The 71,714-nt window shown below is 44.7% G+C and overlaps 2 protein-coding genes across 6 annotated transcripts; one reads left to right on the forward strand and one right to left on the reverse strand.

Moving 5' to 3' along the window:
- The first annotated feature begins 22,979 nt into the window (after nucleotides 1–22,979).
- On the forward strand, nucleotides 22,980–30,396 carry LOC132537570 (tripartite motif-containing protein 75-like). Of its 3 annotated transcripts, XM_060188289.1 has the most exons (3): nucleotides 22,980–23,093; nucleotides 25,481–25,565; nucleotides 28,160–30,396. In XM_060188289.1, exon 3 carries the CDS (start codon nucleotides 28,405–28,407, stop codon nucleotides 29,836–29,838), a length of 1,434 nt encoding a protein of 477 aa, XP_060044272.1. In that variant the 5' UTR covers nucleotides 22,980–23,093; nucleotides 25,481–25,565; nucleotides 28,160–28,404; the 3' UTR covers nucleotides 29,839–30,396. The 3 variants fall into 3 exon arrangements, with proteins under 3 accessions (XP_060044272.1, XP_060044271.1, XP_060044273.1); XM_060188288.1 differs by lacking the exon at nucleotides 25,481–25,565; XM_060188290.1 differs by lacking the exon at nucleotides 22,980–23,093 and having other exon boundaries at nucleotides 25,370–25,565.
- Nucleotides 30,397–57,065: 26,669 nt separating this feature from the next.
- On the reverse strand, nucleotides 57,066–64,356 carry LOC107522254 (tripartite motif-containing protein 75-like). Of its 3 annotated transcripts, none has more exons than XM_060188636.1 (3): nucleotides 64,273–64,356; nucleotides 61,782–61,866; nucleotides 57,066–59,331 (listed from the first exon to the last, which is right to left on the reverse strand). In XM_060188636.1, exon 3 carries the CDS (start codon nucleotides 59,084–59,086, stop codon nucleotides 57,653–57,655), a length of 1,434 nt encoding a protein of 477 aa, XP_060044619.1. In that variant the 5' UTR covers nucleotides 59,087–59,331; nucleotides 61,782–61,866; nucleotides 64,273–64,356; the 3' UTR covers nucleotides 57,066–57,652. The 3 variants fall into 3 exon arrangements, with proteins under 3 accessions (XP_060044619.1, XP_060044620.1, XP_060044621.1); XM_060188637.1 differs by having other exon boundaries at nucleotides 57,066–59,327; nucleotides 61,778–61,866; XM_060188638.1 differs by lacking the exon at nucleotides 64,273–64,356 and having other exon boundaries at nucleotides 57,066–59,327; nucleotides 61,778–61,901.
- Between the last annotated feature and the right edge of the window lie 7,358 nt (nucleotides 64,357–71,714).

A 71,714-nucleotide genomic window follows, 5' to 3' on the forward strand; every position in this document is an offset into this window, starting at 1 on the left:
TTATTTAAACACTTTCCTGCCTGAGGCACTGAAGATCCCAGTTTTTTAATTTTTTTTAATTTTTGAGAGATATGCATAGACACATACACACACACTCACACACACATGAGAGAAAGAGCAATACCAGAGCATAGTTCAACTCTGGCTTGCGATGGTGCAAGGGATTGAACCTGGGACTTAGGAGCCTCAGGCATGAGACATTTTATTTTATAAAAATATATTTACGGGGCCTTTCAGAATTTAGGCTTTGGAATAGCAGCTGCTGAGGCTTTGCTTTCCTTGATCAACTAGAAAAGCAATGAAAATCACCTGAAACCTCAAGAAAAGACAACCAGGATCTTTCCAATCTCACCAAGCCACAGATGAGTACAGACAGAAGGGTGGTGAAGGAGAGAGTCCCAAGTCTAAAAGGGCATAGTCAGGGATGCATGGTGACAGACCGGCAGCTGAGGCCCACCCCTCTGGATCCAAGTTAAAAAAAAAATGACAGTTGGGGTTTGGGCAGGTGTGCAGCAGGTTAAGCGCCCATAGCATGCAGCACAAGGACTGGTATAAGGATCCTGGTTAGAGTCCCTGGCTCCCCACCTACAGGGGGGTCTCTTCACAGGCAGTGAAGCATCCTAATCACAGTCACAGGCCCGAGTTCCTTCTATTCTGGAATCTGCCATTTGTGTCTGGAGCTCAGGAAGCAACTTTGTGAATGACTGACTGACAGACAGACTGACTGACTGAGTTCACCCCAGTGTGAGAAGCTGCTTTCCCCTTGCCGGACTCCTCGGTGAAAACCTCTCAGAACTCTCATCTTTTTTAGCAGCCGAAACACATCCCTGAGGACCAATTTAAGACATTTTCTGGGGACAGGTTTCCAAAGACTGGTACAGACTCACACTGAGGGCGCTGCAGTCTACCTGGGAATTTTCCTTGCATTTTGCTGTAGGGTAGGGTTCTAGAGTTCCTTACTTTATAATAATGATTAGTATTATTTTACCAGAGTACTGCTTAGCTCTGATTTATGGTAGTGCAGTGGAGTGAACCTGCTACCCTGGAGCCTCAAGCATGGGAGTTTCTTTGCATAACCATTAGGCTATCTACTCCCATGTCTCCCTTACTTTTGTCTAGCATATATTTATATTGGAACCTGATTTCTTTCTTTTTTTTTTTTCCGGAACAAAACCCCTAGTGGTTTTCTGACATTTGTTCAGTCCCTCTGGGGGTGGCTGTCAGGGGGAGGGCTGATCCACCAGCGCTACCAGGAAAGGGCTCACGGGGGTGGGGGCAGGCAGCACTGGGCATCAGTGTGTGGGGGTACCTGCTTCTCTATCGCTGTTGTGTTCATATACGGGACCAGGCGGATGGAGAACTTGCCCAGGACCCTGCCTGGGATGACAGTCTTGGCTCCGGGCTCATCAAAGGCTCCCTCGATGCCGTGGATGGAGAGAGACAGGTACCTCCAGAGGTGCATCAGAATCTCCTCTTTGGTATAATACTCCAATTCCATTTCAGGTTCGACTTGTGTTTTCTTTTCTAATCTTGTTTTTCAACTTCGGCCGGAGAGTGAGGTCATCCCATATTCATCCTTCAGTTTCTGACTTGTTTCACTCAACATGATTTTTTCAAGGTCCATCCAAGGTCGGCTGAAAACAGTGAAGTCACCATTTTTTACAGCTGAGTAGTATTCCATTGTGTATATATACCACCACTTGTTCAGCCACTCATCTGTTGTTGGACACCTGGGTTGCTTCCAGGTTTTGGCTATTACAAATTGTGCTGCCAAGAACATATGTGTACACAGATATTTTTGGATGGATGTGTTGGGTTCCTTAGGATATATTCCCAGGAGGGGAATTGCAGAGTCATAGGGTAGGTCCATGTCTAGCCTTCTGAGAGTTCTCCAGACTGTTCTCCACAGAGGTTGGACCAATTGACATTCCCACCAGCAGTGCAGGAGGGTTCCTTTGACCCCACACCCTCTCCAGCATTTGCTGCTGTTACCTTTTCTGATGTATGACATTCTCACAGGAGTGAAGTGATATCTCATTGTTGTCTTGATTTGCATTTCTCTGACAATCAGAGACTTGGAGCATTTTTTCATGTGTTTCTCGGCCTTTTGGATCTCTTCTGTGGTGAATATTCTGTCCAAGTCCTCCCCCCATTTTTGGATGGGGTTATTTGTTGTCTTGTTGTTGAGTCTGGCAAGCTCTTTATATATATTGGTTATTAAACTCTTATCTGATGTATGGCATGTAAAGATCTTCTCCCATTCTGTGAGGGGTCTCTTGATTTGGGTAGTATTTTCTTTTGCTGTGAAGAAGCTTTTTAATTTGATGTAGTCCCATAGGTTTATACTTGCCTTAGTCTTCTTTGTAATTGGATTTGTTTCATTGAAAATGTCTTTAAAATTTATGCGGAAAAAAGTTCTTCCAATATTTTCCTCTAAGTATCTGATAGTTTCTGGTATAACATCCAAATCCTTGATCCACTTGGAATTTACTTTTGTATTTGGTGAAATACAGTGATTCAGTTTCATTCTTCTGCATGTTTCAACCCATTGTTTCCAACACCATTTGTTGAAGAGACTCTGCTTTCCCCATGTAATAGTCTGGGCCCCTTTGTCAAAGATTAGATTCCATACGTGTGGGGCCTCATTTCTGGGCTCTCAATTCTATTCCACTGGTCAGTGTGTCTGTTCATGTTCCAGACTTGGAGCATTTTTTCATGTGTTTCTCGGCCTTTTGGATCTCTTCTGTGGTGAATATTCTGTCCAAGTCCTCCCCCCATTTTTGGATGGGGTTATTTGTTGTCTTATTGTTGAGTCTGGCAAGCTCTTTATATATGTTGGTTATTAAACTCTTATCTGATGTATGGCATGTAAAGATCTTCTCCCATTCTGTGAGGGGTCTCTTGGTTTGGGTAGAACCTGATTTCACTGACTTTTCCAGGCTAGGCTAATCCATGTAACCACTTCAACACAACATCCAAAGCCCACTGTTCCTAGGTTCAACAATTGCAGGATGCAGCAAATTATACTTTTAATATTTATTTATTTATTTATTATGGAGAGAGACAGAGATAAATTGAGGAGGGAGGGGGAAATAGGGAATGAGACAGAGAGACACCTGCAGCCCTACTTCACCACTTGTGAATGTGTCCCCCTGCACATTGGCACCAGGGGCTTGAACCCGGGTCCTTGAGCACTGTAATGTATGTGCTTAACTAGATGAGCTACTGCCATGCCTTCTTTACTGCAAAGTATTAACTGCAGCATTTTAGTTAATAGGCTGCAATGATTTACAAGTTTGCTTCCCAGAGCACTACTCAGCTCTGGTTTAGGGTGGTACTGGGGATTGAATCTGGGACCTGGAGGTCTTTTGTCTCACCAGTGTATATAAAATAGATGTTTCGAATAAAATTAAGTGAGTGAGTCTGCATGTCGTTTGAGCCCACCAGAGTATGATAAACCCTCTTGATATTTTTCACCAGTAATTTGGGGGGTGGGAGGAATGTATGTGTACATAGCTTTTCTTTCTCCTTATAAACTATATTTTACCTCTGCTCTTGCAGCAATATATGTATGAGAGGGAATGTTTCTAATGATATTACAGTTGTGTTAATAGCAAAAATGTTTGCAGTTCACATCTTAAGACAATTTAGGTCTGTAAAACACTTCACATGCTGTTTCAAGTAACACATGTTAACAGGTGACCACACTTAGTGAACAGAGATGACTTTTAAATATTTTCACTCTTCCTGCTTAACAGAGTTAGATATTTGAGGTTGGTAAATGAACATTGTTTGTGTTTGGTGGCTTGTGTTAATTTTTCTCACTGTGGAAGTGGTCAAGTTTGGAGTGGAGTAGTTTGCTGTAAGCACATTCCTTTTGATGTTTAGTGTTTCATGTATTAATGCATATACACATACACATTATAATCTTGCTTTAGACTTGTTCTGAGTCTCCAACTGTGATGTAGACTATACAGCTGCAGCAGATGCCAAGGAATCTGCTTCCATGGTTTCGTTTAATCTTGGGCTGGAAGGCTACATCTTCTGACCTCTTTTGTTTATGACACTTTCTATCTTACAGGCACTGGCATTCCAGAATATTTGTTAAAAAGAAGGACTAAATTCATTTTAAAATGAAAACAAAGCCACCATTGTTCATAAACTGTAAATATGGATTTTTGACACTTGTATTACAGTATTTTGAAAGCATAGTTATGATGAAAATGCTTACAGATTCTTAGTGGTGGCCAGAGTTACCATGCAGTGCGAAATAAATTAAGTAAAAAAAAAACCCACTTCAATTCATTTTATATAACACTAATATGGATGTGCACAGGTCAATATTATACCTCTGCATTTTCTTTTTTTTTTCTTTTTTTTTCTTTTTTTATTTTTTTAAATTTAATTTAATTTTTTAAATTTTTTTTTATACCTCTGCATTTTCATAGATTCCTTTCATTTCTTAAAATGCTGTCATTCGTTCTATGTACACACACACAGAGCAGTAACTTGGTACCTGTGTTCCTAATAATTTTTTTTGTATCAGCATTTGATTTTTCTGTATCTCTTTTGATTCAGGATTATTTTGAACCACAAGGCAAAGCAGGGCCAGTGTGTCATCGAAAGTGTTGACACGAGGTTTCCTCAGTGTTTCACTGCTGCCTTCAACGTTTCCTTTTAAATCTCTGATGACTAACCTATAAAGTTATTATGAACTTTCCATTCCTTTCATATATACCTTGGAAGTATTTTTTTTTCAATTTAATGATTTTATGTTCCCTTTTGTTGTCCTTGTTGTATTTCACTATTGTTGTAGTTATTAATTTTGTTATCATTGATGTCATTGCTGTTGAATAAGACAGAGATAAATGGAAAGAGGAGGGGAAGACAGAGAGGGGGAGAGAAAGGTAGACACCTGCTGACCTGCTTCACTACCTGTGAAAATACTCCCCTGCGCGGGGAAAGGGGAAGCCCGAATTTGAACCGGTATCCTTATATCAGTCCTTGCACTTTGCACCACCTGCACTCAATCCACTAAGCTAATGCCAGACTCTCCATTTTTAAAACTTTTTTATTGGATAAAGTCGTACAGAAAGCAATGGATACGGAAGGGCAAAATAGAGGGGATCAGAAGGTCACCTGCAGCACTGCTTCATTGGTCATGACGTCTCACCTGAGTAATGAGGTTGAAGGGTTGACATTCCATGCCTGACAACTCTGAACACAGCTGGAAATGAAACTTAATAAGATGGTACTTGTTGCATTGATTAGGTTGGGATGCCCACTTTGTTTATTGGGCTTTTTTTTTTTTTGAGCTGTATTGGCTCTTTCCAGATGTTCCATAACAATCATTTGTCTCAAGAGTAGGGTGCAAATATCTTTATCCATTTGAGGGGTTTTCTCTTTACCAATATGGAAGTTTCTTTTAAATTTGATATAATCCCCTTTATTCATTTTTAATTTTGTTTCCTTCCCCAGGGGTGGATTCTCCAAATACATCTTTAATATTAAGGTCCTGGAGCCTTTCACCAGTGTATTCTGTGTGTTTTCTAATTTCAGGTCTAATGTCCGTATCTTTGGTCTCTTTTTCAGTGACTGTAGGTGCATGGTGTTAGGTGGTGGTCTGGTTTCATTTTTCTGCTTGTGGTTGTCCATTTGTTAAGGAGACTTTGTTTTCCCCATTGGGCTGTTTTGGCCCTATATCTCACATAATTTGGCTCTTTTTCAATTTTAATAATTAGAGAAGTTATGAATAACTGTGAGATTAACTATCCTTCTAAACTGCTCCACTATGTAAAAAATTATGAGATGATAAATGAGGAGTTGTGTGCAAGAACCAAGAGAGTGAGTGTCTTTATTCAAATGTCAAGTGTGCCAGATTTTGAAAATGAAGTCTATGAACACAAAGGGAATCAAAAAGTGTCTTTTTATTTTTTATACTTTCTTTATCGGGGAATTAGTGTTTAACATTCAAGGGCCAATACAATAGTTTGTACATGCATTTGTATCTTATTTTTCCCTATTTTAATTACTTACATACTTACTTATATTTACCAGATCACTGATGAGCTCTGGCTTATAGTGTGCTTGGTTGTGGGGAAGTTGAACCTGGGAATTTGGAGACTCAGGCATGAGAGTCTGTTTGCATAACCATTATGCCACCTACCCTCACCAATTTATTTATTCATTTACTTATTAAAGCACTGCTCAGTTTTGGCTTATGGTGGTTTCTTGGATAGAACCAGGGACATTGGAGCCTCAGGCATAAGAGTGTATTTGCATAACCATGATGCTGTCTCCCCCTGTTGGTATGCTTCTAAAAACCCCTTCTGTTTCATTTGGTTTGATCCCCCTGCTTAACACTATTATATTTACATAACTAAGCACCAGCATGCCTGCATGGCATTGGTTTAATCCCCACTGGTTCATGATGTGTTTTTGCTCCGCCCCCTCCCCTTGTCACACCCTGATTTTTCACCAGTCACTTTTCTCTCCACCCTCTCTACATCACAAACTGTTTACACCCTACTTGGCAAGTATATTAGTTTAGCTTAGCCTAGCTTGCTTAGATTGCGCTGCATTCTGCATGAGTAAAGAGATACTGCCTACCACCCAGCATGAGTCCCAGGTCTTCTGTCTCCCCTCCCTGAAGCTCAGCCCGACATCCCGCACTCCACTTGGCCATTTTTCCCTCTTCTCTTCCTAAGTCACACTTTCTACTTCTGAGTGACCTTCCTCATGGCTCCACCATTTATTTATTTATTTATTTATTTATTTATTTATTTATTTATTTATTTATCTTTCTCCTCCTCTCTCCTGGATTTTATTGGAATTGGAGTTCAGAGCCCTCACGTTATCATCCACTAACATTCACCCCTCTGGGAGTACAGACCAAAATTCTCATGGGGTACAATAGGTGGAGGTCTGGCTTCTGAATTTGCTTGTCCACTAGACATGGGTGTTGGCAGGTCGATCCACACCCCACCCTGTGTTTGTCTTTTCTTAGTTAGGGAGGGCTCTGGGGTTGTGAATTTCCAGGACTCACCTGTGAGGGCATCTGCCCAAGGACTCTACCATGACATAGACAGTTGTATCTGCCACTTGTTGATAAGTGCTAATTTCTTTATCTAGAGTCCAACCAGTCTGCTGACTTTACTGAACAAATCCACAGATATTTTAAGGTTGTTGCTGGTGATCCAGTGGGTGGTGGACTGTTAGCCCCTCAAAGCTGAGGTCCTGAGACCTCTCCTGAAGCTGTGCAGGAGACACAGTGAAGCTTTGGTGTCCTCTCATTCTTTATTGATGCCTGTGGTTCCCCTACAGGATAATTTATAAGAACCCTTTACATATTTGTTCTGTGGAAACAGACTTCAAGTGGGCAGGGATGTGGGGGATTTTGTTGAGTGCACAGTATGCAAGAATCCTGGTTCAAAGCTCAGGTCCCCACTGGAAGGGGCTGAAACTTACTAAGCTATGAAGCAGTGCTGCAAACCTCTCTCTATCTCTCTTTCTTTCTCATCCCTATCTTCTTCTTCACTCCAGATTTCTGGCTTCTCTATTCAGTAAATCAATAGAAATAATAAATATTTTTTAAAAGAGACATCAAGGGAAACTGGAGAAAAAGAGAGAGAGATACAGGAAGAGAAATACAGAGAGAGAGAGAGAGGTTTGCAGCACTGCTTCTCAGCTTAGTAAATTTTAGCTCCTGCAGGTGAGGAGCTTATAGTGCCTGGTTCATTCTAACTTTTTCTCTCAATTGTGTGCCCCACTCTCAGCCTCAAAGTGATACATTTTAAAATGTGCATTTCCTTACTGATGGATGAGAGGATGAGACAACCCATCACTACTGTGGCAGACAGGTTCCTGAAGTTAAACTCAGGGCTTCATGTTCCCAGTTTTAACACCTGTAGCCACTGTTATCATCCTGGGTCACTCAAACAGACCATGTCATCGAAAGACCCAGGACCTGGGGGCTGGGCAGTGGCACGCTCAGTAGAGAGAGCATGCCCCAGCCAGCGGGGCGGTGAACAGGGGCTAGGAACCCATGAAACCTGGAATGAAAGGGACAAGAGACACAAGAAATGACAGCAAGACAGGACTCTGATCAAGCTGCAAAATTGTATTGTGTTCACAGGCATTTTAAGGCTTTGGGGAAGGGGGAGCATTGGGGGAAGGGAGAGGCAGAGATTGCGGTGGAGGGTCCCTTGCAACTATTTCTGTTAAACTATAACTATATGGTATGTCACTATAACTATATGGTATGTCACTTAGTTTCTGGCAAACATCCTTCCTTCAGGAATTAGAAACTTATCTCGAGGGCTTCTGTTGTTTCAAGGCTTAGCTTCTATCAAGCAGAGAAATGGCTTCTGGCAAGAGCACATTGTCCAGTTCACAGGGACCCAGGTTCAAGGCCTCAATCCCCACATGCTAGAGAAAGCTTCATAAGCAGTTATGCAGTACAGGTGGTCTCTGGCTCTTTCTCTGCATTATCTCTCTATACTTTTTATTATTTAATTTTTTATTTCATACGGAGATCCAGAAATCATAGGGCAGTGAGTAATAGAGAGGAGGGAGACAGGGACACCAGCATGAACCAGTTTCCACCACCACCCTGCCCTGAGTAGCAGGTCTCTTTCTCTCTCTCTCTCTCTCTCCCTCTCCCTTTCTATCTCCTGCTCTGCTATCAACTTCTCTATGTCTCTATGCAAAAAGAGGAAGGGTCTCTCCATGAACAATGTCAGGTATGTAGCCATTACAGGGATCATCAGACACGTCATCCGTACTGAAAAAAGTCACTTTCTGTCAGGAAATATTTGTGACGTACTGAAACAGCTGGTAAAATCATGCCAAGGAGATCTATGGCATAAGCTTCTTCCTGCCTTGTTTTCTTCCAGAAAGAAGACCCAACATAAAAAGGTTCCAGTTCCTGTTACTGACACACATTGGAGAGGAAGTCCTACCAGCAAAGGAGCAGCCCCTGCCCCCAGCAGCCCATCTGGGACTCCTCCCTCCCCTAGGAGCCTCCTGAGCTTCTCAGCTGCAGGGAGAGGCTGAGAGAATCCTGCTGCCTCCCAGGTCAAGGTCTGCTCCTGGGCAGCAGCCTTGCAGAGACAGTGTCCTGGGATAGAGCGCCTGCAGCATGGACCAGGAAAGCTTCTTGGAGGAGCTGCGGGCACAGGCCAGCTGCCCCATGTGCCTGGAAATCCTGAGGGACCCTATGACCCTGGCCTGCGGGCACAGCTGCTGTGAGTCCTGCCTGCAGCAGCTCTGGGAGGGCCTGCTGGACGTGTTCCCCTACCCAGTCTGCCAGCACCACTGCGACCCTGGGAGGCAGTGGGTCAACATCCAGCTGAGGGTCCTAGGGGACCTGATGAGGCAGCTGCCTGGCACAGAAACCAGGAAGAGGAAGAGGCAGGCAGAGGGCCCGTGGTGCCTGCAGCACTCACAGCAGGTGCTCAGCCTTTTCTGTGAGCAGGACCTGGAGCTGGTGTACGCCCAGTGAGGGCTGTCCTGTGAGCGCAGCGGCCACGACCTGCTCCCTGCCCCCAAGGTGGCCGCTCAGCACAGGTAGAGGCTCAAGGCCTACCTGCAGCCCCTCAAGAGGCAGCTTGCTGATGCTCAGCAGGGCTTACAGCTGCATGCAGAGAGACAGAGGTCCTGAGCTTACTGGTGTAGGCTCTCAAAGCAGAGCGGGACTGTGACTTGCAGAAGAGTCAGCAGTTCCTGCAGAGGCATCTGGAGGTCACAGACTCCCAGATCTTCATGGCCAGGAGGCTCTTTACCAAACCCAGGAGAGCAGAGACCAGCTGTTGGCGCACAGCTCCTCCCTCCAGGCTCTGCAGAGGGAGCTCACCAGGACCAGCCTGCAGACAGACACCCAGCTCCTGCTCAGAGGCCCAGAAGTTCGCCAGCTGCTGAAAAGATGTGAAGACTTCAAGGGCCCCGAAGCCAGCTCCTACCAGTCCCAGGAGGCCGGCTCTAGTCTCCCCCACCACTACATGGGCACCTACTCCATGATCACCAGGTTCCAGACCCCAGTGAGCCTGGACCCCGAGACGGCTCACCACAGTCTGTTAGTGGGTCGCTGCAGCAAGATGGTCTTGTTCCCATGGGACACGGGGGGCCCTGACTGTGAGGCCAAGGCCACAGGCTTTACTTCCCACATGGCCATCCTGGGCTCCCAGACCTTTGAGTCTGGCCGGCATTTCTGGGTGGTGAAAATCTCGGGTGAGGGCACCTGGGCCTTGGGAGTGTGGAGGGCCTCATTCCCCAGACATGCCCTACAGCCCCAGTCCCCAAGTCTGGGCTGCTGGCATCTGGAGCAGCACGTTGACTTGGGCCCTGACTCTGCTCACGGCCACGCTGACCACGACTGGGACAGGGACAGTGACAGCCTGCGCATCGGGGTCTTCCTGGACTATGAGCTCGGCGAGCTCTCCCTCTACCACATGCAGCACAGAGCCCTCATCGCCACCATCCACGACACCTTCTCCGACAGCCTGCTGCCCTACTTCTCTGCTAGGCCCGAGTCCCCGACCCTCTCCATGAAGATCATCACCCAGAAAGCCTGAAGTCTGTGGACGCTGTCCTTTCTCTGACTCTACCCTTCTTGTGTTCCTACAGTCTCTTGAACATCAAGCAAATGCAGAGAGCACTGTGATTCCAAACACCTTAAAACAGACACTTTTTCCTCCTGTGCTGCTGGTGTAAATGTACCTTCATCCAGCCTCTGTGGACAACCTTCTAGAGAACACTCAGAAATCTAGAAATGGACCTACAGACACTATGACCCTGCAATTTCTCGCATGAGAACCCAACATACACTTCCAAAAACATCTATGTGCACATCTGTTGTTAGCAGCACAATCTGTAATAGAGAAAACCTCGAAGCAGCCCAGGTGTCCAACAACAACAGATGAATGGCTGAGCAAGTTGTGGTACATATACACAATGGAATACTACTCAGCTATGAAAAATAGTAATTTCACCATTTTCAGCTGCCCTTGGATGGACCTTGAAAAAATCCTGTTAATCAAATAAGACAGAAAGTGAAGAATGGATATGGGTTTTATATATTATGTTATGAGTTCCCTCTCTCAGTACTTTTCAAATTACTGATCACTATTGCCTGGATTGATTTGTGTCAAAGTAAGTTAATTAAAGTGGTGGACCTAAGGAATCCAACACATCCATTCAAAAAGATCTGTGTACACATATGTTCTTGGCAGCACAATTTGTAATAGCCAAAACCTGGAAGCAACCCAGGTGTCCAACAACAGATGAGTGGTTGAGCAAGTTGTGGTGTATATACACAATGGAATACTACTCAGCTGTAAAAAATGGTGACTTCACCGTTTTCAGCCGATCTTGGATGGACCTTGAAAAAATCATGTTGAGTGAAATAAGTCAGAAACAGAAGGATGAATATGGGATGATCTCACTCTCAGGCCGAAGTTGAAAAACAAGACCAGAAAAGAAAACACAAGTCAAAACTGAAATGGAATTGGAGTATTACACCAAAGTAAAAGACTCTGGGGTGGGTGGGTGGGTGGGTGGGGAGAATACAGGTCCATGAAAAATGATGAATGAAATAGTGGGGGTTGTATTGTTAAATGGGAATCTGGGGAATGTTATGCATGTTCAAACTATTGTATTTACTGTTGAATGTAAAGCATTAATTCCCCAATAAAGAAATAAATTATTAAAAAAAATTCCCCAATAAAGAAATAAATTAAAAAAAAGAAGAAGGGCAAATGCTAGAAGAAGAAGTGCCTACACTATGAATCCACTATTCCTGGTGGCCTTTCTTTTCTTTTCATTTTATTGGATATGAGAGAGAGAGAAGTTGAGAGGGGAGGGGAGGGGAGGAAAGACAGAGTGGGAGAGAAAGATAGACATCTGCAGGCCTGCTTCACTGCTTATGAAGCAGCACCACCCTTCACCCCACAGGTGGGGAGCTGGAGGCTCAAACCAGCTTGCGCTGGGTTTTCTGCTTTGTACTACATGTGTTTAACCTGGTGTTTAACCACCCGACCCCCCTCCCTTTTTGTTTAGATTTATTTACCTATAAGAAAGATTGAAGCAGAAGAGAGAAATGCTCTAAACACAGATTGAAGCAAACATTTAACAAATTTTTTATTAAAAAAAAATAAAATAAAATAAAATAAAGTGGTGGAAGTTAACAGTTGTTTCGCTAGTATTTTAATCCCTGAGTTGGAGCTCAGTGGTTTAAAAGCCTCTTTTTTTCTTCCCTGTAGGCTATGGGAACCTGAGGGCTTTTAAACTATCAATAGGCTTCTTAGCTTAATCACTGACTTTTGACCAAGAGATAAAGCAGGGTGTGGCAGAGATAATCCAGTGGTTATGCAAAGAGACTTTCACATCCCCTCAGCTATGCCACTGAGGTATTGGTCTTCTCCTGAGTTTCCTGGTTAGATCTCTGTCCCCTGTTGTCCCTCCCTGTTGCTGCTCCAGATTCTGAGGGCAGTAGCAGTGGAGACTCAGAGCTGCACTTGGTGAGTCTCTGGGGAGTCCTCTCCTCTCTTCAGCTGTCCACTTGTTGGTGGAGCTGACTGACGATGGTGTCTCAACTGATAAACTTCTGGAATCTTAGCAGTCACTTTATCTCTCCCTACGCTCCTCTCTGTCACCAGCCACACGTGTTTGTACTCACTGGTGATTTACTGGGTTCCTGTGGTCATTCTAGTCCTGTCTTGTTTTGGTCCCCGGTGGTGTCCTTTGGTATTCCTAGTTGATCCAGGAGAGGAGAGGAGAGAAAGAGATATGCTGCTCCTCATAGCTCCGCCTCCAGAAGTCTCAAACAAATCCTTTAAAAAAGATAGCACTACAGGAGGACATAGCTTGGTGTACTCAGCTGACTGCACATATTATGATAAGCAAGGACCCTGGTTCAAGTCCTCAGTTCCTACATGAAGGTGTTGTACTGTCATAAGCATCAACATATGGCAATGGCAGATGAAACATTCGCTATGGACCCCTCATTCAGCTGTCCCACCATGGCTGCACCACTCCAACTCCCTCGCTCCAGCTTCTCCGCTGCTCTGACTTATCTCCCCTATTTTTAATTTTTAATCTTCCATTGTTTGTGTTAGAAAAAACATAACATTTTGCTGGGCTAGGTGGCATAAACTATGAACTTCTATCAAGAAGTTTGAAGACTTTTTTTATTTTTATGTTTTATCCTATCATATCCTATACGTTCCTTTTAAAAATATATTTTAAACAATATTGGGAAATTAATGATTACATTCGACAGTAAATACCATAGTTTATATATGCATAACATATATTAGTTTTCCATAAAACAATACAACCCCCACTAGGTCCTCTGTCATCCTTCTGGGACCTGTATTCTCCCCCTCCTCCCCATGCACCCCAGAGTCTTTCACTTTGGTGCAATACGCCAATCCAGTTCAGGTTCTACTTGTGTTTTCTCTTCTGATTTTGTTTCTCAGCTTCTGCCTGAGAGTGAGATCATCCCATATTCATCCCTGTATCCTGTTACTCTACTGAATTTATTATTTCCAGTGGCTTTGTGGTGGAGTCTTTGCCGTTCTCTCAGTATAATATCATGTGCTCAGCAAATAGTGGGAGCTTGATTTCTTCTTTTCCAATCCCTGAACCTTTGATATCCCTTTCTTCTCCGACTGCATTGGTCAGCACCTTGAGAACTATGATGCATAACACTGGAGAAAGAGGACATCCTTGTCTGGTTCCTATTATTAAGGGGAAAGCGTTCAGCTTTTCTGCAGTGAGAATCAAATGAATTTGTAGTAAATGGTCTTTTTTGAGATGAGGAATAATCCTTCAGTTCCCAGTTTCTGGAAGGTCTTTATCATGAATGGGTACTGCATCTTGTTGAATGCCATTTTGGCTTCACTTGATACAACCCTGTGATTTTTTATCTTCCTTTTTGTTGATATGATGAAGTCCATTGACTGATTGGCAGATATTGAACTATCCTGTTTCCCAGGGATGAATCCCAATTGGTCTTGGTGAATTATTCTCTTGATATGTTGTTGAATTTGATGTACCAATTTCTCTTTCAGGATCTTTACATCAATGCTTATCAGGCATATTGGTTTAGAGTTTTATTTTCTGGTAGAGTCTTTTCCTGCTTTGGGGATCAAAGTAAGGTTTGCCTCATAGAATGTGTAAGTCATCTCCTCTCTCCTCCTCTCCTTTCTTCTCCTCTCCTCTCCTCTCCTCTCCTCTCCTCTCCTTTCCTCTTCTAGACATTATAATACCACCACCTGCTGGCCAGAGATAACCTGCACAAAATGTGCAAGCAAAGAACCAGAACTAAACAACCAGCTATGCCGTTTCAGCCTGACAGAAAGGAAACAGAGGAAATCCAAGGAACTAGAGATTTAGAGGAACTCTCAGAGACAGACTACACAGAGCTTATTATAAGGCCTCTCCAAGAATTTAAGCAGGAATTAAAAGAGCATGTTACTATGGCATTATGATGCATGAGAGATGAACTGATAACAGACATGACTAAGTCCTTGAAAGAACTTCAGTCAGAACTCCAGGGAGTAAAAGACACCCTAGTTGCAACCCATGCCTAGGTAGAAGGTTTAGAAAATAGATCCACACATTCAGAAGAAATAGTTTCCTGTACAGAAGATTCAGCCAGGCCACTCTTTCAATTCACAGATGAGGGAGCACAATAGTTTAGAAAGATTGAAGCAACTCTCTGTGAAATTGCCAACTCCAATGAAAGATCCAATGTAAGAGTGAGAGGTTATCTGAAGAGGAGAAAAAGCCCAAAGACCCAGAGTCCATTTTCAGAGCACTTTCAGCTGAGCACTCCCCTCACTCAGGAAACCATCAGAACATTCTCACCCTAGAGGCAGAACCATCACCCAGATTTATAAATACAACAAGACCAGTACCAAGGCAAATTAGTATTGTAAAATGACCCAAAGTCAACGATAAGAAAAAAAAATTGCTGGATGCTATGGAAAGGGAAGAAGTTACATACAAAGGCAGAGCTATAAGACTTTCATCAGATTTCTCTTTACAAACTTGAGAGGCAAGGAGAGAGTGGAATGACATATTCAAATTCTAAAGGGGAGGGAATTCCAGCCACAACTATTTTACCCTGCAAATTTTTCCTTCAAATATGAGGGGGAAATAAAGGTTTTCTTAAGTATTCAAGAAGTAAAGGAATTTGCCATAATCATAACCACCTTACAAGCACTACTGAACCGAGTCCCAGAAGAAAGGAAGAGGCAAAAGAATACATGTTCCGGAATCTGGGTGGTGGCACACATGGACAAGTGCTCATGCTACTGTGCTAAGGACCCGGGTTCAAGTCCCCAGTACCCAACTGCAGGAGGGAAGCTTCAAATGTGATGAAGCAGTGCTACAGGTGTCTCTGTTTCTCTTCCTTTCTACCACCCTATTCACTCTCAATTTCTGGCTGTCTCCATCCAATGAAAAAAAAAATACACGTTCCAAACACCAAGTATCAGATGCTACCATGATGTTAACCTGGCTCTCCTGGTTGGACAACTTTACCAATATACCCTGGAACCCAACCTCTCCAGAGCCCTGCCCCAGTAGGGAAAGAAAGATAGCGACAGGCTGGGAGTATGGATCAACCTGTCAATGTCCATGTCCATCGGAGAAGCAATTACAGAAACCAGACTTCCCACCTTCTGCATTTCATAATGACCCTGGGTCCATGCCCCCAGAGAGATAAAGAATAGAAAAGCTTCCAATGGAGGGAATGGGATATGGACCTCTGGTGGTGGGAAATGTGTGGAATTTTGCCCCTCTTCTGATATGGTTGTATCAATATTTTCAATTTTACAAAGAAAAGAAATAGAAAAAAATCACCAGGTTAGTTCTGTGACATTGATGTCATTATTAGGGTCTTCCTGCTGCTGTCCCAGTGTCTGTGGGACGACTTCAATGGAGACTCAACAAGTCACAGTGGGAAATTTTTTTCAAAATATTTTATTTATTTACTAATGAGAAAGATAGGAAGAGAGAGAGAGAACCACATAACACTCTGGTATATGTGCTGCTGGGATTGAACTCGGAACCTCATGCTTGGGAATCCAATGCTTTATCCATAACACCACCTCCCAGACCACATACTGGGAAATTTTTAGGTGTTTTTCTTTCTTATTAACCATCTTTTTGCTGCTAAAACCTGAACCCAGGAGTGGTGTGTCTCAGCCACTAACTTTTATGTTGCCTGCTCTCTCTGCACTCTGATTTTCAGTCATGGGAATGACTCACTCACCTTTTACAGTCCTCAGACCACATGGACCTGTGGCTTAGGTACATTTTTTTTTCCTTTCCATTCATTCATTCTTTTTCTTTTTTGACATTTTATTTACTTATGAGAAAGGTAGGACAAGAGAGAGAAAGAAGTAGGCATCACTCTGGTACATGTGCTTCTGGGAATTGAAATTAGGACCTCACAATGAAGACTGCAATGTTTGATCCACCGCAAACATTACTTAACATCTGGATCACAGTCTTTGTTTTTTGTTTTTCTTTTTTATTCAAGAAAGGATTAATTAACAAAACCACAGGGTAGGAGGGGTAGAAGTCCACACAATTCCCACCAACCAATCTCCATATCCCATCCCCTCCCCTGATAGCTTTCCCATTCTCTATCCCTCTGGGAGCATGGACCCAGGGTCATTGTGGGTTGCAGAAGGTAGAAGGTCTGGCTTCTGTAACTGCTTCCCCACTGAACATGGGCGTTGACTGGTTGGTCCATACTCCCAGTCTGCCTCTCTCTTTCCCTAGTAGGGTGGGTCTCTGGGGAAGTGGGGCTTCAGGACACATTGGTGGGGTCTTCAGTCTAGGGAAGCCTGGCCGGTATCCTGATGACATCTGGAACCTGGTGATTGAAAAGAGAGTTAACATACAAAGCCAAACAAATTGTTGAGCAAGCATGGACCGAAAGCTTGGAATAGTGGAGAGAAAGTGTTAGGGGGGTACTCACTGCAAACTCTAGTGTACTTCTGCTTTCAGGTATATATTTTGCAGTAGTTTACGGATAAGTGTGAACATAAGCTCTCTCTCACAGAAACTGGTGTATATCTAGGTTTTGGGACTTTGTTAGAAAGTGAACCACCTGGGATGGAATTAGAGTATACTATGAAAGGAAAGGTCTCACCCGAGTAATGAAGCTGAAGGGTTGTCATTCCACACATGAAGTCTCTGGACATAGTCTGAAGTGAAGCATGTTGAGGTTGCAATCGTTGCGTTGATTAGGTTGTGATCGGTGGATGCAATATTATTTGATATGGATTGGGAGAGGCATACGGGAAAGTGGGCCCTATCCAATGGTTCCAGGACTGGGGGAAGTAGAGGCTCTATAGTGGAGATGTGAGGTTCCTGTTGTCTTAGGGTTCAAACAGACAATCGATAGTTAATGTTATCATCACATTATTTGTTAATTGGGTTAACTTTGAAAAGTCCTTTTGTTAGGGTTTGCTGTACAGTACCCAGTATCTTGTATATAGCTGTGCTATTGGTTGCTTCTGATCTACTTGGTCTAGGCTTTTGAGAGAGTCTGCATATCAATTACACAGCCTATATATTAAAAAGATTCAGTTTGTGTTTTGAAAAACTTCGAGATATACAATTAACAGGCATCACTCTAGTATATGTGCTGCCGGGAATTGAACTCAGGACCTCACACTGAAGACTGCAATGTTTGATTAACCACAAACAACTACTTAACCTCTGGACCACAGTCTTTGTTTTTTAATGTCCTTTTTTTTAAAAAAAAAAAAAAGTAAAAAAGAATCAGGTGCCCAACAACAGATGATTAGCTGAGAAAGCTGTGGTATATATACACAATGGAATACTATGCAGCTATTAAGAACATGAACCCACCTTCTCTGACCCATCTTGGACAGAGCTAGAAGGAATTATGTTAAGAGAGCTAAGTCAGAAAGATAAAGATGAGTATGGGATGATCCCACTCATCAACAGAAGTTGAGAAAAAGATAAGAAAGGGAAACTAAAAGCAGGAGCTGACTAAATGAAAACCTTGTGGTGAGGGGGAGGATGGACATTCAGCTTCCCGGGGTGGCGGGAGGGGAGCATGGGTGGGTGGGTGGAATGGGACACAGTCTTTTGGTGGTGGGAATGGTGTTTATGTACATTTGTATTGAAGTGTAGTCATATAAATCACTATTTCATTAATATGAGCGGGCGAAAATTGATCATATGTCTCAAACTTTTTAAAACACAAACTGAGTCTTTTTAACACATAGGCTGAGTCTTTGATATGTGGACTCTCTCAAAAGCCTAGACCAGGGAGGACAGAAGCAACCGGTGGCACAGCTATATACAAGATACTGGGTATTATTCAGCAAACCCTAACAAAGGGACTTTTCAAAGTTAACCCAATTACCAAATAATGTGTTGATAACAATAACTATCCATTATTTTCTTGAACACTAAGACAGCAGGAACCTCACATTTCCACTAGAGAGCCTATATTTCTCCCTGTCCTGGAATGTTAGGGTAGGGCCCACTTTCCCACATGCTACTCCAAATTCATATCAAATAATATTGTATCCGCTGATCGCAACCTTATCAACACAATGAGTACCACCTCAGCATGCTTCACTTCTGACTGTGTCCAGAGACTTCAGGTGTAGAATAACAACCCTTCAACTTCGTAACTCAGGTGAGAACTTCCCTTTCATAGTATTCTCTAATTGCATCCCAGGTGGTTCACTTACTAACAAAAGCCTAAAACCAATATATAGACCAGGTCCCCTGAGATAGACCATATGTTCACATGTATCCATAAACTAGGGCAAAATATATACCTGAAAGCAGAAGTACTCTAGAGTCTGCAGTGAGTATCCACCAACACTTCCTCTGCATTATTCCAACCTTTGGGTCCATAATTAATTGTTCAACAATCTGTTTGGCTTTGTATGTTAACTTTCTTTTCTTTTCAGCCACCAGGTCCCAGATACCATCATGATGCTACCCAGGCTTCCCTGGACTGAAGACCCCACCAATGTGTCTGGGAGCTGCACTTCCCCAGAGACCCACCCTATTAGGAAAAGAGAGAGGCAGACTGGGAGTATGGATTGACCAGCGTGGAAGCAATTACAGAAGCCAGACCTTCCACCTTCTGTAACCCACAAAGACCCTGGGTCCATGCTCCCAGAGGGATAGAGAATGGGGAAGCTATCAGGGGAGGGGATGGGATATGGAGATCTGGTGGCGGGAATTGTGTGGAGTTGTGTCCCTTCTATCCTACGGTTTTGTTAATGTCTCCTTTCTTAAATAAAAAACAATAATAATATATTATTTTATTTATTTTCCCTTTTGTTGTCCTTGTTGCTTTATTGTTGTTGTAGTTATTATTGTTGTAATGATGCCATTGTTGGATAGCACAGAAAGACATGGAGAGAGGAGGGGAATACAGAGCGGAGAGAAAGATAGACACCTGCAGAGCTACTTCACTGCCTGTGAAGAGACCCTCCTATAGGTGGGGAGTCAAGGTCTCTAACCTGGATCCTTATACCAGTCCTTGTGCTTCGTGCCATGGGCGCTTAACCTGCTGCACCCCTGCCCAAACCCCAACTGTTGTCTTTTAAACTAGGATCCAGAGGGGTGGGCCTCAGCTGCCATCTGTCGCCATGAATCCCTGATTATGCCCTTGACTTGGGAGTCTCTCCTTCACCACTTTCTGTCTGTACTCATCTGTGGCTTGGTGAATTTGGAAAGATCCTGGTTGTCTTTTCTTGAGGTTTCAGGTGATATTCATTGCTTTTCTAGTTGATCAAGGAAAGCAAAACCTCGGTAGCTGCTACTCCAAAGCCTAAACTTTGAAAGTCCCCGTATATATATTATTATAAAATAAAATGTCTCATGCCTGAAGCTCCTAAGTCACAGGTACAATCCGTCATACCACCATAAGCCATAGCTAAGCAGTGCTCTGGTGTTTCTCTCTCTCTCTGTCCGTGTGTCTCTCTGCATCTTTCTCAAAAATAAAAAATAAATTAAAAATTAAAAACCTGGGGTCTTCAGTGCCTCAGACATGAAAGTCTTTAAATAAATAAATAAAATAACTTCAAAATACAAAAATATAGATTCTATCTACACCAGCTTAGAGAGGTCGCGAGTATTTATAAAACATTAAAGAAGCACCAGGCCTTTGCAGTTATTTTACATCAAAGTCAATGTGAAGATTTTGACACTATCTAGTCAACTAAACACAGACACTGGGGAGTTTAGACAAAGAGATTAGACAGGGTGGGGCACTAGCTCAGAATAGGGTGTAACAGGCTCTATCTGATCACATCAGGAACTCATCTTTGCAGGGATTGGAGGGGGAGGTGGGAGATGGGATCTGATCAGGAGGAGGAGGGGACTGACACACCCTGTGGGCTATAAAGCCAGCAGGAGCCTCCAACAGACAGACACTGAGCAGACAACCCCAGTTGCTGTTTATCGGTCCAGCATCCAGGAGAATCCACTGCTCCGCAGAGAGAAGCCCTTGGTCCTCAGCACAGAGTCCCAGCTGAGCAAAGCCTCTCATAAGGTGAGTTTTAGGACACGATGGGTGAGCATGGGGTGCTGCTGGGACCCCAGGGAGTCATTGGAGGTGGGAGGGGGGACTGGGCTCTCAGTGATGGGTTGGCTCATAGGGCTTCAGAGGGACAAGCATTTTCTCTAGAGCCTTTGGAAAAGATGTCCAGACCTCGTGTTGTTGGAGGAATGGGATCAGACTGGACAATAGGGAGGAGGAAGAGGGTGAGTCCTGCATGGGGAGAGAGACTGCTGACATGGTCCTCCTGAGGAGGTGCGGGCATCTCATTACAGGTGTGGAATCTGGAACTGAGGTTGGAGCCAGGTCCCAGCTCAAGACTGACCACATTCATTGTAATTTTACCAATTTTTAAACCACAACTCTGGTTTATCAGAGTGTTGGGGATTGAACCACGACTTTGTGCTTCCTCACTTTTGCTCCCCACTGGATAATTCTCCTCCCAGCCTCAAAGTGATAACCTCAAAAGGTATTCCAGACATAGGCGTTATCTTGTAATGATAGGTAGGAGACACAGCAGAGGGTCTAACTAATTGCTAACTAGATTTTTTTCTTAGTGGTGTAACACTGACTTACACAGTTATCAGATGACAGGGGTAAACTTCCCTGGCTTTCCCAACACGAGTTCTCTGTGTCCAATCCTTTCATGAAAACTGCAACAGTCTGCCAAGGACACAGATATGGCTTGACTTTTCTTTTTTTTTTTTATTTTTTTTTTTATGGCTTGACTTTTCAAAACGATCTCTCCTTTTGTATATTTGCCCATTTTGTTCAGCGCCTCCTGCATTTGTATCTTATTTTTCCTTATTTTAGTTACTTACATGCTTACTTATATTTACCAGATCAGTGATCAGCTCTGGCTTATAGTGTGCTCGTTTGTGGGGGAGTTGATCCTGGGAATTTGGAGCCTCAGGCATGAGAGTCTGTTTGCATAACCATTATACCATCTACCTTCACCAATTTATTTATTCATTTGTTTATTAAGCACTGCTCAGTTTTGGCTTATGGTGGTTCCTTGGATAAAACCAGGGACATTGGAGCCTCAGGCATAAGTGTGTCTTTGCATCACCATGATGCTGTCTCCCCCACTCCATTTGCCCATTTTTCCCTCTTGTCTTCCTAAGTCACACTTTCTACTTCTGAGTGACCTTCCTCACTCCTACACCATACATTTATTTATGTATTTATTTATTTATCAATCTTTCTTCTTCTCTCTCCTAGGTTTTGTTGGAATTGGAGTTCAGAGCCCTCAGGTTATCATCCACTAAAAGTCACCACTCTGGGAGTGAAGACCAAAATTCTCATTTGGTACAATAGATGGAGGTCTGGCTTTGAATTTGCTTTTCCAATAGACACGGGTGTTAGAAGGTCGATCCACACCCCCTGCCTGTGTTTGTCTTTTCTTAGGTAAGGAGGGCTCTGGCGAGGTGAATTTCTAGGACTCACCTGTGAGGGCATCTGCTCAAGGAGTCTACCATGACGTAGACAGTTGTATCTGCCACTTGGTGATAAGTGCTAATTTCTTCATCTAGAGTCCAACCAGCCTGCTGACTCTACTAAAAAAATCCACAGATATTTGACAGTTGCTGCTGGTGATCCAGGGGGTGGTGCAGTGGGTGGACTGTTGCCCACTCAAACCTGAGGTCCTGAGATTGACCTGAAGCTGTGCAAGAGCCACAGTGAAGCTCTGGTGTCCTCTCATTCTTTACTGATGCCTGTGGGTCCCCTATAGGATAGTTTACAAGAACCCTTTACATATTTACTGGGTGGAAACAGATATCAAGCAGGTGGGGTTGTGGGGGTTTTTGTTGAGTGCACAGTATTCAATTAGCAAGAATCCTGGTTCAAACCCCTGGTCCCCACTGGTAGGGACTTAAACTTACTAAGCTGTGAAGGAGTGCTGGAAACCTCTCTCTCCCTCTCTCTATCTGAGTGTGTGTGTCTGCATCTATCTCAAAAATAAAAAATAAATTAAAAATTAAAAACCTGGGATCTTCAGTACCTCAGGCATGAAAGTCTTTAAATAAATAAATATAATAACTTTAAATTACAATGATATAGATTCTATCAACAACAGCTTAGAGAGGTCACAAGTATTTATAAAACATTAAAGAAGCACCAGGCTTTTGCAGTTATTTTACATCAACGTCAGTGTGAAGATTTTGACAGTATCTAGTCATCTAAACACGGACACTGGGGAGTTTAGACAAAGAGATTAGACAGGGTGGGGCACTAGCTCAGAGTAGGGTGTAACAGGCTCTATCTGACCACATCAGGAACTCATCTTTGCAGGGAATGAAGGGAGGTGGGAGATGGGATCTCATCAGGAGGAGGAGGAGGGGACTGACACACCCTGTGGGCTATAAAGCCAGCAGGAGCCTCCAACAGACAAACATTGAGGAGACAACCCCGGTTGCTATTTTCTTGGTCCAGGATCCAGGAGAATCCGCTGCTCTGCAGAGAGAAGAAGCCCTTGGTCCTCAGCACAGAGCCCCAGCTGAGCAGAGCCTCTCAGAAGGTGAGTCCTGAGATACAAGTGGGTGAGCAGGGGGTGCTGCTGGGACCCCAGTAAACCATTGGAGGTGGGAGGGGGGACTGGGCTCTCAGTGATGGGTTGGCTCATAGGGTTTCAGAGAGACAAGCATTTTCTCTAGAGCCTTTGGAAGAGATGTCCAGACCTCGTGTTGTTGGAGGGGTGGGTTCAGACAGGACAATGGGCAGGAAGAGAGTGAGTCCCTGCATGGGGAGAGAGACTGCTGACTTGGTCCTCCTGAGGAGCTGCCGGCACCATCTCATTTCAGGAGTGGAAACCAGAACTGAGGTTGGAGCCAGGTCCCAGCTCAGGACTGACCACATTCATTGTAATTTTACCAATGTTTAAACCACAACTCTGGTTTATCAGAGTGTTGGGGATTGAACCTCGACTTTGTGCTTCCTCACTTTTGCTCCCCACTGGATAATTCTCCCAGCCTCAAAGTGATAACCTCAAAAGGTATTCCATACATAGGCGTTATCTTGTAATGATAGGTAGGAGACACAGCAGAGGGTCTAACTAATTGCTAACCAGATTTTTTTTCTTAGTGGTGTAATACTGTCTTACACAGTTATCAGATGACAGGGGTAAACTTCCCTGGCTTTCCCAACACGAGTTCTCTGTGTCCAATCCTTTCATGAGAACTGCAACAGTCTGCCAAGGACAGAGATATGGCTTGATTTTTCAAAACGATCTCTCCTTTTGTATATTTGCCCATTTTGTTCAGAGCCTCCTGCATTTGTATCTTATTTTTCCCTATTTTAGTTACTTACATGCTTACTTATATTTACCAGATCAGTGATCAGCTCTGGCTTATAGTGTGCTCGTTTGTGGGGGAGTTGATCCTGGGAATTTGGAGCCTCAGGCATGAGAGTCTATTTGCATAACCATTACACCATCTACCTTCACCAATTTATTAATTCATTTGTTTATTAAAGCACTGCTCAGTTTTGGCTTATGGTGGTTCCTTGGATAAAACCAGGGACATTGGAGCCTCAGGAATAAGAGTGCCTTTGCATCACCATCATGCTGTCTCCCCCACTCCATTTGCCCATTTTTCCCTCTTGTCTTCCTAAGTCACACTTTCTACTTCTGAGTGACCTTCCTCACTCCTACACCATACATTTATTTATGTATTTATTTATTTATCAATCTTTCTTCTCTCTCCTGGGTTTTGTTAGAATTGGAGTTCAGTGCCCTCAGGTTATCATCCACTAAAAGTCACCACTCTGAGAGTGAAGACCAAAATACTCATTTGGTACAATAGATGGAGGTCTGGCTTTGAATTTGCTTTTCCAATAAACACGGGTGTTGGAAGGTCGATCCACACCCCCTGCCTGTGTTTGTCTTTTCTTAGGTAAGGAGGGCTCTGGCGAGGTGAATTTCTAGGACTCACCTGTGAGGACATCTGCTCAAGGAGTCTACCATGACGTAGACAGTTGTATCTGCCACTTGGTGATAAGTGCTAATTTCTTCATCTAGAGTCCAACCAGCCTGCTGACTCTACTAAAAAAATCCACAGATATTTGACAGTTGCTGCTGGTGATCCAGGGGGTGGTGCAGTGGGTGGACTGTTGCCCACTCAAACCTGAGGTCCTGAGATTGACCTGAAGCTGTGCAAGAGCCACAGTGAAGCTCTGGTGTCCTCTCATTCTTTACTGATGCCTGTGAGTCCCCTACAGGATAATTTACAAGAACCCTTTATATATTTACTGAGTGGAAACAGATATCAAGCAAGTAGGGTGGTGGGGGATTTTGTTGAGTGCACAGTATTCAATTAGCAAGAATCCTGGTTCAAATCCCTGGTCCCCACTAGAAGGGGCTTAAGCTTACGAAGCTGTGAAGGAATGCTGGAAACCTCTCTGTGTGTGTGTTTGTGTGTGTCACTGCATCACTCAAAAAAAAAAATTAAATATTACAAATCTGTGATCTTCAGTACCTCAGGCATGAATGTTTTTAAATAAATAAATAAAATAACTTTAAAATACAAACATATAGATTCTATCTACACGAGCTTAAAGAGGTCGCGAATATTTATAAAACATTAAAGAATCATCAGGCCTTTAAACTTATTTTACATCAAAGTCAATATGAAGATTTTGACACTGTCTAGTCAACTAAACACAGACACAGGGGAGTTTAGACAAAGAGATTAGACAGGGTGGGGCACTAGCTCAGAATAGGGTGTAACAGGCTCTTTCTGATCACATCAGGAACTCATCTTTGCAGGGATTGGAGGGGGAGGTGGCAGATGGGATCAGATCAGGAGGAGGAGGAGGGGACTGACACACCCTGTGGGCTATAAAGCCAGCAGGAGCCTCCAACAGACAGACACTGAGCAGACAACGCCTGTTGATATTTTCTTGTTCCAGGATCCAGGAGAATCAGCTGCTCTGCAGAGAGAAGAAGCCCTTGGTCCTCAGCACAGAGCCCCAGCGGGGCAGAGCCTTTCAGAGGGTGAGTCCTGGGATACAAGTGCGTGAGCATGGGGTGCTGCTGGGGCCCCAGCAAGCCATTGGAGTTTGGAGGGTAGACTGGGCTCTCAGTGATGGGTTGGCTCATAGGGTTTCAGAGAGACAAACATTTCTCTAGAGCCTTTGGAAGAGATGTCCAGACCTCCTGTTGTTGGAGGGGTGGGTTCAGACAGGACAATGGGCAGGAAGAGAGTGAGTCCCTGCATGGGGAGAGAGACTGCTGACATGGTCCTCCTGAGGAGGTGCCGGCACCATCTCATTTCAGGAGTGGAAACCAGAACTGAGGTTGGAGCCCGGTCCTAGTTCAGGACTGACCACATTCATTGTAATTTTACCAATGTTTAAACCACAACTCTGGTTTATCAGAGTGTTGGGGATTGAACCTCGGCTTTGTGCTTCCTCACTTTTGCTCCCCACTGGATAAGTTTCCTCCCAGCCTCAAAGTGAAAACCTGAAAACCTATTCCATACATAGGAGTTATCTTGTAATGATAGGTAGGAGACACAGCAGAAGGTCTAACAAATTGCTAACTAGATTTTTTTTCTTAGTGGTGTAATACTGTCTTACACAGTTATCAGATGACAGGGGTAAACTTCCCTGGCTTTCCCAACATGAGCTCTCTGTGTCCAATCCTTTCATGAAAACTGCAACAGTCTGCCAAGAACACAGATATGGCTTGACTTTTTAAAACGACCTCTCCTTTTGTATATTTGCCCATTTTGTTCAGAGCCTCCTGCATTTGTATCTTATTTTGTCTATTTTAGTTACTTACATACTTATTTATATTTACCAGATCACTGATGAGTTCTGGCTTATAGTGAGCTCCGTTGTGGGGAAGTTAAACCTGGGAATTTGGAGCCTCAGGCATGAGAGTCTGTTTGCATAACCATGATGCCATCTACCCTCACCAATTTATTTATTCATTTATTTATTAAAGCACTGCTCATTTTCGGCTTATGGTGGTTCCTTGGATAGAACCAGGGACACTGTAGCCTCAGGCATAAGAGTGTCTTTGCATGACGATGATGCTGTCTTCCCCTGTTGGTATGCTTCTAAATACCTCCTCTGTTTCATTTGGTTTGATCCCCTCTGCTTGACACTATTCTATTTACATAGCTAAGCACCAGCATGCCTGCAGGGCATTGGTTTAATCCCCACTGGCTCATGATGTGTTTTTGCTCCACCCCCTCTCCTTGTCACACCCTGATTTTCACCAGTCACTTTTTTCTCCACCCTCTCTACATCACATCCTGTTTACACCCTACTTGCCAAGTATATTAGTTTAGCTTAGCCTAGCTTGGCTTAGATTGCTTAGCTTTGGTGTCCTCTCATTCTTTACCGATGCTTGTGGGTCCCCTACAGGATAATTTACAAGAACCCTTTACATATTTATTGGGTGGAAACAGACATCAAGCAGGTAGGGTTTTGGGGGATTTTGTTGAGTGCACAGTATGCAATATGCAAGAATCCTGTTTCAAAGCTCTGGTCCCCACTGGAAGGGGCTGAAATTTACTGAGCTGTGAAGCAGTGCTGCAAACCTCTCTCTCTTTCTTTCTCATCCCTATCTTCTTCTTCACTCTAGATTTCTAGCTTCTCTATTCAGTAAATCAGTCGAAATAACAAATATTTTTTAAAAGAGACATCAAGGGAAACAGGAGGAAAAGAGAAAGAGATACAGAGAGAGAGAGAAATATAGAGAGAGACTGAGAGAGTGAGAGTGAGTTTGGCAGCACTGCTGCTCAGCTTAGTAAATTTTAGCTCCTGCAGGTGAGGAGCTTATAGTGCCCCTGTTCATTGTAACTTTTTCTCTCAATTGCATGCTCCACTCTCAGCTTCAAAGTGATACATTTTTAATGTGTATTTCCTTACGCTTAGGTGAGAGGATGAGACAGCCCATCACTACTGTGGCAGACAGGTTCCTGAAGTTAAACTCAGGGCTTCATGTTCCCAGTTTTAACACCTGTAGCCACTGTTCTCATCCTGGGTCACCCAAACAGACCGTGTTCATCCAAAGACCCAGGACCAGGGGGCTGGGCAGTGGCACACTCAGTACAGAGAGCACATTGTACAGTGCACAGGGACCCAGGTTCAAGCTCTCAATCCCCACATGCTAGAGAAAGCTTCATAAGCAGTTATGCAGTACAGGAGGTCTCTGGCTCTTTCTCTGTCATTATCTCTCTATACGTTTTATTATCTTTAATTTTTTATTTCATAGGGAGATCCAGAAATCATAGGGCAGGGAGTAATAGAGAGGAAGGGAGACAGGGACACCAGTATCAACCAGGTTCCACCACCACTCTGCCCTGAGTAGAGGATCTTTGTCTCTCTCTCTCTCTCTCACTCCTTTTCTATCTCCTGCTCTGCTCTCAATTTCTCTCTGTCTCTATGCATAATGAAGAAGTGTATCTCCATGAACAATGTCAGGTATGTATCCATTACAGGAATCATCAGACACCTCATCTGTACTGAAAAAAGTCACTTTTTGTCAGGAAATGTTTGTGACATACTAAAACAGCTGGTAAAATCATTCCAAGGAGATCTATGGCATAAGCTTATTCCCGCCTTGTTTTCTTCCAGGCAGAAGACCCAACAGAAGAAGGTTCCAGTTCCTGCTACTGACACACATTGGAGAGGAAGTCCTACCAGCAGAGGAGCAGCTCCTGCCCCCAGCAGCCCATCTGGGACTCCTCCCTCCCCTAGGAGCCTCCTGAGCTTCTTAGCTGCAGGGAGAGGCTGAGAGAATCCTGCTGCCTCCCAGGTCCAGGTCTGCTCCTGGGCAGCAGCCTTGCAGAGACAGTGTCCTGGGATTGAGCGACTGCAGCATGGACCAGGAAGGCTTCTTGGAGGAGCTGCGGGCACAGGCCAGCTGCCCCATGTGCCTGGAAATCCTGAGGGACCCTATGACCCTGGCCTGCGGGCACAACTGCTGTGAGTCCTGCCTGCAGCAGCTCTGGGAGGGCCTGCTGGACGTGTTCCCCTGCCCAGTCTGCCAGCACCACTGCACCCCTGGGGGGCAGCGGGTCAACATCCAGCTGAGGGTCCTGGGAGACCTGCTGAGGCAGCTGCCTGGCACAGAAACCAGGAAGAGGAAGAGGCAGGCAGAGGGCCCGTGGTGCCCGCAGCACCCACAGCAGGTGCTCAGCCTCTTCTGTGAGCAGGACCTGGAGCTGGTGTGCGCCCAGTGTGGGTTGTCCTGTGAGCACAGCGGGCACGACCTGACCCCTGCCCCCAAGGCAGCCGCTCAGCACAGGCAGAGGCTCAAGGCCTACCTGCAGCCCCTCAAGAAGCAGCTTGCTGATGCTCTGCGGGGCTTACAGCTGCAGGGCAGAGAGACAGAGGTCCTGAGCCTGCAGGTGCAGGCTCTCAAGGCAGAGCTGGACAGTGACTTGCAGGAGAGTCAGCAGTTCCTGCAGAGGTATCTGGAGGTCACAGACGCCCAGATCTTCAGGGCCATGGAGACTCTTTACCAAACCCAGGAGAGCAGAGACCAGCTGTTGGCGCACAGCTCCTCCCTCCAGGCTCTGGAGAGGGAGCTCGCCAGGACCAGCCTGCAGACAGACACCCAGCTCCTGCTCAGAGGCCCAGAAGTTCGCCAGCTGCTGAAAAGATGTGAAGACTTCAAGGGCCCGGAAGCCAGCTCCTTCCAGTCCCAGGAGGCCGGCCCTAGTCTCCCCCACCACTACATGGGCACCTACTCCATGATCACCAGGTTCCAGACCCCAGTGAGCCTGGACCCCGAAACGGCTCACTGCAGTCTGCTAGTGGGTGGCTGCAGCAAGATGGTCTTGTTCCCACGGGACACGGAGGACACTGGCTATGAGGCCAAGGCCACAGGCTTTACTTCCCACATGGCCATCCTGGGCTCCCAGACCTTTGAGTCCGGCCGGCATTTCTGGGTAGTGAAAATCTCGGGCAAGGGCACCTGGGCCTTGGGAGTGTGCAAGGCCTCCTTCCCCAGACATGCCCTACAGCCCCCGTCCCCAAGTCTGGGCTGCTGGCACCTGGAGCAGCAGGTTGACTCGGGCCCAGACTCTGCTCACAGCCATGCTAACCACGACTGGGACAGCGACATCGACAGCCTGCGCATCGGGGTCTTCCTGGACTATGAGCTCGGCGAGCTCTCCCTCTACCACATGCAGCACAGAGCCCTCATCGCCACCATCCACGACACCTTCTCCGACAGCCTGCTGCCCTACTTCTCTGCTAGGCCCGAGTCCCCGACCCTCTCCATGAAGATCATCACCCAGAAAGCCTGAAGCCCGTGGACGCTGTCCTTTCTCTGACTCTGCCCTTCTCATCTTCCTCCAGTCTCTTGGACATCAAGCAAATGCAGAGAGCACTGTGATTCCAAACACCTTAAAACAGACACTTTTTCCTCCTGTGCTGCTGGTGGGAATATACCTTCATCCAACCTCTGTGGAGAACCTTCTGCAGAACTCTCAGAAATCTAGAAATGGACCTATGTATGCTATGATCCTGCAATTCCTCACCAGAGAACCCAACATACCCTTCCAAAAACATCTATGTGCACATCTGTTGTTAGCAGCACAATCTGTAATAGAGAAAACCTCGAAGCAGGCCAGGTGTCCAACAACAGCAGATGAGTGGCTGAGCAAGTTGTGGTACATATACACAATGGAATACTACTCAGCTATGAAAAATAGTAATCTCACCATTTTAAGCTGATCTTGGATGGACCTTGAAAAAATCATGTTAAGTCAAATAAGGCAGAAAGTGAAGCATGAATATGGGATGGTCTCACTCTCAGGCAGAAGTTGAAAAACAAGATCAGAAGAGAAAACACAAGGAGAACCTGGACTTGGCCTATTGAACTCAAGTAAAAGACTCTGGGGTGGATGGGTGGGGGGAGAGTACAGGCCCAAAAAGGATGACAGAGGACCTAGTGGGGGACGGTTGTAGTGTTATATGGAAAACTGTGAAACGTTATGCATGTACAAACTATTGTATTGACCCTCGAATGTTAAAAACTAATTCCCCAATAAAGAAATTCAAAAAACTAAAAAGACACTTTTTTATTCCCTTTGTGTTCATAGACTTCATTTTCAAATTCTGGCACACTTGACATTTGAGAAAAGACACTCACTCTCTGGGTTCTGGCACACAACTCCTCATTTATCATCTCATAATTTTTTACATAGTGGAAGCAGTTTAAAAAAAACAGTTTTATAATAACAGAAGGATAGTTAGTCTCACAATTATTCATAACTTCTATAATTATTAAAATTGAAAAAGAGCCAAATGATGTGTGAAATCGGGCCAAAACAGCCCAATGGGGAAAACAAAGTCTCCTTAACAAATGGTGTTGAAGGACTTGGACAACCACAAGCAGAAAAATAAAACTAGACCACCACCTAACACCATGCACCTACAGTAACTGAAAAAGAGACAAAGATACGGACATTAGACCCGAAACTAGAAAACACAGAGAATACACTGGTGAAGGGCTCCAGGACCTTAATATTAAAGATGTATTTCGGAGAATCCACTTCTGGGGAAGGAAACAAAATTAAAAATGAATAAGTGGGACTATATCAAATTTAAAAGAAACTTCCATATTGGTAAAGAGAAAACCCCTCAAATGGATAAAGATATTTGCACCTCACTGTTGAGTCAAATGACTGTTATCGAACATCTAAAAAGAGCCAATACAGCTCTAACAATCAAACAAAAAAGCCCAATAAAAAAAGTGGGAATCCCACTCTAATCAATGCAACAAGTACCATCTCAATATCCTTCATTTCAAAGTGTGTTTAGAGACGTCAGGCATGGAATGTCAACCCTTCAACCTCATTACTCAGGTGAGATGTCATGATCAATGAAGCAGTGTCGCTGGTGTCCTTCTTTCTCCCTCTATTTTCCCCTTCCATATCCATTGCTTTCTGTCTGCCTTTATCCAACAAAAAATATTAAACATTGAGACTCAGGCATTAGTGTAGCGGATTGAGTATGGGTGATGCAAAGTGCAAGGACCATTGTAAGGATACCAGTTCAAATCCTGATGCCCGCCCCCCCCCCATAGGGGAGTTGCTTCCCAGGCAGTGAAGCATGTCTGCAGGTATCTACATTTCTCTAGCCCTCTCTGTCCTCCCTTCCTCACTGCATTTATCTCTGTCTTATCCAACAGTAATGACAAGAATGAGAGCAGCAATAATAACTACAACAACAAGGGCAACAAAAGGGAACATAAGTAATTAAATTGAATAAAAAATTTAAAAAGTTACTCCCAAGATATATACAAAAGGAATGGAAAGTTCAAAATAAATTAGTCATCAGAGATTAAAAGGAAACGTTGGAGGCTGCAGTGAAACACCCTGAAGAAACCTCGTGTCAACACCTTAGATGACGCACTGACCCTGCTTTGCCTTGTGGTTCATAACAACCCAGAATCAAAACAGATACAGAAAAATCAAACGCTGATACAAAAAAAAAAAAAACTTAGGAAAACAGGCACCAAGTTTCTGTTCTCTGTGTGTGTACATAGAAAGAATGACAACATTTTAAGAACTGAAAGGAATCTATGAAAATGCAGGGGGATAATGTGGACCTCTGCACATCTGTATTTGTGTTATATAAAATGAATGCTGTGGGCTGAGGAGACAGCCTACTGGTGAGACTAAAGACCTCCAGATCCCAGATAAAATCGCCAGTACCACCATAAACCAGAGCTGAGTAGTGCTTTGGTAAGCAAACTTGTAAATCATTGCAGCCTATTTACTAAAATGCTGCAGTTAAGAATTTTATATATATCTTTCACAGGAAGTGGCATGTGGGAAAAGGTAATGGCTAGGAGAGGGGGTGGAGAAAAAGTGCGTGAAGGTAGCAAGCTTCCATAGCAGCTGTTGCGAAGGTTCTAACCAGTGGGGATTAAACCAATACCCTGCAGGCAGGGTGGGTCTCAGGCAAAACAATGATGATTTCAATATACCTCAGTGTCAAGCAATGCAGGGGACCTGGCATAATGATCAACATCTCCCCCTTTCTTTTTATCTAATGGCCATAATATTAGGAATGTGGGCTGCTTTGTGAGGCAGGGAGTCTGACAGGAAGAGGCACACTTTTGGGGTTCTACTGTCCCTCCTTGCTCAACCTCTCAGTAGAGAGAGAGTGAGAGACTAACAGGATTGGATGCACCCCTCAGGTTCAAGCCCTGCCAAGCTCAACCACATCCTCACAATTTCCCCACATCTCCCTCTTTCCAATGGCCATATTTAAATGGGTTAATGTCGGTAAACTATCCATCTCTGACAGAGGAATAGTAGTGACCAGAAACCTATATCCTGCAGGCGTTTTTAAAAGAACTGGCACAAGACAGGGAAGGACAAGTAGGAGAGCAGCAAGAGCCACTGTGATGCGAAGGGGAGGCCAGGTGGGTGAAAAGGGGCATTTCTTGCCTCAAAGGGCGTTTCCTGCCTCTGGGGACAGGGTCTGCAGGCGAGGGCCATAGCCTGCCTCTCTAAGGGGCTATTAGAACTTTAATTGTAATTTAAAACCTTATAAGATAATACAGATGGGGGGAAGATATTGCATAATGGTTATGCAAACAGATTCTCATCCCTGGGGCTTCAAAATCCCACATTCAATCCTCTGCACCACCCTAAGCCAGAGCTGAGCAGTGCTCTGGTAAAAATAAAAGAAAAAACAGATCATAGGAATATAATTCCATACTACTCGCACCACCAAAGTTCTGTGCCCCCATCCCACTGCAGCAATAACTGCCATAGTTCTGCCAAGGTCATACTTTTAAAAAAAGTACATTACAAGATTATAAGATTACAGGGTAAACTCTTCTACCACACCCACCACCCAAATTCTATGTCTCCACCCTCCCAACAATAACCACCACAGTAGGAGACCCACTTTTATTTATTTATTTATTTATTTATTTTAATTTTTATCTTAGTTCACCAGAGTTCAGTTCCAGTTTATTGTGGTGTAGTGGATTGGAACTGGTATTTTGGAGCCTAAGGCATGAGAGTCTATCTGCATAACCATTGTGCTATCTACCTCCTGCCAAAATCTAGAGAGTCACATAGGATGTAAAGATAATTGCAAATCACTGTACCAGGTGTAAAGGACATCAGTAATTTCCAGGTCTAATCCCTCTCCATATCTGTTGCTGGCATGACTTTGAGGTCTTCTAAGCAAAGTAACTACTCTCACCCTCACCTCTCACATGGTTCTCTCTCTCCTCTCTCTCTCTCTGTCTCTCTCTCACACACACACACACAGACAGTCTGCATGAATTCAACCCTGACATTGTGAATCATTACCCAACTATTATCTCTGTGTTGTTTAGATATAAAAATGAAACTCCAACAGAATTCAGGGCCTGAAACTCATGGCATTAGCCAATCTGGATTTTATGCACAATAAAAAAAAAAAAAGGCGTTTTTGGTATGTGGTTTCAAGTACTGGAACATGATGGCAGAGGAGGATTGAGTTGTTCTGTGGAAAACTGAGAAGTGTTATACCTGTACAAACTACTGTATTCTTCCTCTCCTGGGGATATATCCTAAGGAACCCAACATATCCATCCAGAAAGATCTGTGTACACATATGTTATTGGCAGCACAATTTGTAATAGGCAAAACCTAGAAGCAACCCAGGTGTCCAACAACAGATGAGTGGCTGAGCAAGTGGTGGTATATATCCACAATGGAATACTACTCAGCTGTAAAAAATGGTGACTTCACTGTTTTCAGGGGTTCTTGGATGGACCTTGAAAAAATCATGTTGAGTGAAGTAAGTCAGAAGCAGAAGGATGAATATGGGATGATCTCACTCTCAGGCAGAAGTTGAAAAACAAGATCAGAAAAGAAAACATAAGTAGAACCTGAAATGGAATTGGCATATTGCACCAAAGTAAAAGACTCTGGGTTGGGTGGGTGGGGAGAATACAGGTCCAGGAAGGATTCAGAGGACCTAGTGTGGGTTGTATTGTTATATAGGAAACTGGGGGATGTTATGCATGTACAAACTATTTTACTTACTGTTGAATGTAAAACACTAATTCCCCAATTAAAATAATAATAATAATAAAACAGTAACAACTTTCAAACATTTCCTCAATTGTTATTAACTTTTTTTTTTTTGCCTCAGGGTTATTGCTGGAGCTTGGTGCCTGCTACACCAATCCACTGCTCCTAGAAGCTATATTTTCCCTTTTGTCGCCCTTATTGTTTTATCATTGTCGTGGATATTATTACTGTTGTTATTAATGCCATTGTTGTTCGATAGGACAGAGAGAAATGTAGAGAGGAGGAGAAGACAGAGAGAGGGAGAGAAAGATAGACACGTGCTGACCTTCACCACTTGCAAAGCGACCTCCTGTGGGTGGGGAGTCCAGGGCTTGAATGGAGATGCTTAGCCTGTCTTTGTGATTTGTGCCATGTTCGCTTAACCCATTGCACTACTGCCCGACTCTCTGTTATTAACTTTTAAGGAGCAGAGTCTAGGTCAGACTCCCAGGTAAGGGGAGGCAGCAGACTTGCTTCTGTGGGCTCATAGGTCAGTAGGAGGCAGAAGGGTTGAACAAGTGGCAGCTATTAAGGAGAAAAAATTAGGAGGAAGCAGGGGCAAATAGTGTTGGTAGGCCTCTAATTCTGCTTCTAAAAACCACTTCTGTTTCATTTGGTTTAATCCCCCTTGCTTAACACTATTCTATTTACATAACTAAGCACTGGTATGCCTGTATGGGATTGATTTGAAACCACTCAAAGCTGCAGTCTATTTACATAAATCACTAACTGTGCACCACCCTCCCTCCAGGGCATTGGGGGTTCAGTGGTAGAATTCTCACCTGCTCCGCCACCTCTCCTTGTCACACCCTGATTTTCACTAGTCACTTTTCTCTCCACCCTCTCTAAGTCACATCCTGTTCACACCCTACTTGGAAAGTATATATAAGGACAGGATTGTTCGTTTTATTTTAGCTTGGCTTTGATTGTGCTGCATCCTGCATAAATAAAGAGATACTGCCTACAGCTCAACCATGAATCCCTGGTCGTCTGTTTCCGCTCTCGAAGCTAGCCAGCAAAATAGCATACTGGTTATGCAAAGAGATTCTCATGCCTGAGACTCCAAATTCCCTGGTTCAATCCTCTGTTCTATTATAAGCCAGAACTGAGCAGTGCTATGGTTAAAAACAAACCAAAACACAAGTCCAGGAAAAGTATGGCAGAGGACCGAGTGGGGGTTGTATTGTTGTTCTGTGGATAACTCAGAAATGTTATGCATGTACAAATGATTCTATTCACTGGAAAACATTAATGCCCCAATGAAGGAAAAGGAAAAGTACAATAATTGAATTAAATTAAATATAAAAATCAGGCTGAAATGGTGGGGCTGGCAGTGGAGTCCACATGTCATCATGTGCGAGAGCCCAGGTTTGAGTCCTGAACCGCCACACAGGAGCAACCGCAGTGGGGGGGGGGGTGGTTGACCAGTTCTGGAGCAATACTGTGATGCCCCGCCTTGTCTCTGTCTGACCACATGTCTCTCTGTGTGGCATCCTCTCTGTAGTAAGAGAAGAAAAAAAGGAACTGGGAATGGTGGAGTGCTGCAGGCACTGGGCTCCACCGATAACCCTGGTGGCAAAAAAGGAGAAGGCGAATGAGGGCAGGAGGGGAAGAGGGAAAGAAATGGACTAGGCTGAGCACTGCGTTTCACTGCATGAATTTACTGGAAAAGAATTCTCATTCCACGTTTGAAACAGTGTATTCTTTTGTGAACTAACACAAAGAGCAACTCTTCTTTTTCTCTTCCTCCTCCTCCATCTCTTCCTCCGCTTCCTCATCCCTCTCCTTCTCAATCTTCTCCCTCCCCTCGTCTCCTTACCCTTCTCTATCATCATCATCTCCTCCCTCCCTACTCCTCCTTCTTTTCCTTCTCTCCCTTTTTCTCCTTGTTTCTTCTTCTTCTCTCCCTTCTCCTTCACCTTCTTCACTTGATAGGACAAAGAGAAATTGAGGGGGGGAGATAGAGAAGGAGAGAGGAAGAGAGACATCTGCAGCACTGCTTCACCTCTCATGCTTCTCTCCTTACAGGTAGAGACCAGTTCTTGAACCCAGACCTTGTGCGTGGTAACATGTGTGCTCACCTAGGTGAGGTACCTCCCCTCCACAGTTCATTCTTAAGATAATAATGAGCACAAGGTACTAACTTGTATCTGGCCATCACGTTGTCACTATACATCACTGAGACTTTCAGTTTATGAATGTTCTTTGGATCCAAATTAGGAACTTCCATACTCCCAAAGATACTAAACAGAAAAGTGAAAGAACAGTGTCAATCCCACACTAAATTCTTCAGAATCACAGTCCTAGTTAATAGTCAGCAGGTGAATTTGCACCATTGATTAGAACCCACTCTTGGAAATAGATTCAGGGACTGCGTACACAGCATAGTGGTTCTACAAAAGATTTCCATGCTTGAGGATCTAAGGTCGCAGGTTCAATCCTCAGAACCACTATCAAGCCACAGCTGAGTGGGGCTCTGGTCTTTTGTGTCTTTCTCTTTGTATCTGTCTCTCTTTAAAATAAATAAATAAATAAGATTCAAAAAGAAGATGAAATGAAATAGACATAGGCTCGTCATAGAAGCGGTTTATCGTATTCACTCAGGTGCATCTGGGTGACAAGTCTAGCAGATGGAGACTTGTCTCAAGTGTCCTCCCCCAGGGCTCTGTTCTGGCTCCTACACTATTTAATATTTACATCAATGACCTTCCAGAAACTTCTTCAAGGAAGTTCATCTACGCCGATGACATCTGCTGTGCAACTCAGGCATCAAAGTTCGACATCCTCGAGGAAACACGAAAGACATGTCTCTGATATCTGATTACTGTAAAAAATGGCGACTAATCCCTAGCACTGCAAAAACGGTATCATCTGTTTTCCATCTTCACCATGCCTCGGCCTCACTTGAGCTTAATGTGCAGCTTGACGATACAAGAATCCGGCATGAAGCCCAGCCAGTCTATCTTGGCGTTACTCTGGATCGCACCCTGTCATTTCACGAACATCTCATAAAAACTGCAGCAAAGGTGGGCGCAAGGAATAACATCATTGCAAGACTGGCCAGCTCCTCATGGGGCGCAAGCTCTTCCACACTACGAACATCATCTCTGGCATTATGCTATTCCACTGCAGAATACTGTGCCCCAGGATGGTTCCGTAGCCCCCATATCCACTTGGTCGATTCCAAATTATATTCCTCCATGAGGATCATTTCTGGAACCATCCGTTCCACCCTGGTTCCATGGCTGCCAGTTCTTAGCAACATCGCCCTGCCAGATATTCATCGGGATGCAGCATCATCTAAGTTCATTTCCCATGTCTACACTCGACCGGACCTGCCAATATACGCGGATATCTTCACCCACCCTGTCCAAAGCTTGACGTCTCGTCATCCAATCTGGTCCCCTACGCCTACACTGAACTTCTCTGTTCCAGACTCTTGGAAACAGAGTTGGCAGTCAGCTGAAGTAAAGAACAAACACCTCATCACAGACCCCTGCAAGCGTCAACCCGGCTTTGACCTAGCACGTTATGATCGGGCCCTCCTCAGTCGCTATCGAACAGGCCATGGCCAGTGCGCCGCTATGTTCCATCGCTGGGGAGCCAGAGACGACCCTAACTGCCCCTGCGGCTCCAGACAGACTATGACCGACATAGTCAACGACTGCCACCTCTCCAGATTCAAAGGAGGTCTCGAAACTTTACATCAGGCTCAACCTGACGCTGTTGACTGGCTACGGAAGAAGGGCAAACGCTAGAAGAAGAAGAAGAAGAAGAAGAAGAAGAAGTTCCCTCTCTTAGTACTTTTCAAATTACTGATCACTATTTCCTGGATTGACTTGTGTCTGAGTAAGGTAATTAAAGGGTTCACAGTGGTGGAAGTGAACAGTTATTTTAAAGTATTTTAATCCCTGAGTTGGAGCTCAGTGATTTAAAAGCCTCTTTTTTATTAATTTTTTTCTTCTCTGTAGGCTATGGGAGCCTGAGGGCTTCTAACTATAAATAGGCTTCTTAACTTAATCACTGACTCCTAACCAAGAGATAAGGCAGGGTGTGGCAGAGATAGTCCGGTGGTTATGCAAAGAGACTTGCACAGCCCCACAGCTATGCCACCAAGGTATCGTTCTTCTCCTGAATTTCCTAGTTAGATCTCTGTGCCCCGGTGTCTCTCCCTGCTGCTGCTCCAGAATCTGAGGGCAGTAGCAATGGAGACTCAGGGTTACACTTGGTGAGTCTCCGGGGAGTCCTCTCCTCCCTTCAGCTGTCCCCTTGTTGGTGGGACAGACTGGAGGTGGTGTCTCAACTGATAAACCACCGGACTGTTCCCAGCCACTTAGTCTCTCCCAGGCTCCTCTCTGTCACCAGCCATGTGTGTTTGCACTCACCCGTGATTTGGTGGGTTCCTGTATTTGTTCTAGTCTTGTCTTGTTTCAGTCCCAGGTGGTCTTCTTTGGTATTCCTAGTTAATCCTGGAGAGGAGAGGAGAGGAGAGGAGAGGAGAGGAGAGGAGAGGAGAGGAGAGGAGAGGAGAAAAAGAGATCTTCTGCTGCTCATAGCCCCACCTCTGGAAGTCTCCCTGTTTTATTATTATTATTATTATTATTATTGATATAGAATGTGTTTATAACAAATTAAATAGTGAAACAATAAAACAATATTAAATAACATTTATAAGCAAATGATCTGAGTAGACAGTCTCCATATAGAACTTATGAAAATATGGCATTATTCTCTTGAAAGAGAATTGAACCTCTTTTGAGTCTTTTTCTTATTTTGTTTAATGCTTTTTAACTTCATTTTACTTGATAGAAGAGAGAGAAATTGAGAGCATAGGGGACATAGAGAGAGAGAGAGAGACACCTGCAGCCCTGCTTCACTGCTTGTGTAGCTTTCCCCCTGCCGGTAGGGTTGGGGGTGAACCTGGGTCCTTGTGCATGGTAACATGCAGTTCACCAAGTGCCTCACTTCCCAACCCCAACAATTCTTACTATTTGAATTCTTCCTCCTTCTGTCCTAGGGAGCCATGCTCAAGCTCCTCCATAGAAGACCTGAAAATGATTCTCAGTGAAAAGAATATCGAGTTTACCTGCCAGTGAGACTTCAGGTAGCTGACTTCTTCCTGAACAGGACATGGCTACCTCTCTGTTGGTAGGCATTGTCCCTTTCTTCTGACACTTCTCCATTGGAAGACAGGCAGGGACCCCTCTTAGGCCTTGACGGAGACCCAGGATGGTGAAGTGTGATGCTGCTGACATCTTCCAATCCAGCCAGAAGATGCCCCCTGCCAGGACCTTCAATGATCAGCTTTGCCAGCGCCTCCTCTTCCTGCCCTGTCTGCCCCTGGTATCCTTACAATGGTCCTTGCACTTTGCACCACCCATACTCAATCCACTACACTAATGCCTGAGTCTCAATGTTTAATATTTTTTGTTGGATGAAGGCAGACAGAAAGCAATGGATATGGAAGGGGAAAATAGAGGGAGAAAGAAGGACACCAGCGACACTGCTTCATTGACCATGACATCTCACCTGAGTAATGAGGTTGATGGGTTGACATTCCATGCCTGACGTCTCTAAACACACTTTGAAAGGAAGGATATTGAGATGGTACTTGTTGCATTGATTTGGTTGGGATGCCCACTTTTTTTATTGGGCTTTTTTGTTTGTTTGTCTGAGCTGTATTGGCTCTTTTTAGATGTTCGATAATAGTCATTTGTCTCAACAGTGAGGTGCAAATATCTTTGTCCATTTAAGGGGTTTTCTCTTTACCAATATGGAAGTTTCTTTTAAATTTGATATAGTCCCACTTATTCATTTTTAATTTTGTTTCCTTCCCCAGGGGGTGGATTCTCCGAAATACATCTTTAATATTAAGGTCCTGGAGCCTTTCACCAGTGTATTCTGTGTGTTTTCTAGTTTTGGGTCTAATGTCCGTATCTTTGGTCTCTTTTTCAGTTACTGTAGGTGCATGGTGTTAGGTGGTGGTCGAGTTTCATTTTTCTGCTTGTGGTTGTCCAAGTCCCTCAACACCATTTGTTAAGGAGACTTTGGGCTGTTTTGGCCCGATTTCACACATAATTTGGCTCTTTTTCAGTTTTAATAATTAGAGAAGTTATGAATGATTGTGAGACTAACTATCATTCTGTTATTTTTACAAACTGCTTCCACTATGTAAAAAATTATGAGACGATAAATGAGGAGTTGTGTGCCAGAACCCAGAGAGTGAGTGTCTTTTATCAAATGTCAAGTGTGCCAGAATTTGAAAATGAAGTCTATGAACACAAAGGGAATGAAAAAGTGCCTTTTTATGTTTTATACTTTCTTTATTGGGGAATTAGTGTTTAACATTCGAAGGTCAATACAATAGTCTGTACATGCATAATGTTTCTCAGTTTTCAATATAACAATACAACCACCCCCCACTAGGTTCTCTGTCATCCTTTTTGGGCCTGTGCTCCCCCCCAACCACCCCAGAGTCTATTACTTGAGTGCAATATGCCAAGTCCAGTTCAGGTTCTCCTTGTGTTTTCTCTTCTGATCTTGTTTTTCAACTTCTGCCTGAGAGTGAGACCATCCCATATTCATCCTTCTGGTTCTGCCTTATGTGATTCAACATGATTTTTTCAAGGTCCATCCAAGATCAGCTGAAAATGGTGAGATTACTGTTTTTCATAGCTGAGTAGTATTCCATTGTGTATGTGTACCACAACTTGCTCAGCCACTCATCTGTTGTTGTTGGACACCTGGGCTGCTTCGAGGTTTTCTCTATTCCAGATTGTGCTGCTAAGAACACATGTGCACATAGATGTTTTTGGAAGGGTATGATGGGTTCTCTGGCGAGGAATTGCAGGATCATAGCGTGCGTAGGTCCATTTCTAGATTTCTGAGAGTTGTGCAGAAGGTTCTCCACAGAGGTGGGATGAAGGTACATTCCCACCAGCACAGGAGGAAAAAGTGTCTGTTTTAAGGTGTTTGGAATCACGGTGCTCTCTGCATTTGCTTGATGTCCAAGAGACTGGAGGAAGACGAGAAGGGCAGAGTCAGAGAAAGGACAGCGTCCATGGGCTTCAGGCTTTCTGGGTGATGATCTTCATGGAGAGGGTCGGGGACTCGGGCCAGGGCATGGCCACTGCGCTCACAGGACAGCCCACACTAGACGCCCACCAGCTCCAGGTCCTGCTCACAGAAGAGGCTTAGCACCTGCTGTGGGTGCTGCAGGCACCACGGACTCTACGGACCCTCTGCCTCCTCTTCCTCTTCCTGTTTTCCATGCCAGGCAGCTGCCTCAGCAGGTCCACCAGGGCCCTCAGCTGTATGTTGCCCTGCTGCCTCCCAGGGGCGCAGTGGTGCTGGCAGACTGGGCAGGGGAACACATCCAGCAGGCCCTCCCAGCACTGCTGCAGGCAGGACGCACAGCAGTTGTGCCCGCAGGCCAGGGTCACGGGGTCCCTCAGGAGGTCCAGGCACACGGGGCAGGTGGCCTGTGCCCGCATCTCATCCAGGAAGCCCTGCTGGGCCATGCTGCAGGCACTCAGTCCCAGGACACTCCCTCCGCAAGGCTGCTGCCCAGGAGCAGACCTGGACCTGGGAGGCAGCAGGATTCTCTCAGCCTCTCCCTGCAGCTGAGAAGCTCAGGAGGCTCCTAGGGGAGGGAGGAGTCCCAGATGGGCTGCTGGGGGCAGGGGCTGCTCCTCTGCTGGTAGGACTTCCTCTCCAATGTGTGTCAGTAGCTGGAACTGGGTCCTTCTTCTGTTGGGTCTTCTGCCTGGAAGAAAATGATGCAGGAAAAAGCTTATGTCATAGATGTCCTTGGCATGATTTATCAGATGTTTTAGTATGTCACTAATATTTCCTGAGAGAAAGTGACTTTTTTCAGTACAGATGAGGTGTCTGATGATTCCTATAATGGCTACATACCTGACATTGTTCATGGAGAGACCCTTCTTCGTTGTGCATAAGACAGAGAAGTTGAGAGCAGAGTAGGAGATATAAAGGGAGAGAGAGAGGGAGGGAGAGAGAGAGAGCTGCTACTCAGGGCCGGGTGGTGGTGGAACCTGGCTGATGCACGTGTCCCTGTTTCCTTCCATCTCTACTACTCCCTGCCTTATGATTTCTGGATCTCGCTATGCAGTAAACAATTAAAGATAATAGAAAGTATAGAGAGATAGAGACAGAGAGGAGCGAGAGACCACCTGTACTGCATAACTGTTTACGAAGCTTTCTCTAGTATGTGGGGATTGAGAGCTTGAACCTGGGTCCCTGTGAACTGGACAATGTGCTCTCTCTACTGAGTATGCCACTGCCCAGCCCCCTGGTCCTGGGTCTTTGGATGAAGACGGTCTGTTTGGGTGTCCCGGATGAGAACAGTGGCTACAGGTGTTAAAACTGGGAACATGAAGCCCTGAGTTTAACTTCAGGAACCTGTCTGCCACAGTAGTGATGTGTTGTATGCTTTACATTGGGTTCTAGTTCTCCCCCACAGAGAGAATTAGATCAGTCCAGTTAAATTTCGCGGGCTTGCTTGGCCCCGCCCCGGAGGAACCCCGCCAGAGTTCCTGAGTTCGAGAGGAAGAGAGAGAGGGCCAGAGAGTTCCTGAGTTCAAGAGTTTCAGGGTTACAGAGTAAGAGAGAGTTCCAGTGTGCCAGAGTTTCAGAGGGTTCCCCAGTATGAGAGTTCAAGAGTTCCAGAGTTGGAGAGTTCCCGAGTTACAGACTAAGAAGGAGTGCTTGTGCCGCCGCAAAGAGACAGCAGAGTTCTGTTTGGTGATTAGCTTGGTTTAGTTTATGAATCGTTGTTCCTGAATAAAGAAATACAGCTTCCCTGCCCAGCCGTTGTCTCCGCGTCTCTGTTACCCGCCTGTGAAGCTAAACCGCCCGGCAAGAGCCTTCCGAATTTTAACAACAGTGATGGGCTGTCTCATCTTCTCATCCATCAGTAAGGAAATGCACATTTAAAAATGTATCACTTTGAGGGTGAGAGTGGGGCACACAATTGAGAGAAAAAATTACAATGAACAGGGGCACTATAAGCTCCTCACCTGCAGGGGTTAAAACTAGTAAGCATTGTCTGGAAGGTGGCGCAGTGGTAAAGCTTTGGACTCTCAAGCATGAGGTCCAGAGTTCAATCTCCCACAGCACATGTGCCAGAGTGATGGCTGGTTCTTTCTCTCTCCCTCTATCTTTCTCATAAATAAATAAAATAAAATAAAATTTACTAAGCTGAGAAGCAGTGCTGCAAACCTATCTCTCTCTCTCTCCTGTTTCTCTTGATGTCTCTTTTTAAAAATATTTATTATTTCTATTTAATTACTGAATAGAGAAGCCATAAATCTGAGGTGAAAGGGAAAGATAGGGATGAGAAAGACAGACAAAGAGAGAGAGAGAGAGAGAGAGAGTTTTGAAGCACTGCTTCACAGCTTAGTAAGTTTCAGACCCTTCCAGTGGGGATCAGGGGTTCAATATTGCATACTGTGCATTCAAGAAAATCCCCCACAACCCTGCCCACTTGATGTCTGTTTCCACCCAATAAATATGTAAAGGGTTCTTGTAAATTATCCTGTAGGGGACCCACAGGCGTCAGTAAGAATGAGAGGACACCAGAGCTTCACTGTGGCTCCTGCACAGCTTCAGGTCAACCTCAGGACCTCAGGTTTGATGGGCCAACAGTCCACCCACTGCACCACCCCCTGGATCACCAGCAGCAACCTTAAAATATCGGTGGATTTGTTCAGAAAAGTCAGCAGGGTGATTAGACCCTAATTGAAGAAATTATCCCCTTTATCACCAAATAGCGGATACAACTGTTTATATCACGGTGACTCCCTGGGCAGATGCCTTCACAGGTGAGTCCTGGAAATTCACCTCTTCAGAGGCCTCCCTAACTAAGAAAAGACAAACACAGGCTGGTGGTGTTGATCCACCAGCCAACACTCATGTCTAGTGGAGAAGCAAATTCAGAAGCCTGACCTCTACCTTCTGTACCCCATGAGAATTTTGGTCCATACTCCCAGAGTGGTGAATGTTAGTATATGGAAACCTGAGAGTTCTAAACTTCAATTCCAACAAAACGCAGACGAGAGGAGGAGAAAGATAGATAGATAGATAAATAAATACATACATAAATAAATAGTTGAAGCGGGAGGAAGGACACTCAGAAGTAGAATGTGTGACTTGGGAAGAGAAGAGGGAAAAATGGGCAAGTGGAGGAGACAGCATCATGGTGATGCAAAGACACTCTTATGCCTGAGGCTCCAATGTCCCTGGTTCAATTCAATGAACTGAGTATTGCTTTAATAAATAAATAAATAAATAAATAAATAAATAAATAGGTGAGGGTAGATGGTATCATAGTTATGCAAGCAGATTCTCATGCCTGAGGCTCCAAATTCCCAGGATCAACTACCCCACAGCTGAGCACTCTATAAGCCAGAGCTCATCAGTCATCTGGTAAATATAAGTAACTAAGTAAGTAACAAAAATAGGGCAAAATAAGATACAAATGCAGGAGGCTCTGAACAAAATGGGCAAATATACAAAAGGAGAGATCGCTTTAAAAAGTCAAGCCATATCTGTGTTCTTGGCAGACGATTGCAGTTTTCATGAAAGGATTGGACACAGAGAACTCGTGGTGGGAAAGCCAGGGAAGTTTACCCCTATCATCTGATAACTGTGTAAGTCAGTGTTACACCACTAAGAAAAAAATCTAGTTAGCAATTAGTTAGAGCCTCTGCTGTGTCTTCTACCTATCATTACAAGATAATGCCTATGTATGGAATACCTTTTGAGGTTATCACTTTGAGGCTGGGAGAATTATCCAGTGGGGAGCAAAAGTGAGGAAGCACAAAGTCAAGGTTTAATCCCCAACACTCTGATAAACAAGAGTTGTGTTTAAACATTGGTAAAATTACAATGAATGTGGTCAGTCCTGAGCTGGGACCGGGCTCCAACCTCAGTTTTGGTTTCCACACCTATAATCAGATGTTGCCCACACCTCCTCAGGAGGACCAAGTCAGGAGTCTCTCTCCCCAGGAAGGGACTCACTCTCTTCCTCCCCATTGTCCTGTCTGAACCCACCCCTCCAACAACACGAGGTCTGGACATCTCTTCCAGAGGCTCTAGAGAAAATGCTTGTCTCTCTGAAACCCTATGAGCCAACCCATCACTGAGAGCCCAGTCCCCCCTCCAACCTCCAATGGCTTTCTGGGGTCCCAGCAGCATCCCATGCTCACCCACTTGTATCCCAGGACTCACCCTCTGACAGGCTCTGCTCAGCTGGGGCTCTGTGCTGAGCACCAAGGGCTTCTTCTCTCTGCAGAGCAGCGGATTCTCCTGGATCCTGCACCAAGAAAATAGCAACCAGGGTTGTCTGCTCAGTGTCTGTCTGTTGTAGGGTCCTGCTGGCTTTATAGCCCACAAGGTGTGTCAGTCCCCTCCTCCTCCTCCTGATCAGATCCCATCTCCCCCTCCAATCCCTGCAAAGATGAGTTCCTGATGTGATCAGATAGAGCCTGTTACACCCTACTCTGAGCTAGTGCCCCACCCTGTCTAATCTCTTTGTCTAAACTCCCAAGTGTTTGTGTTTAGTTGACTAGATACTGTCAAAATCTTCACACTGACATTGATGTAAAATAACTGCAAAAGCCTGGTGCTTCTTTAACGTTTTATAAATCCTTGTGACGTCTCTAAGCTGTTGTTGATAGAATCTATATCTTTGTATTTTAAAGTTATTTTATTTATTTATTTAAATACTTTCATGCCTGAGGTACTGAGGATCCCAGGATTTTAATATTTAATTATTTTTTTGAGAAAGATGCAGACACACACAGACAGAGAGAGAGAGAGAGAGGAGAGGTTTCTAGCACTCCTTCACAGCTTAGTAAGTTTGAGTCCCTACCAGTGGGGACCAGGGATTTGAACCAGAATTCTTGCTAATTGAATACTGTGCACTCAACAACAACCCCCACCACCCTACCTGCTTGATATCTGTTTCCACTCAGTAAATATATAAAGGGTTCTTGTAAATTATCCTGTAGGGGACTCACAGGCATTGGTAAAGAATGAGAGGACACCAGAGTATCATTATGGCTCCTGCACAGCTTCAGGTCAATCTCAGGACCTCAGGTTTGAGGGGCCAACAGTCCACCCACTGCACCACCCCCTGGATCACCAGCAGCAACCGTCAAATATCTGTGGTTTTTTTAGTAGAGTCAGCAGGCTGGTTGGACTCTAGATGAATAAATTATCCTTTATCACCAAGTGGCAGATACAACTGTCTACATCATGGTAGACTCCTTGAGCAGATGCCCTCACAGGTGAGTCCTGGAAATTCACCTCTCCAGAGCCCTCCCTAACTAAGAAAAGACAAACACAGGCTGGGGGTGTGTATCCACTTGTCGACACCCATGTCTATGGGAGAAGCAAATTCAGAAGCCAGACCTCCACCTATTGTACCCCATGAGAATTTAGGCCTCCCAGAGTGTTGAATGTTAGTAGATGATAACCTTAGTGCTGTGAACTACAATTCCAACATAACCCAGGAGAGAGGCGGAGAAAGGTAGTTAAATAAATAAATAAATGGTGGAGGAGGGAAAAGGGTCACTCTGAAGTAGAAAGTGTGAGTTAGGAAGAGAAGAGGGAAAAATGGGCAAGTGGAGTGGGGGAGACAGCATCATGGTGATGCAAAGACACTCTTATTCCTAAGGCTCCAATGTCCCTGGTTTTATCCAAGGATCGAGCATAAGCCAAAACTGAGCAGTGCTTTAATAAATAAATAATTTGGTGAGGGTATAATGGTTATGCAAACAGACTCTCATGCCTGAGGCTCCAAATTCCCAGGTTCAACTCCCCCAAAACCAAGCACACTATAAGCCAGAGCTCATCAGTGATCTGGTAAATATAAGTAAGCATGTAAGTAACTAAAATAGGGAAAAATAATATACGAAAGCAGGAGGCTCTGAACAAAACGGGCAAATATACAAAAGGAGAGATCGTTTTGAAAAGTCAAGCCATATCTGTGTTCTTGGCAGACTGTTGCAGTTTTCATGAAAGGATTGGACACAGAGAACTCGTGTTGGGAAAGCCAGGGAAGTTTACCCCTGTCATCTGATAACTGTGTAAGTCAGTATTACACCACTAAGAAAAAAAATCTAGTTAGCAATTAGTTAGACCCTCCTCTGTGTCTTCTACCTATCATTACTAGATAACTCCTGTGTCTGGAATAACTTTTGAGGTTATCACTCTGAGGCTGGGAGGAAACTTATCCAGTGGGGAGCACAAGTGAGAAAGCACAAAGTCAGAGTTCAATCCCCAACACGCTGATAAACCAGAGTTGTGGCTTAAACATTGGTAAAATTACAATGAATGTGGTCAGTCCTGAGCCGGGACCTGGCTCCAACCTCAGTTCGAGTTTCCACACCTGTGATGAGATGTTGCCTGCACCTCCTCAGGAGGACCATGTCAGCAGTCTCTCTCCCCATGCAGGGACTCACCCTCTTCCTCCTCCCTATTGTCCTGTCTGATCCCATTCCTCCAACAACACGAGGTCTGGACATCTCTTCCAAAGGCTCTAGAGAAAATGCTTGTCCCTCTGAGACCCTATGAGCCAACCCATCACTGAGAGCCCAGTCGCCCCTCCCACCTCCAATGGCTTTCTGGGGTCCCAGCAGCACCCCCTGCTCACCCACTTGTATCCCAGGACTTACCCTCTACAGGCTCTGCTCAGCTGGGGCTCTGTGCTGAGGACCAAGGGCTTCTTCTCTCTGCAGAGCAGCTGATTCTCCTGGATCCTGGATGGATAAACAGCAACCGGGGTTGTCTGCTCAGTGTCTGTCTGTTGGAGGCTCCTGCTGGCTTTATAGCCCACAGGGTGTGTCAGTCCCCTCCTCCTCCTCCTGATCAGATCCCATCTCCCACCTCCCTCCAATCCCTGCAAAGATGAGTTCCTGATGTGATCAGATAGAGCCTGTTACACCCTACTCTGAGCTAGTGCCCCACCCTGTCTAATCTCTTTGTCTAAACTCCCCAGTGTCTGTGTTTAGTTGACTAGATGGTGTCAAAATCTTCACATTGACTTTGATGTAAAATAGCAGCAAAGGCCTGGTGCTTCTTTAATGTTTTATAAATACTCGCGACCTCTCTATGCTGGTGTAGATAGAATCTATATTTTTGTATTTTGAAGTTATTTTATTTATTTATTTAAAGACTTTCATGCCTGAGGCACTGAAGATTCCAGGTTTTTAATTTTTAATTTAAGTTTTATTTTTGAGAAAGATGCAGAGAGACACACGCACAGAGACAGAGAGAGAGAGAGAGAGAGAATCACCAGAGCACTGCTCAGCTCTGGTTTATGGTGGTTTGAGGGATTGTACCTGTGACTTAGGAGCCTCAGGCATGAGACATTTTATTTTACAAAAAAATATTTACAGGGACTTTCAGAGTTTAAGCTTTGGAGTAGTAGCTACCGAGGCTTTGCTTTCCTTGATCAATTAGAAAAGCAATGAATATCACCGGAAACCTCAAGAAAAGACAACCAGGATCTTTCCAAACTCACTAAGCCCCTGATGAGTACAGACAGAAGGGTGGTGAAGGAGAGAGTTCCAAGTCTAAAAGGGCATAATCAGGGATTCATGGTGACAGACTGGCAGCTGAGGCCCACTCCTCTGGATCCAAGTTAAAAAGACGACAGTTGGGGTTTGGGCAGGAGTGCAGCAGGTTAAGCGTCCATGGCATGAAGCACAAGGACTGGTATAAGGATCCTGGTTAGAGTCCCTGGCTCCCCACCTACGGGGGGGGGGGGTGTCTCTTCACAGGCAGTGAAGTAGCTCTGCAGGTGTCTATCTTTCTCTCCAGTCTGTATTCCCCTCCTCTCTCCATGTCTTTCTGTGCTATCCAACAATGACATCATTACAACAATAATAACTACAACAACAATAAAGCAGCAAGGACAACAAAAGGGAAAATAAATAAAATAGTTTTTTATTATTATTATTTTTTAATTTAAGAAAGGAGACATTAACAAAACCGTAGGATAGAAGGGACACAACTCCACACAATTCCTGCCACTGGATCTCCATATCTCATCCCCGCCCCTGATAGTTTTCCCATTCTCTATCCCTCTGGGAGTATGGACCCAGGGTCTTTGTGGGTTACAGAAGGTGGAATTTCTGGCTTCTATAATTGCTTCCTCACTGGTCAATCCATACTCCCAGTCTGCCTCTCTCTTTCCCTAGTAGGTTGGGTCTCTGGGGAAGTGCAGCTGCAGGACATATTGGTAGGGTCTTCAGTCCAGGGAAGCCTGGGATGCATCATGATGGCATCTGGAACCTGGTGGCTGAAAAGAAAAGAAAGTTAACATAGAAAGCCAAACAAATTGTTGAACAATTATGGACCCAAAGGACTCAGGGGGTGAGTCCTGGGATACAGTTGGGTGAACACAAGGTGCAGCAGGGACCCCAGGGAGCCACTGGAGGTGGGAGGGGGCAACTGGACCCTCAGTGATACGTTGGCTCACAGGACTTCAGAGAGACAAGCGTTTGCTCTACAGTCTTTGGAAAAGATGTCCAGACCTCGTGTTGTTGGAGGGGTGGGTTCAGATAGGACAATAGGGAGGAAGAGGGTGAGTCCTGGCATGGGGAGAGAGACTGCTGACATGGTCCTCCTGAGGAGGTGTGGGCAACATCTCATTACAGGTGTGGAAACCCGAACTGAGGTTGGAGCCCGGTCCCAGCTCAGGACTGACCACATTCCTTGTAATTTTACCAATTTTTAAACCACAACTCTGGTTTATCAGCGTGTTGGGGATTGAGCCTTGACTTTGTGCTTTGTCACTTGTGCTCCTCACTGGAGAGGTCTCCTCCCAGCCTCAAAGTGATCACCTCAAAAGGTATTCCATACATAGGAGTTATCTAGTAATGATAGGTAGAAGACACAGAGGAGGGTCTAACTAATTGCTAACTAGATTTTTCTTCTTAGTGGTGTAACACTGACCTACACAGTTATCAGATGACAGGGGTAAACTTCCCTGGCTTTCCCAACACGAGTTCTCTGTGTCCAGTCCTTTCATGAAAACTGCAATAGTCTGCCAAGAACACAGATATGGCTTGACTTTTTAAAACGGTCTCTCCTTTTATATATTTGCCCATTTTGTTCACAGCCTTGTTGGTATGCATGAGACCCCTTCTGTTTCATTTGGTTTAAATCCCCCCTGCTTAACACTATTTTATTTACATAACCACTGTTAACAAGTTCCACCCTCCCTCCAGGGCATTTGTGGTTCAGTGATAGGATTCTTGCCTAATCTGCCCCCTCTTTGTCACACTCTGATTTTCACCAGTCACTTTTCTCTCCACCCTCTCTATGTCACATCCTGTTTCCACCCTACTTGGGAAGTATATATAAAGACAGCATTGTGAGTTTTAGAGTACTTTACTTTGAGTTTAACTTAGCTCGTCTTAGATTGTGCTGCGTCCTGCATGAATAAAGAGATACTGCCTGCAGCTCAACTATGAGTCCCTGGTCATCTGTTACCTGCCCGTGAAGCCAGCCCGGCAAAAACAACCTAACCCGTCGAAAACAACACAGCCTCTTGCATCTGTATTTTATTTTGCACTATTTTATTTACTTACATACTCAAATTATATTTACCAGATCACTGCTCAACTCTGGCTTATAGTGGTGCATGGGATCTTGGGGGGGGGTGTTTGAACCTGGAGATTTAGAGCGTCAGGCGTGAAATCGTGCTTGCATAACTATTATACCATCTATCCCCACCTGTTTATTCATTACCTAATGAACGTTGATCAACTAGGAAAAGCAATGAAAATCACCTGAAAGCTCCAGAAAATACAACCAGGATCTTTCCAATCTCACCAAGCCACAGATGAGTACAGACAGAAAGGTGGTGAAGGGGAGATTCCCAAGTCTAAAAGGGCATAGTCAGGGATGCATGGTGACAGACTGGCAGCTGAGGCCCACCCTTCTAGATCCAAGTTAAAAAAATGGCAGTTGGGATTGGGCAGGACCGCAGCAGATTAAGCATCCATGGCACGAAGCACAAGAGCTGGTATAAGGATCCTGGTCAGAGTCCCTGGCTTCCCACCTATAGGTGGGTCTCTTCACAGGCAGTGAAGTTGCTCTGCAGGTGTCTTTCTCTCATCTCTTTATTCTCCTCCTCTCTCCATTTCTTTCTGTGCTATCCAACAACTACATCATTACAACAATAATAACTACAACAACAAAAAACAACATGGGCAACAAAGGGAAAATAAATAAAAAATTTATATTTTTTTATTTAAGAAAGGAGACATTAAAAAAAAAAACCATAGGATAGGAGGGACACAACTCCACACAATTCCTGCCACCAGATCTTTATATCCCATCCCCTCCCCGATAGCTTTCCCATTCTCTATCCCTCTGGGAGTATGGACCCAGGGTCTTTGTGGGTTACAGAAGGTGGAAGGTCTGGCTTCTGTAATTGCTTCCTCACTGGGATATCCATACTCCCAGTCTGACGCTCTCTTTCCTTAGTAGGGTGGGTCTCTGGGGAAGTGCAGCTCCAGGACACATTGGTGGGGTCTTCAGTCAAGGGAAGCCTGGTTGGCATCATGATAGCATCTGGAACCTGGTGGCTGAAAATAAAAGAAAGTTAACATACAAAGCCAAATGAATTGTTGGCCAATATCGGACCCAAAGGATGGATCAGTGCAGAGGAAGTTTTGGGGGTTACTCACTGCAGATCAGACTCTAGTGTACTTCTGCTTTCAGGTATCTATTTTGCCTGGTTTATGGATACGTGTGAACATATGGTCTATCTCAGGGGACCTGGACTATATCTAGGTTTTGGGCCTTTGTGAGTAAGTGAACCACCTGGGATGGAATTAGAGAATATTATAAAAGGAATGTTCTTGGCGGGGCTGTGAGCAGCAGCAGATCTATTTGTCTCCTCTCATCTCCTGGATCAACTAGGAATACCAAAGGAGACCACTTGGGACCCTAACAAGACAGGACTAGAATGACTACAGGAACCCACCAAATCACCGGTGAGTGCAGACACACATGGCTGGTGACAGAGAGGAGCCTGGGAGAGACTAAGTGGCTGGTAACCGTCTGGTGGTTGATCAGTTGAGACAGCACCTCCAGTCTGTCCCACCAACAAGGGGATGGCTGAAGGGAGGAAAAGACTCCCCAGAGACTCACCAAGGGCAACTCTGACTCTCCATTGCTACTGCCCTTAGAATCTGGAGCAATGGCAGGGAGGGTAACCAGAGGACAGAGATCTAATCAGGAAGCTCAGGAGAAGACCTACTGTTGTTAAAGTTCGGGGAGCAGAGACACATGGCTGGGCAGGGAAGCTGTATTTCTTTATTCATGAACAACGATTCACAAACTAACCCAAACTAATCACCACACAGATCTGTCCTCCATCTCCTCACTCCGAAGCGCCAAAAACTCTCCAACTCTGTCGGGTTCCTTTGGGGCGGGGACAAGCGGGCCCCTGAAACTAGCAGGGCTAAACCACAATCTTCCAGAGGTGGGGGGAAGGGGACCAAACCAATATAAAACATACAACAACCTATACCTCGGTGGCATAGTTGTGGGGCTGTGAAAGTCTCTTTGCATAACCACTGGACTATCTCTGCCACACCCTGCCTTATCTCTTGGTTAGGAGTCAGTGATTAAGCTAAGAAGCCTACTTTTATTTAGAAACCCTCAGGCTCCCATAGCCTACAAAGAAGAAAAAAAAAAAAAAAGAGGCTTTTAAATCACTGAGCTCCAACTCAGGGATTAAAATACTATTGAAACAACGGTTAACTTCCACAACTGTGAACCCTTTAATTACCTTACTTAGACACAAGTCAATCCAGGAAATAGTGATCAGTAATTTAAAAAGTACTAAGAGAGGGAACTCATAACATAATATATAAAATGGGTAAACCAACAAGAAGAAAAATTGAAGAAACTAACCAGGACAACAAACAGTCCAGCTAAAAGCCCCCCAAAGGGTGAAGCACAAAATAATGGTTCAACATCCAAACATTAGCTAAGGAAATAATCACAGCAGTGAGTAAAGAGTTTGAAAGAATTGTGATCAGAAATGCAGGAACAAAGAAGACTCTGGAAGAAAACACTAACTATCTCAAGGTTATTAGAGAGCTGAAAGCTGAAATAGCTGAGCTAAGAACACAACTAATTGAACAAGCTAAAACAGTATCAGAACAGGGTAACAAAACAGATGAACTCCAGAAAACAGTAGAGGGCAGAGAGAGTAGAATCAATGAGGCGGAAGACAGAATTAGCAAGGTCAAGGACGAATTCGAGACAACTAAAAAAGAAGTAATAGATCTCAAGGAGATTAAGAGATGCTGAAAAGAACAACAGAGTCCTATGGGATGACTTCAACAACAACAACAACAACAACAACAACAATATATGCATTATTAGCTTACCAGAGGAAGAAAAAGAGGGAGAGGAAGAAAGCATTCTTCAGACCATAATAGCTGAAAACTTCTCTAGTCTAGACGACATCAAAGACATAAAGATTCAAGAAGCCCAGAGGGTGCCAAACAGAATTAACCCAGACTTAAAGACACCAAGACACATCATATATAGAATGGAAAGGAATGAAGATAAAGAAAGGATCCTGAAGGCTGAAAGAGAAAAACACAGAGTTACCTAAAGAGGAAAACCCATAAGATTAGCAGCATTCTTCTCCATACAAACACCACAGGCCAGAAGAGAATGGCAAGATATCTATTGAGTACTCAATGAAGAAGGCATTCAACCAAGAATACTATATCCTGCTAGACTGTCATTCAGACTAGATGGAGGCATCAAAATTCTCTGAGTCCAATCCTTTCATGAAAGCTGCAATAGTCTGCCAAGAACACAGATATGGCTTGACTTTTTAAAACGACCTCTCCTTTTGTATATTTGCCCATTTTTTTCAGAGCCTACTGAATTTGTATCTTATTTTGCCCTATTTTAGTTACTTACATACTTATTTATATTTACCAGATCAGTGGTCAGCTCTGGCTTATAGTGTGCTTGGTTGTGGGGGAGCTGATCCTGGGAATTTTGAGCTTCATGCATGAGAGTCTGTTTGCAGAACCATTATGCCACCTACCCTCACCAATTTATTTATTCATTTATTTATTAAAGCACTGCTCAGTTTTGGCTTATGGTGGTTCCTTGGATAGAACCAGGGACATTGGAGCCTCAGGCATAATCTTTGCATAACCATGATGCTGTCTCCCTCACTCTACTTGCCCATTTTTCCCTCTTCTCTTCCTAAGTCACACTTTCTACTTCTGAGTGAACTTCCTCCTCCCTCCTCCACCATTTATCTGTCTATCTATCTATCTATCTGTCTGTCTGTCTATCTATCTTTCTCCTCTCTGCTGGGTTTTGTTGGAAGTGGCGTTCAGAGCCCTCAGGTTATCATCCACTAACATTCACCCCTCTGGGAGTACAGACCAAAATTCTCATGGGGTACAATAGGTGGAGGTCTGGCTTCTAAATTTGCTTCTCCACTAGACATGGGTGTGGCAGGTCAATCCACACCCCCACCCTGTGTTTGTCTTTTCTTAGTTAGGGAGGGCTCTGGAGAGGTGAATTTCCAGGACTCACCTGTCAGGGCATCTGCCAAAGGTGTCTACCATGACGTAGACAGTCATATCTGCCACTTGGTGATAAGTGCTAATTTCTTCATCTAGAGTCCAACCAACCTGCTGACTTTTCTGAACAAATCCACAGATGTTTTAAGGTTGTTGCTGGTGATCAAGGAGGTAGTGCAGTGGGTGGATTGTTGGCCCCTCAAACCTGAGGTCCTGAGGTTGACCTGAAGCTGTGTAGGAGCCACAGTGATGCTGTGGTGTCCTCTCATTCATTACTGATGCCTGTGCATCCCCTACAGGATAATTTACAAGAACCCTTTACATATTTACTGGGTGGAAACAGATATCAAGCAGGTAGGGTGGTGGAGGATTTTGCTGAGTGCACAGTATTCAATTAGCAAGAATCTTGGTTCAAGATCATTGAAATCATCCCAAGCATCTTCTCAGACCACAATGGAATCAAACTAACACTTAACAATGAACAAAAGATTAGTAATAGTCCCAAAATATGGAAGCTCAATAGTACACTTCTTAACAACCTCTGGGTCAAAGAGAAAATCAAGGAAGAAATCAAAATGTTTAGAGACTTCAAAGAAAATGAAGACCCAAGCTATCAAAACATTTGGGACACAGCTAAGGCAGTACTGAGAGGGAAGTTCATAGCTATACAAGCACACATTAGGAAACAAGAAAAAGTACAAATAAACAGCCTGATTGCACATCTGCTACACTAATGCCTGAGTCTCAATGTTTAATACTTTTTGTTGGATAAAGACAGACAGAAAGCAATGGATATGGAAGGGGAAAATAGAGGGAGAAAGAAGGACACCAGCAACACTGCTTCATTGATCATCACGTCTCACCTGACTAATGAGGTTGAAGGGTTGACATTCTATGCCTGACATCTCTAAACACAGTTTGAAAGGAAGCATATTGAGATGGTACTTGTTGCATGGAAGAGAGTGGGATGCCCATTTTGTTTATTGGGCTTTTTTAAATTTGTTTGAGCTGTATTGACTCTTTTTAGATGTTTGATAACAATCATTTGTCTCAAGAGTAGGGTGCAAATATCTTTATCCATTTGAAGGATTTCCTTTTTACCAATATGGAAGTTTCTTTTAAATTTGATAATAATCCCCTTTATTCATTTTTAATTCTGTTTCCTTCCCCAGGGGGTGGATTCTCCGAAATACATCTTTAATATTAAGGTCCTGGAGCCTTTCACCAGTGTATTCTGTGTGTTTTCTAGTTTCGGGTCTAATGTCCGTATCTTTGGTCTCCTTATAAGTTACTGTAGGTGCATGGTGTTAGGTCGTGGTCTAGTTTCTTGCTCGTGGTTGTCCAAGTCCCTCAACACCATTTGTTATGGAGACTTTGTTTTCCCCATTGGGCTGTTTTGGCCCTATATCACACATAATTTGGCTCTTTTTTTCAATTTTAATAATTATAGAAGTTATGAATAATTGTGAGACTAACTATCCTTCTGTTATTTTAAAACTGTTATTTTTAAAACTGCTTCCACTACGTAAAAAATTATGAGACGATAAATGAGGAGTTGTGTGCCAGAACCCAGAGAGTGGGTGTCTTTTCTCAAATATCAAGTGTGCCAGAATTTGAAAATGAAGTCTATGAACACAAAGGGAATCAAAAAGTGTCTTTATATTTTTTTGAATTTCTTTATTGGGGAATTAGTGTTTAACATTCGAGGGTCAATACAATAGTCTGTACATGCATAACATTTCCCAGTTTTCAATATAACAATACAACCACCCCTACCTGGTCCTCTGTCATCCTTTTTGGGCCTGTGTTCCCCCCCTACCACCCCAGAGTCTATTACTTGAGTGCAATACGCCAAGTCCAGTTCAGGTTCTCCTTGTGTTTTCTCTTCTGATCTTGTTTTTCAACTTCTGCCTGAGAGTGAGACCATCCCATATTCATCCTTCTGGTTCTGCCTTATGTGATTCAACATGATTTTTTCAAGGTCCATCCAAGATCAGCTGAAAATGGTGAGATTACTATTTTTCATAGCTGAGTAGTATTCCATTGTGTATGTGTACCACAACTTGCTCAGCCACTCATCTGTTGTTGTTGGACACCTGGGCTGCTTCGAGGTTTTCTCTATTCCAGATTGTGCTGCTAAGAACACATGTGCACATAGATGTTTTTGGAAGGGTATGATGGGTTCTCTGGTGAGGAATTGCAGGATCATAGCGTGCGTAGGTCCATTTCTAGATTTCTGAGACTTGTGCAGAAGGTTCTCCACAGAGGTGGGATGAAGGTACATTCCCACCAGCAGCACAGGAGGAAAAAGTGTCTGTTTTAAGGTGTTTGGAATCACAGTGCTCTCTGCATTTGCTTGATGTCCAAGAGACTGGAGGAAGACGAGAAGGGCAGAGTCAGAGAAAGGACAGCGTCCATGGGCTTCAGGCTTTCTGGGTGATGATCTTCATGGAGAGGGTCGGGGACTCGGGCCTAGCAGAGAAGTAGGGCAGCAGGCTGTCGGAGAAGGTGTCGTGGATGGTGGCGATGAGGGCTCTGTGCTGCATGTGGTAGAGGGAGAGCTCGCCGAGCTCATAGTCCAGGAAGACCCCAATGCGCAGGCTGTCGCTATTGCTTTCCCAGTCGTGGTTAGCATGGCTGTGAGCAGAGTCTGGGCCCAAGTCAACGTGCTGCTCCAGGTGCCAGCAGCCCAGACTTGGGGACGGGGGCTGTAGGGCATGTCTGGGGAAGGAGGCCTTGCACACCCCCAAGGCCCAGGTGCCCTTGCCCGAGATTTTCACTACCCAGAAATGCCGGCCGGACTCAAAGGTCTGGGAGCCCAGGATGGCCATGTGGGAAGTAAAGCCTGTGGCCTTGGCCTCACAGCCAGTGTCCTCCGTGTCCCGTGGGAACAAGACCATCTTGCTGCAGCCACCCACTAACAGACTGCAGTGAGCCGTCTCGGGGTCCAGGCTCACGGGGGTCTGGAACCTAGTGATCATGGAGTAGGTGCCCATGTAGTGGTGGGGGAGACTAGGGCCAGCCTCCTGGGACTGGAAGGAGCTGGCTTCGGGGCCCTTGAAGTCTTCACATCTTTTCAGCAGCTGGCGAACTTCTGGGCCTCTGAGCAGGAGCTGGGTGTCTGTCTGCAGGCTGGTCCTGGCGAGCTCCCTCTGCAGAGCCTGGAGGGAGGAGCTGTGCGCCAACAGCTGGTCTCTGCTCTCCTGGGTTTGGTAAAGAGCCTCCATGGCCCTGAAGATCTGGGCGTCTGTGACCTCCAGATACCTCTGCAGGAACTGCTGACTCTCCTGCAAGTCACTGTCCAGCTCTGCCTTGAGAGCCTGCACCTGCAGGCTCAGGACCTCTGTCTCTCTGCCCTGCAGCTGTAAGCCCCGCAGAGCATCAGCAAGCTGCTTCTTGAGGGGCTGCAGGTAGGCCTTGAGCCTCTGCCTGTGCTGAGCGGCTGCCTTGGGGGCCGTGGTCAGGTCGTGGCCGCTGTGCTCACAGGACAACCCGCACTGGGCGCACACCAGCTCCAGGTCCTGCTCACAGAAGAGGCTGAGTACCTGCTGTGGGTGCTGCGGGCACCACGGGCCCTCTGCCTGCCTCTTCCTCTTCCTGGTTTCTGTGCCAGGCAGCTGCCTCAGCAGGTCCCCCAGGACCCTCAGCTGGATGTTGACCCGCTGCCCCCCAGGGGTGCAGTGGTGCTGGCAGACTGGGCAGGGGAACACGTCCAGCAGGCCCTCCCAGAGCTGCTGCAGGCAGGACTCACAGCAGTTATGCCCGCACGCCAGGGTCATAGGGTCCCTCAGGATTTCCAGGCACATGGGGCAGCTGGCCTGTGCCCGCAGCTCCTCCACGAAGCCTTCCTGGTCCATGCTGCAGGCGCTCTATCCCAGGACACTGTCTCTGCAAGGCTGCTGCCCAGGAGCAGACCTGGACCTGGGAGGCAGCAGGATTCTCTCAGCCTCTCCCTGCAGCTGAGAAGCTCAGGAGGCTCCTAGGGGAGGGAGGAGTCCCAGATGGGCTGCTGGGGGCAGGAGCTGCTCCTCTGCTGGTAGGACTTCCTCTCCAATGTGTGTCAGGAGCTGGAACTGGATCCTTCTTCTGTTGGGTCTTCTGCCTGGAAGAAAACAAGGCGGGAATAAGCTTATGCCATAGATCTCCTTGGCATGATTTTACCAGCTGTTTTAGTATGTCACAAACATTTCCTGACACAAAGTGACTTTTTTCAGTACAGATGAGGTGTCTGATGATTCCTGTAATGGCTACATACCTGACATTGTTCACGGAGATACACTTCTTCATTATGCATAGGGACAGAGAGAAGTTGAGAGCAGAGCAGGAGATAGAAAAGGAGTGAGAGAGAGAGAGAGAGACAAAGATCCTCTACTCAGGGCAGAGTGGTGGTGGAACCTGGTTGATACTGGTGTCCCTGTGTCCCTTCCTCTCTATTACTCCCTGCCCTATGATTTCTGGGTCTCCCTATGAAATAAAAAATTAAAGATAATAAAAAGTATAGAGAGATAATGACAGAGAAAGAGCCAAAGACCTCCTGTACTGCATAACTGCTTATGAAGCTTTCTCTAGCATGTGGGGATTGAGAGCTTGAACCTGGGTCCCTGTGCACTGTACAATGTGCTCTCTGTACTGAGTGTGCCACTGCCCAGCCCCCTGGTCCTGGGTCTTTGGATGAAGACGGTCTGTTTGGGTGACCCAGGATGAGAACAGTGGCTACAGGTGTTAAAACTGGGAACATGAAGCCCTGAGCTTAACTTCAGGAACCCGTCTGCCACAGTAGTGATGGGCTGTCTCATCCTCTCATCTAACAGTAAGGAAATGCACATTAAAAATGTATCACTCTGAGCTGAGAGTGGGGCATGGAATTGAGAAAAAAAGTTACAATGAACAGGGGCACTATAAGCTCCTCACCTGCAGGAGCTAAAATTTACTAAGCTGAGCAGCAGTGCTGCCAAACTCACTCTCACTCTCTCTCTATATTTCTCTCTCTCTCTGTATCTCTTTCTCTTTTCCTCCTGTTTCCCTTGATGTCTCTTTTAAAAAATATTTGTTATTTCGACTGATTTACTGAATAGAGAAGCTAGAAATCTAGAGTGAAGAAGAAGATAGGGATGAGAAAGAAAGAGAGAGAGGTTTGCAGCACTGCTTCACAGCTTAGTAAATTTCAGCCCCTTCCAGTGGGGACCAGAGCTTTGAAACAGGATTCTTGCATATTGCATACTGTGCACTCAACAAAATCCCCCAAAACCCTACCTGCTTGATGTCTGTTTCCACCCAATAAATATGTAAAGGCTTCTTGTAAATTATCCTGTAGGGGACCCACAGGCGTCAGTAAAGAATGAGAGGACACCAGAGCTAAGCAATCTAAGCCAAGCTAGGCTAAGCTGAACTAATATACCTTGGCAAGTAGGGTGTAAACAGGATGTGATGTAGAGAGGGTGGAGAGAAAAGTGACTGGTGAAAATCAGGGTGTGACAAGGAGAGGGGGCAGAGCAAAAACACATCATGAGCCAGTGGGGATTAAACCAATGCCATGCAGGCATGCTGGTGCTTAGTTATGTAAATAGAATAGTGTTAAGCAGGGGGGATCAAACCAAATGAAACAGAGGGGGGTTTTAGAAGCATACCAACAGGGGAAGACAGCATCATGGTCATGCAAAGACACTCTCATGCCTGAGGCTCCAATGTCCCAGGTTTAACTTCCCCACAACTGAGCTCACTATAAGCCAGAGCTCATCAGTGATCTGGTAAATATAAGTAGGCATGTAAGTAACTAAAATAGACAAAATAAGATACAAATGCAGGAGGCTCTGAACAAAATGGGCAAATATATAAAAGGAGAGGTCGTTTTAAAAAGTCAAGCCATATCTGTGTTCTTGGCGGACTATTGCAGTTTTCATGAAAGGATTGGACAGAGAGAACTCATGTTGGGAAAGGCAGGGAAGTTTACCCCTGTCATCTGATAACTGTGTAAGTCAGTGTTACACCACTAAGAAAAAAATCTAGTTAGCAATTAGTTAGACCCTCTGCTGTGTCTTCTACCTATCATTACAAGATAACGCCCATGTATGGAATACCTTTTGAGGTTTTCACTTTGAGGCTGGGAGGAAACTATTCCAGTGGGGAACACAAGTGAGAAAGCACAAAGTCAAGGTTCAGTCCCCAACACGCTGATAAACCAGAGTTGTGCTTTAAACATTGGTAAAATTACAATGAATGTGGTCAGTCCTGAGCTGGGACCTGGCTCCAACCTCAGTTCTGGTTTCCACTCCTGAAATGAGATGGTGCCGGCACCTCCTCAGGAGGACCAGAACAGCAGTCTCTCTCCCCATGCAGGGACTCACTCTCTTCCTGCCCATTGTCCTGTCTGAACCCACCCCTCCAGCAACACGAGGTCTGGACATCTCTTCCAAAGGCTCTAGAGAAATGCTTGTCTCTCTGAAGCCCTATGAGCCAACCCATCACTGAGAGCACAGTCCCCCCTCCCACCTCCAATGACTCCCTGGGGTCCCAGCAGCACCCCATGCTCACCCACTTGATCTCAGGACTCACCTTCTGAGAGGCTCTGCTCAGCTGGGGCTCTGTGCTGAGGACCAAGGGCTTCTTCTCTCTGCAGAGCAGCGGATTCTCCTGGATCCTGGACCAAGAAAATAGCAACCGGGGTTGTCTCCTCAGTGTTTGTCTGTTGGAGGCTCCTGCTGGCTTTATAGCCCACAGGGTGTGTCAGTCCCCTCCTCCTCCTCCTCCTGATCAGATCCCATCTCCCACCTCCCTTCAATCCCTGCAAAGATGAGTTCCTGATGTGATCAGATAGAGCCTGTTACACCCTACTCTGAGCTAGTGCCCCACCCTGTCTAATCTCTTTGTCTAAACTCCCCAGTGTCTGTGTTTAGATGACTAGATACTGTCAAAATCTTCACACTGACATTGATGTAAAATAACTGCAAAAGCCTGGTGCTTCTTTAATGTTTTATAAATACTTGTGACCTCTCTAAGCTGGTGTTGATAGAATCTATATGTTTGTATTTTAAAGTTATTTTATTTATTTATTTAAAGACTTTCATGCCTGAGGTACTGAAGATCCCAGGTTTTTAATTTTTAATTTATTTTTTATTTTTGAGATAGATGCAGACACACACACTCAGATAGAGAGAGGGAGAGAGAGGTTTCCAGCACTCCTTCACAGCTTAGTAAGTTTAAGTCCCTACCAGTGGGGACCAGGGGTTTGAACCAGGATTCTTGCTAATTGAATACTGTGCACTCAACAAAAACCCCCACAACCCTACCTGCTTGATATCTGTTTCCACCCAGTAAATATGTAAAGGGTTCTTGTAAACTATCCTATAGGGGACCCACAGGCATCAGTAAAGAATGAGAGGACACCAGAGCTTCACTGTGGCTCCTGCACAGCTTCAGGTCAACCTCAGGACCTCAGGTTTGATGGGCCAACAGTCCACCCACTGCACCACCCCCTGGATCACCAGCAGCAACCTTAAAATATCTGTGGATTTGTTCAGTAGAGGCTGCAGGGTGGTAGACTCTAGATGAAAAAATTATCCTTTATCACCAAGTGGCAGATACAACTGTCTATGTGATGGTAGTCCTTTGGCAGATGGCCTCACCGGTGAGTCCTAGAAATTCACCTCTCCAGAGCCCTCCGTAACTAAGAAAAGACAAACACAGGCAGGGGGTGTGGATCGATCTGCCAAGACCCATGTCTAGTGGAGAAGCAAATTCAGAGCCAGACCTCCACCTCCTGTACCCCATGAGAATTTTGGTCTGTACTCCCAGAGTAGTGAATGTTAGTAGATGATAACCATAGGGCTCTGAACTTCAATTCCAACACCACCCAGATGAGAGGAGGAGAAAGGTAGTTTAATTAATTAATTAGTTAATTAATTAATTAATGGTGGAGGAGTGAGAGACATCACTCCGAAGTAGAAAGTGTGACTTAGGAAGAGAAGAGGGAAAAATGGGCAAGTGGAGTGGGGGAGACAGCATCATGGTTATGCAAAGACACTCTTATGTCTGAGACTCCAATGTCCCTGGTTCTATCCAAGGAACCACCATAAACTAAAACTGAGCATTGCTTTAATAAATAAATGAATAAATAAATTGGTGAAGGTAGATGGTATAATGGTTATGCAAACAGACTCTCATGCCTGAGGCTCCAAATTCCCAGGATCAACTCCCCCACAACCGAGCACATTATAAGCCAGAGCTCATCAGTCATGTGGTAAATATAAGTAAGCATGTAAGCAACTAAAATAGGGCAAATTAAGATACAAATGGAGGAGGCTCTGAACAAAATGGGCAAATATATAAAAGGATAGATTGTTTTAAAAAATCAAGCCATATCTGTGTCCTTGGGAGACTGTTGCAGTTTTCATGAAAGGATTGGACACAGAGAACTCGTGCTGTGAAAGCCATGGAAATTTACCCCTGTCATCTGATAACTGTGTAAGTCAGTGTTACACCACTAAGAAAAAAATTCTAGTTAGCAATTAGTTAGACCCTCTGCTGTGTCTCCTACCTATCATTACTAGATAACTCCTGTGTCTGGAATAACTTTGAGGTTATCACTTTGAGGCTGGGAGGAAACTTATCCAGTGGGGAGCACAAGTGAGAAAGCACAAAGTCAGGGTTCAATCCCCAACACGCTGATAAACCAGAGTTGTGGTTTAAACATTGGTAAAATTACAATGAATGTGGTCAGTCCTGAGCCGGGACCAGGCTCCAACCTCAGTTTTGTTTTCCACACCTGTAATCAGATGTTGCCCACACCTCCTCAGGAGGACCAGAACAGCAGTCTCTCTCCCCATGCAGGACTCACCCTCTTCCTCCCTATTATCCTGTCTGATCCCATTCCTCCAACAACACGAGGTCTGGACATCTCTTCCAGAGGCTCTAGAGAAAATGCTTGTCTCTCTGAAACCCTATGAGCCAACCCATCACTGAGAGCCCAGTCTACCCTCCAAACTCCAATGGCTTGCTGGGGTCCCAGCAGCACCCCCTGCTCACCCACTTGTATCCCAGGACTCACCCTCTGAAAGGCTCTGCCCCGCTGCGGCTCTGTGCTGAGGACCAAGGGCTTCTTCTCTCTGCAGAGCAGCGGATTCTCCTGGATCCTGGACCAAGAAAATAGCAACAGGCGTTTTCTGCTCAGTGTCTGTCTGTTGGAGGCTCCTGCTGGCTTTATAGCCCACAGGGTGTGTCAGTCCCCTCCTCCTCCTGATCTGATCCATCTGCCACCTCCCCCTCCAATCCCTGCAAAGATGAGTTCCTGATGTGATCAGAAAGAGCCTGTTACACCCTACTCTGAGCTAGTGCCCCACCCTGTCTAATCTCTTTGTCTAAACTCCCCTGTGTCTGTGTTTAGTTGACTAGACGGTGTCAAAATCTTCACATTGACTTTGATGTAAAATAAGTTGAAAGGCCTGATGGTTCTTTAATGTTTTATAAATATTCGCGACCTCTCTAAGCTTGTGTAGATAGAATCTATATGTTTGTATTTTAAAGTTATTTTATTTATTTATTTAAAAACTTTCATGCCTGAGGTACTGAACATCACAGATTTGTAATATTTAATTTTTTTTTTGAGAAAGATGCAGTGACACACACACACACACACACACACACACAGAGAGAGAGAGGTTTCCAGCATTCCTTCACAGCTTCGTAAGCTTAAGCCCCTTCTTGTGGGGATCAGGGATTTGAACTAGGATTCTTGCTAATTGAATACTGTGCACTCAACAAAATCCCCCACCACCCTACTTGCTTGATATCTGTTTCCACTCAGTAAATATATAAAGGGTTCTTGTAAATTATCATGTAGGGGACTCACAGGCATCAGTAAAGAATGAGAGGACACCAGAGTTTCACTGTGGCTCCTGCACAGCTTCAGGTCAACCTCAGGACCTCAGGTTTGAGTGGCCAACAGTCCACCCACTGCACCACCCCCTGGATCACCAGCAGCAACTGTCAAATATCTGTGGTTTTTTTTAGTAGAGTCAGCAGGCTGGTTGGACTCTAGATGAAGAAATTAGCACTTATCACCAAGTGGCAGATACAACTGTCTATGTCATGGTAGACTCCTTGAGCAGATGCCCTCACAGGTGCGTCCTAGAAATTCACCTCTCCAGAGCCCTCCCTAACTAAGAAAAGACAAACACAGGCTGGGGGTGTGGATCGACCTTCCAACACCCGTGTTTATTGGAAAAGCAAATTCAAAGCCAGACTTCCATCTATTGTACCACATGAGAATTTTGGTCTTCACTCCAAGAGTGGTGACTTTTAGTGGATGATAACCTGAGGGCTCTGAACTCCAATTCCAACAAAACCCAGGAGAGAGAAGAAAGATTGATAAATAAATAAATACATAAATAAATGTATGGTGTAGGAGTGAGGAAGGACACTCAGAAGTAGAAAGTGTGACTTAGGAAGACAAGAGGGAAAAATTGGCAAATGGAGTGGGGGAGACAGCATCATGGTGATGCAAAGACACTCTTATTCCTGAGGCTCCAATGTCCCTGGTTTTATCCAAGGAACCACCATAAGCCAAAACTGAGCAGTGCTTTAATAAACAAATGAATTAATAAATTGGTGAAGGTAGATGGTGTAATGGTTATGCAAATAGACTCTCATGCCAGAGGCTCCAAATTCCCAGGATCAACTCCCCCACAAACGAGCACACTATAAGCCAGAGCTGATCACTGATCTGGTAAATATAAGTAAGCATGTAAGTAACTAAAATAGGGAAAAATAAGATACAAAAGCAGGAGGCTCTGAACTAAATGGGCAAATATACAAAAGGAGAGATCGTTTTGAAAAGTCAAGCCATATCTGTGTCCTTGGGAGACTGTTGCAGTTTTCATGAAAGGAATGGACACAGAGAACTCGTGTTGGGAAAGCCAGGGAAATTTACCCCTGTCATCTGATAACTGTGTAAGTCAGTGTCACACCACTAAGAAAAAAATCTAGTTAGCAATTAGTTAGACCCTCTGCTGTGTCTTCTACCTATCATTACTAGATAACGCCTATGTATGGAATACCTTTTGAGGTTATCACTTTGAGGCTGGGAGGAGAATTATCCAGTGGGGAGCAAAAGTGAGGAAGCACAAAGTCGTGGTTCAGTCCCCAACACTCTGATAAACCAGAGTTGTGGTTTAAAAATTGGTAAAATTACAATGAATGTGGTCAGTCTTGAGCTGGGACCTGGCTCCAACCTCAGTTCCAGATTCCACACCTGTAATGAGATGTTGCCCGCACCTCCTCAGGAGGACCATGTCAGCAGTCTCTCTCCCCATGCAGGGACTCACCCTCTTCCTCCTCCCTATTGTCCTGTCTGATCCCATTCCTCCAACAACACGAGGTCTGGACATCTCTTCCAAAGGCTCTAGAGAAAATGCTTGTCTCTCTGAAGCCCTATGAGCCAACCCATCACTGAGATCCCAGTCCCCCGTCCAACATCCAGTGGCTCCCTGGGGTCCCAGCAGCACCCATGCTCACCCACCTGTGTCTTAAGACTCAGCTTATGAGAGGCTTTGCTCAGCTGGGGCTCCGTGCTGAAGACCAAGGGCTTCTTCTCTCTGCAGAGCAGCTGATTCTCCTGGATCCTGGACCAATAAACAGCAACTGAGATTGTCTGCTCAGTGTCTGTCTGTTGGAGGCTCCTGCTGGCTTTATAGCCCACAGGGTGTGTCAGTCCCCTCCTCCTCCTCCTGATCTGATCCCATCTCCCACCTCCCCCTCCAATCCCTGCAAAGATGAGTTCCTGATGTGATCAGATAGAGCCTGTTACACCCTACTCTAAACTAGTGCCCCACCCTGTCTAATCTCTTTGTCTAAACTCCCCTGTGTCTGTGTTTAGTTGACTAGATAGTGTCAAAATCTTCACATTGACTTTGATGTAAAATAACTACAAAGGCCTGGTGCTTCTTTAATGTTTTATAAATACTCGTGACCTCTCTAAGCTGGTGTAGATAGAATCTATATTTTTTGTATTTCGAAGTTATTTTATTTATTTATTTAAAGACTTTCATGTCTGAGGCAATGAAGACCCCAGGTTTTTAATTTGTAATTTATTTTTTATTTTTGAGAAAGATGCAGAGAGACACATGGACAGAGAGAGAGAGAGAGAGAGAAACACCAGAGCACTGCTTAGCTATGGCTTATGGTGGTTTGACGGATTGTACCTGTGACTTAGGAGCCTCAGGCATGAGACATTTTATTTTATAAAAATATATATACGGGGACTTTCAAAGTTTAGGCTTTGGAGTAGCAGCTACCGAGGTTTTGCTTTCCTTGATCAACTAGAAAAGCAATGAATATCACCTGGAACCTCAAGAAAAGACGACCAGGATCTTTCCAAACTCACCAAGCAACAGATGAGTACAGACAGAAGGGTGGTGAAGGAGAGACTCCCAAGTCAAGGGCATAATCAGGGATTCATGGTGACAGACCAGCAGCTGAGACCCACCCCTCTGGATCCAAGTTAAAAAGATGACAGTTGGGGTTTGGGCAGGAGTGCAGCAGGTTAAGCGCCCATGGCACGAAGCACAAGGACTGGTATAAGGATCCTGGTTAGAGACCTTGGCTACCCACCTATAGGAGGGTCTCTTCACAGACAGTGAAGTAGCTCTGCAGGTGACTATCTTTCTCTCAGCTCTGTATTTCCCTCCTCTATCCATGTCTTTCTATACTATCCAACAATGACATCATTACAACAATAATAACTACAACAACAATAAAGCAACAAGGACAACACAAGGGAAAATAAATAAAATAGTTTATTATTATTATTTTTTTATTTAAGAAAGGAGACATTAACAGAACCGTAGGATAGAAGGGACACAACTCCACACAATTCCTGCCTCCAGATCTCCATATCCCATCCCCTCCCCTGATAGCTTTCCCATTCTCTATCCCTCTGGGAGCATGGACCCAGGGTCTTTGTGGGTTACAGAAGGTGGAAGGTCTGGCTTCTGTAATTGCTTCCACGCTGGTCAATCCATACTCCCAGTCTGCCTCTCTCTTTTCCTAATAGGGTGGGTCTCTGGGGAAGTGCAGCTCCCAGACACATTGGTGGGGTCTTCAGTCCAGGGAAGCCTGGGTAGCCTCATGATGGTATCTGGGACCTGGTGGCTGAAAAGAAAAGAAAGTTAACATACAAAGCCAAACAGATTGTTGAACAATTAATTATGGACCCAAAGGTTGGAATAATGCAGAGGAAGTATTGGTGGATACTCACTGTAAACTCTAGAGTACTTGTGCTTTCAGGTATATATTTTGCCCTAGTTTATGGATACATGTGAACATATGGTCTATCTCAGGGGACCTGGTCTATATCTAGGTTTTAGGTTTTTGTTAGTAAGTGAACCACCTGGGATGCAATTAGAGAATACTATGAAAGGGAAGTTCTCACCTGAGTTATGAAGTTGAAGGGTTGTTATTCTATACCTGAAGTCTCTGGACACAGTTAGAAGTGAAGCATGCTGAGGTGGTACTCATTGTGTTGATTAGGTTGCGATCAGCGGATACAATATTATTTGATATGAATTTGGAGTAGCATGTGGGAAAGTGGGCCCTACCCTAACATTCCAGGACAGGGAGACATATAGGCTCTCTAGTGGAAATGTGAGGTTCCTGCTGTCTTAGTGTTCAAGAAAATAATGGATAGTTATTGTTATCAACACATTATTTGGTAATTGGGTTAACTTTGAAAAGTCCCTTTGTTAGGGTTTGCTGAATAATACCCAGTATCTTGTATATAGCTGTGCCACCGGTTGCTTCTGTCCTCCCTGGTCTAGGCTTTTGAGAGAGTCCACATATCAAAGACTCAGCCTATATGTTAAAAAGACTCAGTTTGTGTTTTAAAAAGTTTGAGACATATGATCAATTTTCCCCCGCTCATATTAATTAAATAGTGATTTATATGACTACACTTTAATAGAAATGTACATAAACACCATTCCCACCACCAAAAGACTGTGTCCCATTCCACCCACCCACCCATGCTCCCCTCCCGCCACCCCGGGAAGCTGAATGTCCATCCTCCCCCTCACCACACGGTTTTCATTTAGTCAGCTCCTGCTTTTAGTTTCCCTTTCTTATCTTTTTCTCAACTTCTGTTGATGAGTGGGATCATCCCATACTCATCTTTATCTTTCTGACTTAGCTCTCTTAACATAATTACATCTAGCTCTGTCCAAGATGGGTCAGAGAAGGAGGGTTCATGTTCTTAATAGCTGCATAGTATTCCATTGTGTATATATACCACAGCTTTCTCAGCTAATCATCTGTTGTTGGGCACCTGATTCTTTTGGACGTTTTTTTTTTTTTTTTTTTTTAAAGAACATTAAAAAACAAAGACTTGGTCCAGAGGTTAAGTAGTTGTTTGTGGTGGATCAAACATTGCAGTCTTCAGTGTGAGGTCCTGAGTTCAATTCCAGGCAGCACATGTACTAGAGTGATGCCTGTTAATTGTATGTCTCGAAGTTTTTCAAAACACAAACTGAATCATTTTAATATATAGGCTGTGTAATTGATATGCAGACTCTCTCAAAAGCCTAGACCAAGTAGATCAGAAGCAACCAATAGCACAGCTATATACAAGATACTGGGTACTGCAAAGCAAACCCTAACAAAAGGACTTTTCAAAGTTAACCCAATTAACAAATAATGTGATGATAACATTATCTATTGATTGTCTGTTTGAACCCTAAGACAGCAGGAACCTCACATCTCCACTATAGAGCCTCTACTTCCCCCAGTCCTGGAACCCTTGGATAGGGCCCAGTTTCCCGTATGCCTCTCCTAATCCATATCAAATAATATTGCATCTGCCGATCACAACCTAATCAACGCAACGATTGCCACCTCAACATGCTTCACTTCAGACTGTGCCCAGAGACTTCATGTGTGGAATGACAACCCTTCAACTTCATTACTCGGGTGAGACCTTTCCTTTCATAGTATACTCTAATTCCATCCCAGGTGGTTCACTTTCTAACAAAGTCCCAAAACCTAGATATACACCAGTTTCTGTGAGAGAGAGCTTATGTTCACACTTATTCGTAAACTACTGCAAAATATATACCTGAAAGCAGAAGTACACTAGAGTTTGCAGTGAGTACCCCCTAACACTTTCTCTCCACTATTCCAAGCTTTCGGTCCATGCTTGCTCAACAATTTGTTTGGCTTTGTATGTTAACTCTCTTTTCAATCACCAGGTTCCAGATGTCATCAGGATACTGGCCAGGCTTCCCTAGACTGAAGACCCCACCAATGTGTCCTGAAGCCCCACTTCCCCAGAGACCCACCCTACTATGGAAAGAGAGAGGCAGACTGGGAGTATGGACCAACTAGTCAACGCCCATGTTCAGTGGGGAAGCAATTACAGAAGCCAGACCTTCTACCTTCTGCAACCCACAATGACCCTGGGTCCATGCTCCCAGAGGGATAGAGAATGGGAAAGCTATCAGGGGAGGGGGTGGGATATGGAGATTGGGTGGTGGGAATTGTGTGGACTTCTACCCCTCCTACCCTATGGTTTTGTTAATTAATCCTTTCTTGAATAAAAAAGAAAAACAAAAAACAAAGACTGTGGTCCAGAGGTTAAGTAATGTTTGCGGTGGATCAAACATTGCAGTCTTCATTGTGAGGTCCTAAGTTCAATTCCCAGCAGCACATGTACCAGAGGATGCCTACTTCTTTCTCTCTCTTGTCCTACCTTTCTCATAAGTAAATAAAATGTCAAAAAAAAAAAAAAAGAATGAATGAATGGAAAGGGAAAAAAATGTACCTAAGCCACAGGTCCATGTGGTTTGAGGACTATAAAAGGTGAGTGAGTCATTCCCATGACTGAAAATCAGAGCGCAGAGAGAGCAGGCAACATACAAGTCTAGTGGATGAGACACACGACTCCTGGGTTCAGGTTTTAGCAGCAAAAAGATGGTTAATAAGAAAGAAAAACACCTAAAAATTTCCCAGTATGTGGTCTGGGAGGTGGTGTAATGGATAAAGCATTGGATTCTCAAGCATGAGGTCCCGAGTTCAATCCTAGCAGCACATATACCAGAGTGTTATGTGGTTCTCTCTCTCTCTTCCTATCTTTCTCATTAGTAAATAAATAAAATATTTTGAAAAAAATTTCCCACTGTGACTTGTTGAGTCTCCATTGAAGTGGTCCCACAGACACTGGGACAGCAGCAGGAAGACCCTATAATGACATCAAGGTCACAGAACTAACCTGGTGATTTTTTTCTATTTCTTTTCTCTTCTTTCCTTTTCTTTTCTTTTCTTTTCTTTTCTTTGTAAAATAGAAAATATTGATACAACCATATCAGAAGAGGGGCAAAATTCCACACATTTCCCACCACCAGAGGTCCATATCCCATTCCCTCCATTGGAAGCTTTTCTATTCTTTATCTCTCTGGAGGCATGGACCCAGGGTCATTATGAGGTGCAGAAGGTGGGAAGTCTGGT

Source organism: Erinaceus europaeus, chromosome 3, assembly GCF_950295315.1.
Source record: "Erinaceus europaeus chromosome 3, mEriEur2.1, whole genome shotgun sequence".
Lineage (NCBI taxonomy): Eukaryota > Metazoa > Chordata > Mammalia > Eulipotyphla > Erinaceidae > Erinaceus > Erinaceus europaeus.

Bases quoted from the DNA above. Each gene is read 5' to 3' on its own strand.
- LOC132537570 (XM_060188289.1), top strand. From the start codon at position 28,405: ATGGACCAGGAAGGCTTCTTGGAGGAGCTGCGGGCACAGGCCAGCTGC.
- LOC107522254 (XM_060188636.1), bottom strand. From the start codon at position 59,086: ATGGACCAGGAAGGCTTCGTGGAGGAGCTGCGGGCACAGGCCAGCTGC.